At 43.1% G+C, this 72,089-nt stretch overlaps 1 protein-coding gene across 1 annotated transcript; it reads right to left on the bottom strand.

Moving 5' to 3' along the window:
• Window positions 1-12,943: 12,943 nt before the first annotated feature.
• On the bottom strand, window positions 12,944-44,663 carry LOC145404284 (carbonyl reductase [NADPH] 1-like). Its single transcript, XM_080275805.1, has 7 exons — window positions 44,615-44,663; window positions 44,263-44,391; window positions 34,461-34,592; window positions 31,968-32,221; window positions 22,027-22,213; window positions 15,458-15,606; window positions 12,944-13,082 (listed from the first exon to the last, which is right to left on the bottom strand). Exons 1-7 carry the CDS (start codon window positions 44,636-44,638, stop codon window positions 12,944-12,946), a joined length of 1,014 nt encoding a protein of 337 aa, XP_080131931.1. The 5' UTR covers window positions 44,639-44,663.
• Window positions 44,664-72,089: the final 27,426 nt, after the last annotated feature.

The raw sequence follows: 72,089 nt of genomic DNA, 5'->3' as shown, positions 1-72,089 counted from the left end.
CCACCAGACAAATATATTCTGCATAGTAAGAGCCTCTCATAATTCACAATTAGATATTCATAACCAAACTCTCCTTGTATGCACTCAACATATACTCTGAATTCTCTAATCCAACTTCAAAGACAGAGCTCCTACAACTTTTTTATTTTATTTTTTTCCAGTGCTTCAAGAAACATTTTAATACATCATCATCATCAGCAGCAGCAGCATCCCAGTCTAAGATAGGGACTAAGGAATGATCTGGCAAAAAATGATAAAGTACAAAAGCAGAACAATCAAATACTGTAGTGTATCCACTACTAAATGAAACACAATTAATATCATACCATCCATGTAAAGATACTGTGAAATAACTAAATACAATACAGTATACAGATGGCTTGTCTATGAGGCAGAGCAAAAAATCTTCATGGCTTGAGCATGAAGTACAATAAATGGATGTCTGACCCATTCCAATAACAGGATTGTTCTGGTGTTATGCTTCATACTTCCCTAGCTGGATCTAAAATCAAGTTCTTATATTTAATACTTAATTCTTACCTAACCCATAACCCTTCCAGCAAGCTTGGTTAAAACTGGAGTTGACAGTGCCTAGTGAGCTTGACCTTTGAGCTCTGACTGACTTCTCAAAATTGAATCTCTTTACCCTTGTCTTAAATTAACCCATCCACAAAGTTTATATTACATTGAATAAAATTTGTTTAAATTAACCATGATACAACCTTCACCTGTGATCTATTTTTCTTAAAAACAACAGGTGATCCTCAGCTCATGCACCATGTTTGATCTGAATCAGATCAAAACAGTTTTAGTTGCTTTGTTCACATATAAACATACAGGTCAAACTTTGACCCTGCCCTGTAATCTTGATCTGTGACTATTTCTTCATAAAACTGAATCCCTGCATTCTTGCCTGACCCTTAACCCAGCCACCTGCTTTGAATTAAATCAGATCAAAACTGTGAGTTGACCTTGCCCTCTGACCTTGGCATTTGGCCTTTCACTGCGACCTTGAATCTGACCAACTGATCTCAAAATCAACTCCTTTTATTCTTGTGTTATTGTGAACCATTCCACAAAGTCTGGTGTACATCAGATATCTGTTTAAGCTGACCATGCCAAGTGACCTAAACCTCTGACTTTTTGTTCTCAAAATCAACTGATCACCCCTTGTAAGGATTCTCAATACATACACCATATTTGATACAATTCAGGAAAAGAAAAAAAAAAAGAAAAATTTATATTTATGCTCCTCGTGGGGCAACACAGGTTTAGATGATGGATGAATATATTATTCACATACATGCATATGGGATGAACTTTGACCCTGGCCTGTGATCTTGACCTCTGACTAACTGTTCTCAAAACTATCTCACTTCACAGTTGCCTTACCCTCAACCTTTTTCCTAAGTTGGTCTGAACAGGATAAAATTTTTGATTCTAATGAGTCAAACTTTGTGGTAGGTGGGGGAACTCACCATCCACTCACTCGATGTAGTGCTGCTGTCGGGTGTCTGCCCTTTCCTCTCCTCTATCCTTCCATCGTCTTCTGTCTTCCTTTCCATACTTCCTTGTCCTTCTGCCTATGGGTGACTTTACACTCCCTCTTCTGTCTTTCTTTCCTTCATTCTTTCCTCGTCCTTCTGCCTACGGGTAACTTTACACTCCCTCCTCTGTCTTTCTTTCCTTTCTTCTTTCTTCTTCCTTCTGCCTACGGGTGACTGTACACTGAGTGACAAGCCAAATGGTTTCCTGTACACGAGGAAACCATTTACTATGCTGGATGGTAACCATATAACCAAATTTTGGCGCTTGGTGGTTTAGTGGGTAATTATGGGGCTCCAATTGGATTGAGCCAGTGAAGGTTTATATCCAAGGGGTGGTTGGGATTGATTGCCCATGTAATGCCACTCAGAGATGAGTGAGGCTGGTTACTCTCATCTTAAATGTCGGGATCAACACCCTAGCCACAGGCTCCTACGCTCCTCATGGGGCAATGTAGGATTGGATGATGGATGGATGGATTAAGTCAAACTCTGACCATGCCCTGTGACCTTGAGAAATTATCTTAAAAAAAAAAAAAAAAAAAAAAAAAAAATATTGCAATGGCTGACCCTCAACCCTTCAATGAAGCTTGGTTAAAAATAATATAATATCTGTTCAAGTTCTCTCTCTCACTCTCTCTCTCACACAAAATAGATAAAAAGATACACCTGCTCTTGCTTTGCGAGCATGCATTTAATAAAGCTATGACAATGATGAAGACAATGACACAGCTAGAAGCCAGTACTGTAAATCATGTCTAATTCATGTTCAGTGATCTAGGCTAACAAGGAGTCTACATGTGGTGGCGTTGTGCACTCACAGTGGAGCAGCTGCAGAGTTCACCTGGGAGACAAGCCTCTTTTTATTTCCCTGCACCTCACCAGGGAAAGATCCTGGTCTAACACATGTGAGGTGCTGTCTTCCAAAAGGGGATGCCAGATCCCTATACAGTGTATATACTATACTTGTAGGATGACCCTGCAGCAGCAGCTGCTTACCTGTGGTCGAAATGTCTGTTCTGCCAATCAGACTGGGGTTATGTAACAAAAATCACTTCCACAAATCTGATCTAGTACAGTTCTGATCCTGTACAAACTATAATCTGATCCAATATGCTACTTTTGGTCAGGCTCCAGCTTTAAAGAGAGGGGAATAAGAGCAGCTAAGTGGAAAAAACATATTACCAGAGATATCAAGAACTTATCTCCAGACTGTTCTGATCTCATGGCATATTCTTGTAAATTTTGTTCCAGCAACCCTCCCTGGTTCCAGCTCTTAATGACACATTTGTACTATTCATTTTCCTCATTCATTCTTTCATTTGTGCCCCTCTTGACAAAACACTTTTCTGTTGTCAGTGATTATACAATATTAATTTCGCTTACAAATGCATTTTATCCTTTCTCTTTCTCTTTACTAATGTCTTATCTCAATACTCTGCTTCAGTATATCCCCAACCAAACAGTCTTTGCATCTATTCGAAACATTTTCTCTGCTTCCAGTTCACAGATCTTAATGCCTCTACTTTTTGCAAATATTAATCTTGCACTACTTTGCTTCTCAGCTTTTTCACCTCATTCTTTCACAGGTGGTGGGTGGTGGGAACCATCATCCACTCATTTGATGTAGTTCTGACTACTTCTTCCTTGCCCATTCTCATTTTATCTCTGTCTCCTTTCCTCTCTTCCTATTTCTCCTTGTCTTTCCAATCATTTTTTATAGCTCTTCTTTCCACTTCAGGTGGCTCTACACTGAGTGACAAGTGTGATGGTTTCCTGTAATCCAGGAAACCATTTACAATGCTAGGTGGTAATCATATAACCAAATTATGGGGTGATGTGGAGCCTGCTATGGTGCCCCTGTCAACTGGGTGGAGTGAGACAAGTGCAGTGTCCATCCAGGAACCAAATCACATTATTCCCAGAGCTATGCTGTGGTGAGGTGTTGTCAGCTGCAAGGGAACATTGGTCACTGCACAGGACAAACCTGCATGGGCAGTTGCTTGCCTGCGGTTGATAGGTCTGTTTAGCCAGACAGACTGGAGTTGATCAACAACAACAACAATAACAGTGAGTACTCTTCCACCCCCTTTCTGTTTTAATTTTCATCTTCTTTCCTACAATAACGTCATCAGAAGAGCCTCCCACACCACTGTCTCTCATCTCTCGTATCATTAGCACACCTAAACCTGGATGTCAAAAATAAATTGCTGACTAACAAAACACTATATCTACTGAACTTGACTCTATAGTCCACCAGTTACTGTATTACATGGTTAGAAAAACTGAAATAAATCCATCCATCCATCCATCCATCCATCATCCAATCCTATGTTGCCCCATGAGGAGCATAGGAACCCAGGGCTAGGCAAGTTGGTCCTGACATTTAAGATGACAGCAACCAACCTCACTCATTCCTGTGTGGCATTACATGAGCAATAAACCCCAACCATCCCTTGGATATAAACCTTCACAGGCTCAATCCGATTGGAGTGATATAGTTACCCACTAAACCACCAGGTGCCATAATCTGGTTATATGGTTACCATCCAGTGTAGTAAATGGTTTCCTGGTGTACAGGAAACCACTTGGCTTGTTACTCAGTGTAAAGTCACCCATAGGCAGAAGGAAGGGAAAATAATAAAGGGAAGAAAAACAGAAGAGGGAGTGTAAAGTCACCTGTAGGCAGATGGACGAGGAAAGAATGAAGGAAAGAAAGACAGAAGAGGATGGAAGGAGAGACGGATGGAAGAGAGGAAAGGGCAGACACCCGAGAGAAGCACTACATCGAGTTAGTGGATGGTGAGCGCCCTCACCTACCACTGAAAACTATCTATCTATCTATTGCCAGACACCTCAATCCTGTTTGGGGTGGCCACAAACAAATCGCCTCCACGTCGCCCTGTCCCCTGCCATTTCACTGCCCCGCTCCCAACTCACACCCCTTTCTCTCATATACCTCTCCACTCCATCCCTCCATCTCATCCCCGGCCTCCCCCTCCCTCTTCCCCCCTCCACCTCACTGACAAACACTCTCTTTGTCAGTCTTTCACCCTCCATCCTCTCCACATGGCCTAAAAACTGAAATAAATAAAAATATAAAATCTGGTATTGCTATAAGACTATTCGTTATGTTTTAAATTGCTAGAATGATAATTGAAAAAGTTATGACCTTTATCGGATTAATGTTAAAAAACTGGACGCAATTTCGCTAGAATGATATTTTCAATGGCTGGCTCTGAGAATCTCAGGTGAGTACAATGATGCACCCGGCCGACAGTTAACGGGCACAGCCAAGATGGCCACCCAGTGTTTACATGCCCACAACTCCCATCTCCGGCCTGCGCAGGTGGCAGCCTTCACGCCAACCCTTTGAGTCTCGCTCTCCCATTTCCTCACGTGTCCTGCATCTGTTATCATCTCACTTGCGCTCTCCAAGCTACCTAACCTTTTTGCTAGCATAAGACCCTCACAACGTTATCGCTAACACCAAGTAACAGTGCAAGTACGCTACGAATAGTGCTGTGTGCGACAGTAAGTGGTGAGGAACTCTGAGTGTGTAAAATAAGTGAAACACTGAACTTGGGAATCATGTCTGGTGCTACCCCCAGTGGCAAGTATGGTGCTACTGATGCTGCTATGGGAAAGGCCAAAAGGGCAAGGTTACGTTTCGCTCTTGATATGAAATTAGACATTACTAAGTGCCATAAGGAGGGTCAGTGGCCAAGCAAGATTGCTGACACCCTAAAGCTGCCCTAATCCATGGTTTTGACAGTGAAAAAGAAACCAGATACTAAAATTATGGTGTCGCAAAACATACCTTCCCTGACTGCAAAACGTCTACCTAGAGTAAGAAAGTGTATCGTGCAGGAAATGGGGCATCTCCTGGCTCTGTTAGTTAATGATTTGGACCAATCTTCAACTGCAGTAAGGCTCCCCATCTGTGAAAGGACCTTAAGGATACGGAAGGTATGGAGGTCAAGGAGGACTTCAAGGCCAGCACAGGTTGGTTTGAACGTTTGAAGGCCCGTGCAGGCCTTAAACTTGTGACCACGCATGGCGAGGCTGCTAGCGCAGACCATGTGGCAACTAAGGCCTTCCCTGTACAGTTGAGGGTTATTATAGAAGGAGGGAGATACTCTCCTATGCAGGTATTAAACTTTAATGAAATGGGCCTGTTTTGGAAGCAGATTTCATGGAAGACCCATAACAGTGGGGAACAAAGATGTACACATGGCTTCAAGTCAGCAGAGGACTGCCTCACACTCCTAATTAGACACTTCACCAGATCCTGTTTCAGAAATCTGCCACTAGGTTCACTTCTGTTGCCCAGCTCTGATGCGGGGTAGGCATTGAAAAAGTAGCCAGTGCGTAATTTCTTTTTAATTTTGACACAAAGTAAAACACCCCAAAACAGATTTTACTCATGAAATTACTGAGCTGGCATGATATGCTACAAAGAAATTACAGTATGGGAGCCTTTTGATTATATATAATGTACAGTATTATAGGTGTTATTTTTTAAACTCAGCTTTCGTTAGTGTACTCATCTCTGTAAAGATAACATAGAGACAAAACCTAGGCAATTTTACAAGAACCATCCATAAAACAGGATAACAGTGATTAAAATATTTGTCATTCGTTAGTATCCACAAAAGAAAGTAGATATGCAGCCGCACGTTCGGCAGCACCTTTCAATATGCTGCCCTGCCTGATGTATGACTTTTCATAACAATTCGGACCTGTTAGATGTGGTGATCATCTTAGTAACTAAATTCTAACATAAATAATCCTTTTAAATGTTTCCCTGGTTCCACTGCACAGTTTAGTAAGTTTACACTTCAACTCCTTGTACTTTGCTACGGTTATAGTGTCGTACCTCACTGCCGTTTGTTTGGATTACTATGGCTGATTCACCAACTAAGCAATCGTTCAGTAAATTATTTTCAGTGGAACTGCTTACTTCTTTAAGGCACGCTAAAATAGACACATCAGAAGTCCTGAAGGTAATCTCCTTTTACTATCGGCACACGATTTATTCAAATATATGTAAATAGACAGCACACTATTTTAGTCCCCAAGCTAAGATTCTCTGAGAGCCTGGTTATTTTTCCTTTACAGGTATGTAAGTATGCGTTGGATTGAATAGGAAAAAAGATTCTTATAAATAGCAATATTATTATAAACTTAGTACAGTAATCACTCCAATATCCGACGTAATAGAGCCATAGGTAGGTCCGGTTATTGGTTTTGTCTGGATATTGGGCCCCAGCTTATGGACTTGTACTTATGGACCCTAACTCAGAGAAACACCTATACAACTCCCTCTGGACATGCATAGCACCTATTTAAGGCCCAAATCACACCAATAAGGCACATAAATGACTGAAATAAATGCAAAAGAAACATAAAATGAGGGTTTAGAAGTATGTTCATACATTAATAAACAATCTGGTACTTATGGACCTTAACCTAGCCTAACTCAGAAAAACACATTCCTTCTGCACATGCATAGCTACTAACACCCTATTCACACCAATAAAGGACATTAAAGAGTGAAATGAGGTAAGTATAGTAGGGAAAAAAGTACAGTATGCAACATTCTGGCTACTTACAGCAAGTCCCTGGCCACCTCGATGAATAACCGCCTCCTCTCGGACTCTGACAGTAAGAACGATTTCCTGAAGCACTTGCAGTACACTGTTCCTGAAGTCTTGCACTGAACTTAGTCAATAACACACAGAAGTCCATTCTCTTCACAGTGTTCACTTTTGTCAAAATAATGCTCCATTGTAACTTAGTGTTGCACTTTAACTTTTCCCAATTTTTTCTAAATTTTCCAAAGGCAAAACAAACAAGTCTATTTACGTTACATATTTTTTCTAGTCTTTTCTCTCACAACTTTAAATCCTTAACACAACATACTGTTTTTTTCACTGCACAACACTCAAAATTCCCATGTGGTCTAGTGAAGTTCTTGCTGTTTATTCACTGTCAGAGTCCGAGAGTATCACTGGCAGGCGACCGAGGGGTGCATCGCTGGGTCGTGGTGATGGCGTACCCACTGCAGAGGACTCTTAAGACAGCCGCAAACTCACGTCAAGCGGTGACTCCACATTGGCTGATGTGCTGGGCTGTGGCTCAGAGCATGAGGGCCTGTCTTGGGGAGGCAACGGAGTGGAGCCAGGGCTGGGCACAGTGGGGGTCACGGGCCTGAAAAAACTGTCAATGGTTGATTGACGCAATGACCGACTATTCTGACGATTGATGATGCGCTGCCTGAAAGCACGCACTTCCTCCACGAGTCCCAAGGGCCCCATCTCCCTGTCGCAGTCCAGGTGTTCCAGGTAGTCTAGGACGAACTCTAGATGTTCCCGGAGTGCGCTCTGCTTGGGGATGGCTGGAGTAGTGTCCTGCTGAGAGGAGTCCGCATCATCGTTGCCTTCAGCGTCGGAATCTTCAAGTTCGGTACTGAAACCTGCAACCGAAGACGCGATCTCGATATCAGACAACGTCTGATACCCGGTACTCAGGATCGCCCTCGTCGTCATCCAACCACTCACGAACATCGTCCACATCTACATTGTCGCCGTGCGTACGTAGCCGTGCATGGAAGTCATCCACGTCAAACCCTAGAAAATCGTACTCCACATCCGTTCCGAGAAGCAGATGAGACCAACCATTTTCAAGAGTTTTCACAGGGACTTCCTTCCATGCACTAGCCCAGTTGTACAGCGCAGACTTGATGTTGTAGCGGCGAAGGTTTTCCAAAGTCCGCTTGCCTCGTGTGTCCCGTCCCTCCCTGCGCTCGTCCTCGTCCTCGAGAACAACCATCACCTCGTCCAGGAACTTCCGACGGAATAGGCGCTTTGTTGCCACGATCACTCCTTGGTCCATTGGTTGAATGACAGCAGTCGTATTAGGTGGCAGAAACATGCACCTAATACAGCCATTTTCAGCAACCAAGCCCTTGTCGCACGGGTGGGCAGGTGCATTGTCGAGTAGAAGGAGAGTCTTTACCTGGTCGCGCGGGATTCCCAGTGTCTTCATCTGGTAATGGATGACCTCCTTGACGAAGTGACGGTGAAACCAGTCTTTGAAGATCACAGCTGTGAACCATGCCTTCAAAGAATGGTACCAGACAACAGGAAGGACATCCATCACCCCACGAAGGCACCAAGGGTGCTTTGCACGGCCAACAACAATGGGCTTAAGCCAGTGCATGCCGTTAGCACTGGCACAACACAAAGCAGATATCCGTTCCTTGGAAAGCTTGCGGCCAGGTACACACTTCTCCGTCTCCTCGGCTAGAGTGTTCGTTGGCAGCAAGCAATAGAATAGGCCAGTTTCGTCAGCGTTGTAGACTTGACCGAGAGTTAGGCCCTCCCTGTTGATCAAGCCTTTCACCTTGTGCCGAAACTCGTCAACTCCATCCTCGTTAGCGTCCAATGCTTCGCCATGTGCTTTACGGTTGGTAAGGCCATGTCGCAACTTGAACGCGAAGAGCCAACCCTCGGATGCCTTGAAGTCTAGGGCGTCGTGAAGCCTGGCGAACTTCTCAGCAGCAGCCTTCAGCTCCGTTCCACGTACCATCACACCAGCAGCACGTTGTTGTCGATACCAAATCAATGTGGATCGGTCGATTTCTGCAAACTTGGGGGTAAACATAACCTTCCTTTCCACGTTGCGTTTGCTTCTCGACGAGAAGTCAGCCGTATACTGCATGAGTTTGTCTCGGGACCTCTTGATATCGAACAAAGTAGACCGGGCCAAGTTGAACTCGCGAAGAATGCGGGAAGAAGACCAACCCACATCCACTTTCTCCAATATCTCCCTCTTCTTCTCCAGAGTCAACACCACTCTCTTCCTTTTCTCAGGTGGCAGGGCCATCATCACACACACCAAGAGGAGGCCCGAGAGCAGCAGGAGGCCCTGCAGCAGGTAGGGCACCACCACAAAAGCGATCACGTGGGCAGCCATTACGACGAGAGTGCACTCGCGGTGAGAGACAGGCGGGAAGTGGGGAGGATGCAGCGGCGCTCTATCGGATGTTGGAGGAATGACGCGCCAAAACAATGCTCTCCCGCGGCAAGTTCAAATTACGGACGGGAAAAAAATCGTTTATTTTTATTTTTTATTTTCTTGGGTTTTCGGACCATTTTGGGAATTTTGGATCCCAGGATGATTATGTCCGGGTACTGGGGATGTTCGGTTATTGGGCGTCTGGATATTAGAGTGATTACTGTATTAGGTACAATTTCACAGGTCTTTAAACCCAGCAAAAATTATGTACGATGGTGCGAAGGCTGCAGTGCGTGTGGATGGTGAACTAAGTGAATTTTTCTCTTTGAAAGTTGGTTTGAAACAGGGATGTGTCATGTCTCCATGGTTGTTCAATCTGTACATGGATGGGGTAATAAAAGAGGTACAAGGTAGGGTAGTGGATGTTGGAGTGGCCCTGGTGAGAGAGGATAGTGTTTGGAAACTCCCTGTACTGTTGTTTGCAGATGATACTGTGTTGTTGAGTGAAGACGAAGGGGAGCTGCAAGGCTTGGTGGATGAGTTTGAGAGAGTGTGTAAGAAACGGAACCTAAAGGTGAATGTAGGGAAGAGTAAAGTGATGGTCTTTGAGAGAGGTGAAGTTAGTGAATGTACAGCGAGGTTAGATGGTGAGGAATTGGAAAATGTGAGTACGTTTAAGTATTTGGGTAGTGTGATGAGTAAGGATGGAGGTTTGGAGGGTGAAGTGCTTGAAAGGGTACAGCAGGGAAGAAAGGTTGCTGGTTCCTTGAAAGCAGTGATAAGAAACAGGGAAGTGAGCATGGAAGTGAAAAAGTTACTATATGACAGTATTGTGATACCAACTCTAACGTACGGAAGTGAAGCTTGGACATTGTTGGAAGGACACAAGTCAAGAGTGAGAGCAGTGGAAATGAGTTATTTAAGGGGAGCCTGTGGAGTCACGTGGAGAGACAGGCTGACGAATGAGGATATAAAGGAGCGTTGTGGTGTGGATGTGGATGTGATAGGAAGCGTTATGAGGAACACACTGAGGTGGTTTGGCCATGTGGAGAGGATGGAGGGTGAAAGACTGACGAAGAGAGTGTATGTGAGTGAGGTGGAGGGGGGAAGAGGGAGGGGGAGGCCGAGGATGAGATGGAAGGATGGGGTGGAGAGGTATATGAGAGAGGGGGGTGTGAGTTGGGAGCAGGGCAGTGAAATGGCGGGGGACAGGGCGACTTGGAGGCGATTTGTTTGTGGCCACCCCAAACAGGATTGAGGCATCTGGCAATAGATAGATAGATAGAAAAATTTTTAATCGAGGCTGGGCGATGGTAGACCACCTGGTGGCAGACCTCTGAAACAGGTTTGGTGAAGCCTCTAATTGGTGCTGATGTGGAGGAGGACTGACCTCAAGCTGCTACTTGTGTACCACTGGGAGAACCCCATACACCAGCAGGGTTCATAAAGGAGAACCCTGGGGTTATTTGGAGAAGTAATCCCAGGGTCTGGATGACCTCTGCACTCTTCCAGTAATTCATGGCACACTACCTGTTCCTCCGTCTGTGCAATATGCCAGCAGGAACAACCATTACAACCATTTCATCCTGTTAGTAGACAATGCTGGGAGCCACCCTCAGTGCATGGAGGATTGGGTGGATAACATCAAATTGGTGCACCTCCCCCCAATACAACATCACTACTGCATCCTATGAACCAGGGCATCATCATGACCTTCAAGACAAACTACCTTTGCCACACCAAGGAGCAGACAGTGAGAGCAAGTGACTAAGGTGAGAGCAATGCAGTGCAGTGCTTTTGGAAGACGTTAACATCAAGCACGCCATGAAATATATCATGGCAGCAGGGAAGGAGGTGCCATCGAGCACACTGAACACCATCTGGTGTAAACTGGGGCCGAAGTGTGTGTATTCCTTCATGAACTTCCAGTTGGTTGAAACCCTCTGTCAAGATATAGGCCCTCTCCCACTTCGGCGTAAATAGGCACGATGAAGCCACGATGAAAATCGTGGCTGAAGTCGGTGATGTGTCGACGATTCTGACAAAGAATCGTGGTTTCGGCGTAATACCTGCGACACCAGTATGACAAAACGCCGAAACCTCGGCGGAGTATACGATATAACTGCCGACTAGTAGCCGACATATCGCTGATATGTTGGCGTAATGCACAAGCATTATTCTAAATTCAAATTTTAACGGTTTTCTTTATGGCGACTCAATGGCGATAAAGGTACAACGGCGGCATGCTGTCGACGATGTATCGTCGATGTGTTGGCGAATGCATCGCACGCACCTCACAGACAAAACGCCAAGGCCATCGCAGGTGCCTCGCCGTCATCGGCGTATTTAAGGCGATTAATCGACGGTTCATCCGCGAAATGTCGGCGATATATCACCGACATTCGTAAGATGAAATATTACTGTTGCACAACCCGGTACATATCGTACGGTTTACGTAGGCTATGTCGTATTAACCTCACCGATGCATCGCCGATACATTCCCAACGCTTCGCCGTATGACATCTCAACGTTTTTTTTCACCGCCGATGCCTCGCCGATGTCGGCGATCATACACGGTTTATACGCAGGGTAATCGCCGACGTCGCCGAGGCGTCGCCTTGTTGTTTACGACTAATTGGCGAAATTTTACAAAATCGTGGAGGGCCACGACGTTTTCATGCAGCATGAAAACGTCGTGGTCCCCCACACACAAATTTCCACCTCGTGCGACGTATCGGCGCCATGCCACGAATGGACAAGATTTTGATGACGAATACCCACGATTAGGGATTTTTGACACATCGTGACTTTATCTTCCACACTTTCGCCGAAGTGGGAGAGGGCCTTATCACTGAAATCTTGCATGAGGTTTGGATTTGAAGAGGACAATGATGATGATGTGCATGATATCCTGGACAGCTACACCATGTAGCTATCCACAGAGGAACTCAATGAACTCAGGTGAAGGCACAAGATGCTGGCATGGACAGCGGAGAGGACAGGCGCCTTCATGTTCTTGACATTAAAACTTTGAAGGAGTACTTTGCAATAATGGACAAGGGCACTGCGTTCATCCAGGACAAGTACCCGAACCCAGTGAGGAGTGACACATCTATGCATGACATCAAGCAACACCTGAAGGTGTAGAGGAACCTCCTGGAGGCTAAGAAAAAGGCAGCAAGTCAAACCACCATTACCTCCTTCTCCCCTGCCAGTGGCACTGAGGGAGAGCAATGTCATCATCAAGTGGTGTGGGAATGCAACATCCTGTATCACCTGCCTCTGTCATGTCAGTCTTGTCTTCATGGTGCCTGGTACACCCATACACCACGCTCTCCCTCACCCTCACCACTCCATTTTCCATTGGTCTCACCGCATTACTCTCCCTCAGCCTCAGTGCACTGATCTCCCTTGGCATCACTGCGTCGCTCTCCCTTGGCATTACCACACTGCTCTTCCCATCTCTCTTCACCTCCTCCTGAGAACGTGGTCCAGGCCCTCCTGCTGTCCCCTAGCCTGAGGGGGGACCCTTGGAGATGAGTCAGATTGGCCTAGGGTTGGTGATGAGTCAGACTGGCCTAGGGCAAACTTCTGGTGGTTGGCAGTTTTCTTTTTTTTTTTTCTTCTTTTTTTTGGGGTGGGTGGGGTGGGGGGGGCATATTAGGTTTCACAGTTTAGGTCACTCTTCCTAACCCCACTGAACCCATGTTATATTGACTTTGCTATGCGACAGCTTTTTACTTGATGCATCCCTGTCATATAGTGAGACCGGACTGTACAGTATGCCCGTATTAACCCCTAAGGTACGCAATTCTCCAGCCTTGACTGCCCCCCAGGATGCACAAACAGGCCTATTTTTCAACTTTCTCAAAGGTTAAAAGTTTTATGCCCAATTTATAGAGCTTGAATTTACACACCTGAAAACGCAAACCCCACCCTCCTAGACCCAATAGTTATCGAGCTATGGCCTGTCAAAGTTTATAATAGTTACCCATCACGGCCCCAGGGAGAAAGAAAATACACTGCTCGCACCTGTTTTCTTCACAAAAATACATAAAAAAATAACCAAAATCATTTTTTTTTTTGGTGTGTATTGATGTTATAAACCATTGTAATGTGCTTAGAAATAATAAAATGATGACAAACACCCCAATAAATATGATAAATAGTAAAAATTATCCTCCCCTCCTCTCCTCTCCCCAAACCTCCAATCCCCACCCTCCCCTTCCCTTCCCTCCCCTCCTCTTTCCTCCCCTCCCCACGCCTAACTTCCCCTCACCCCTCCCCTCCCCGCTGAGCTGTCAAATCTAGCTAGGGAAAATGGTTATGAACCCCCCAATAAAAATATGACAAATAGTAAAAATTATCCTCCCCTCCCCACACCTCCAGTCCCCTCCCTCCCCTGCCCTTCTCTTTCCTCTCTTCCCTTCCCTCCCCTCATCTAATCTCCCCTCCCCCTTTTCCCCTCCCTCCTCCCCTCCCTTCTGAGCTGTCAAATCTAGCTACTTTTCGTTTCGTTTCTTTTCGTTTTTGAAGGCTCCAACATGCTTGCATGCATCGGCATAAAAAAAAATTTCTTTTTCGAGTGGGTTTCGAATAAAGACAGCTAAAATAATTATAGTGTGCATATCTGTATGAAGACACGAATAAATTACAGGTAATGATTAAAAAACAAGCGCCATAAAGTGTAAAAAATACGCAATATTCGAGGCTGAGGAGGTAAAGATACTGCGTGCTAGGGGGTGGGGTGGGGGGTTGGGGGTGGTGGTGGGAGGTGGTAAGGCCAGGAGGGGGAGTATGGGGATGGAGGGATGGGAGGAGACCACCACAAGACACAAAGGAAGGGCCCCAGTGGAGTACAGGGACATGGAGGGAGAGTAGGGGGGAAATACCCTCCCCCAGTCATTGGGGGTTCCACATGGGAGGGGGGGGGATGCATGAGGAGGGGGGGGGAATTGGGGTGGTAGTGGTAAGAGCGTGGGAGGTAGGGTAGCAACAAGGTACAGTAGTGGGGTAGAGGGACGTGGCAAGAGGGAGGTGGGGGGTACACCCCCCAACACCTCGGTACGGGCTTGGGCCCCCCCTCCGGTGTGTCCAACACTTAGTTCTGATTGGTTAGAAGCCATCTGCATCACAGTTGGGGTGGAGCCAGCTGCCGCCAGTTTTTTGTGGTTGTTGCACGATCGGTGTTGCTCGTCCTATTAAGAAATTGCGCAAAAAGCCTGATCGATGTGATTAGTACTTTAGGGGTTAAACGAGAAGGATGCATTTGAAAAAAGTGTATCCTATAACAATTTCTCATATATCGTTAATTATAACATAAGTTCGGTGGGAATACAGTTTTGTCCAAGGGCCACCCATCGAACCAAGTCTAAAAACAAGTTTCCAACTCACTGAATGTGGTTATTTCACTTCACTCTACTGCACTTGCTGCTTGCCACCAAAAATAAGTCTAAAAACAAGCTTTCAACTCAACTGATCTGGTAGTTATTTCCTTTCACTTGCTGCCTGAATTCCAACACCACACTATTGTTCCATCAATGACAATAGGATACCTGACAGTGATGAGTGCAAAAGCCATCCCTCAAGAAACAAATGACAGAAGACTTTAGTGAGGGTGATAATAAATGCAAAAACAGTGATTCTATATCAACCAGTGAGGTTTCGTATGGGATCACACTCATCATATAAGCAAAAATTCTACATCAATATAAATACCGGTAAGCAAAAATTCTACTGTACATCTAAATACAGTATAAGCAAAGATTGTACTGTACATCAAAAAAGGACCTAACCTTTTTGCCACTGTAAAAGAGATTTATTGCACATCAGTTCGCTGGATAACAAGAGTCAGCTGTTTATATTTTGTAACATAAGAGCAACAAATTTACCAGTTTAATGGTCCTGGAAGGGGTCCCTTCACCCAGTCCACCACCTGCTTGTCATGCCAAAGAAACTGCCCTCGAGGTTCTTTGATGTTGGGTGGTAGCAGAGCCAAGTAGCTTGGGCATGCTGCTCCTTGTTCAACAGTCAATGGACCCTGCAAGGTACAATCTTATGAATATTTAAATTACAGTGACTTCTCACCATAATGCACTCCAACACCTTCCATCCTCCAGGAAACCCCACAGGGAATGGTCATGACAGAACTAACATCACATTATTTTGTCCTTACATATTTCTCTCACACTTTCACTACTGGTGAGATCTGCATCCAAGGCAATACAGTTAATTTATACACAAAATAAGAAACTATTTCTTAGATTCATGGGGGTAGGGGGGTTTCAAGAATACTCCCCCAGTATCCCTGCTTGTCGTACGAGGCGACTAAAAGGGTTGGTGGTGGGTTAGTGCCCCACCCTGTAAAAAGAACTAACTAAAAAAGCAAATAAAGCGCCTCGGACCCGGACGGACCATACGTTGACGACTAAGGAACGGACAAAGGACATTCTGAGGTTAGGAACGTGGAATGTGAGAGGAATGAATGATGAAGTGAAAGAGAGAGAGATTGTCCAGGTGCTTGAGGATGCAAAAGTGGATATATGTGGATTGACTGAAACTAAATGGAAAGGTGAAAGGATGAGAGAATGGGAATACGGTGTAGGTATATGTGCGGGAGTCAGTGAGAATGAGAGGGCAAGAGAGGGAGTATGTCTGATGATAAGCAAGAAGTGGAAGGAGAATATAAGAGAGTATGGAACAGTGGGTGCAAGGATTGTATGGGTGAGGATGAAAGTAGGTATACAAGCATGGGCGATTGTATGTGTGTATGCTCCAACAGAGGATCGAGTGGCAAGAGTGAAAGATGAGTTTTGGGCGAGAGTAGAAGCATGTATGGACAAGTTTGAGAGGAGCGAGAGAGTGCTGTTGATTGGAGACATGAATGGCAAAGTTGGGAATGTACGAGTGGATGGAGTGGTTGGTCAGTGGGGTGTGCCAGCTGAAGTAGATGGGAATGGTAGTGCTTTGGTGGACATCTGTGCTGGTAAGGGGTTGGCAATAGCCAACACCTACTTTCGTCATAAGATGATCCACCGGTATACATGGAGAGTAATGAGGAGGATGGATGGTGAACTTGTTGAACGAAAGGCAATGATAGACTACGTGTGTGTGGATGAGCGAATGAGAAGACAAGTGTTGGATGCAAGAGTGTGGAGAGGGTGGGGGAATGGAGTCTCAGACCATCACTTAGTGATGGCCAAGGTAGAGCTGCAAAGAAAGTGGTTGAGGAGGCGAAGGGGAAGACAGGAGGAAACAGCTCCTGTGAGAAGAGTGGAGAAATTGCAAGATAGTGAGAAAAGGACAGAGTATAAGAGCATAGTGGAAGAAAGATTGGGAAGGTATGAGCTAGAGCAGATGGAAGGGGTGGAAGACGTATGTAAGATATTCACGGAAGAGATAAGCGCAGCGTGTGAGGCGGTTTGTGGAGTGAGGAGGAGATGCAAGGGTGTGCAAGGGACAGCATGGTGGAATGATAAGGTGAAACGAGCTGTGGAACAAAAGAAGAAGGCATATGGTGAATGGTTGGCGAGTAGAGGTAGGGGAGAAGATGAGAGAGAGAAGAGAGAGGTATATGTGAGCAGGAGAAGGGAGGTTAAGAGACTGGTGAAGGAGAGTAAGAAGAAAGTGGATGAAGAGTTTGGGAGGAATCTGAGTGTGAAATGGAGGGAGAGTAAGAAATTGTTTTGGAAGGAGATAAAGAAAGTAAGGCAGTGTGAAAGGGGAAATAGTAGGGGAGTGAAAGATAGGAATAATAGATTGTTGGTGGAGAAGAGAGAGAAAGTGAGGAGATGGAAGGAGCACTTTGAGGATTTGTTGAATGTAGAGAGTGAGGACAGTGTGAGTATAAGTGGTTGGGGAATGGCTGGGAGAAGAAGAGATGAGAGGAGGGAGGAAGAGATCAGTAGGTCGGAAGTAGTGGAAGCGATGAAGAAGATTAAGCTGGGAAAGGCCCCAGGAATTGATGGAGTGTGTGGTGAAATGCTTAGGTATGGGGGTGAGATTGTTGTGGAGTGGATATGGAAGTTGTGTAGATTGGCTTGGGAAGAGGGAAGGGTTCCAGAGGATTGGAAATCAGGTATAATTGTTCCTCTGTACAAAGGAAAAGGGGAGAGAGAAGTATGTGGTAACCATAGGGGTATTTGCCTTCTTAGTGTGACTGGTAAAATATATGGTAGAATACTCATTGATAGGGTTAGGCATATGACAGAGGAGCTAGTTGGAGAAGAACAAGGGGGATTTAGGAAGGGAAAAGGGTGTGTAGACCAGATATTTGTTCTAAGATGTTTAGTGGAGAAGTATCTAGAGAAGGGAAGGAAAGTGTATGCTGCCTTCATGGACTTGGAGAAAGCTTATGACAGAATAGATAGGCAAGGTATGTGGAAGGTATTAAGAATATATGGAGTGGAGGGGAAATTGTTGAGTGCTGTGAAGAGTATGTATGAGGGAGCTAGGGCTATGGTGCGAGTGGATGGTGAGCTGAGTGAGTTCTTTGATCTCAATGTGGGACTGAAACAGGGGTGTGTAATGTCTCCATGGCTGTTTAATATATATATGGATGGGGTTGTAAAGGAGGTTCAAGGTAGGGCAGTGGATGTAGGGGTGGCCCTAATGAATGAGGGTGAGATTTGGAAGCTTCCGGTGTTGCTGTTTGCTGATGATACAGTATTGTTGAGTGAAGATGAATGGGAGTTGCAAGGTTTGGTGAATGAATTTGGGACAGTGTGTAGGAGGAGGGAGCTGAAAGTTAATGTAAACAAAAGTAAAGTTATGGTGTTTGAGAGGAATGAAGTCACAGAGTGTGCAGTGAGGTTGGATGGTGAGGATATGGAGAATGTGAGTGCATTCAAGTACTTGGGTAGTGTGATGAGTAAGGATGGAACTTTGGGGGATGAAGTAAATGAAAGGGTACAGCAGGGAAGGAAGGTTGTTGGTACACTGAAAGCAGTGATGAGAAATAGGGAGGTGAGTATGGAAGTTAAGAAGTCACTGCATGATGGTATTGTGATCCCTACCCTGACGTATGGAAGCGAGGCGTGGACCTTGCAAGAAGGGAACAAGTCAAGAGTGAGAGCAGTGGAAATGAGTTACTTGAGAGGAGCATGTGGAGTGACGTGGAGGGACAGGTTGACGAATGAAGAAGTGAAGGAACGTTGTGGGGTAGATGTGGATGTGGTTGAAAAGATTAGGAGAAATACACTGAGGTGGTTTGGACATGTGGAGAGGATGGAGAATGAAAGACTGACTAAGAGGGTGTATGTAGGTGAGGTGGAGGGAGGGAGAGAGAGGGGTAGACCGAGGATGAGTTGGAGGGATGGAGTTCAGAGGTATATGAGGGAGGGGGGGGTGAGTTGGGGGGAGGGGAGTCAAATGGTGGGTGACAGAGTGACTTGGAGGCGTTTTGTCTGCGGCCACCCTTTGCGGGATTAGGGCGTCGGGCTATAGATAGATAGATAGACATAGATATACTGTACCAATGCTAACCAATTTTACATTACCAGTACATGAATTAATTATATTGTATGATTAGCAAGCAATGCAATATATGGTTAAGCATATCTTGATTTTGTTCATGTAACAAAGCTGAGGTAATAATTTTAGAGCTAAGTAAGATATAAGAGAAAATTTGTCACCATATTATCATGACCTACTTCACATCATAATACTAATGCCCTGGTAATGGGATGAGATTCACTGTAAGCACAAGATATATTCTGTGCATGTGAGTGCATGTGCACACATGCATGCACACACAAGCATGTGTGCACAACAGACTATCTCTGGCTGACCACATCAGTGAGAAGGTATGGAACATGTATACAATGCTTGCTAATATGAGAATAGCATTCACATACATAAATGAAGACATGCTGAGAAAGATAAACATCATTCATCAGACCAACCCTGAAGTAGCATCAATAGTCTGGAATCCACATACCAAAAAACCCCCTAGATAAGACTGAAAAAGTACAAAAGGCCGCTACACGATGGGTACCAAGCTTAAAGGATCTATGCTATGATGAAAGACTAGAAAAACTGAATCTGCCAACACTGCAGGAGAGAAGGAAAAGACGAGACACAATAAAGCTATATAAATGCATCTCAGGGAAAGATAAAATAGACATAAATAACTATATGACGTATGGGGGAGCTTCAGCATTAGGACACTGCAAAAAGCTACATAAAAATGAAATTTGATAAAGATGTAAGGAAATTCAGATTCCCAAATAGGGCAATTGATCAGTGGAATGCAATACCGAATGAAATAGTGTGTGCCAAAGCAATTAATAAATTTTAGGATATGTATGATAAAAATGGTTTAATACATGGGACAGTTCGTATTTTTAGTTAGTTATTTTCTGGGGAGGGGCAATAACCCTCAGCCAATCCACTCATTGTCACGTAGGGAACATGTGTTGGTTGGTTATAAGGTTACCACCCAGTGTTGTAAATGCTTTCCTGGTTTACAGGAAATCATTTGGCTTGCCACTCAGTGTAGAGCTACCCTAATAACAGAGTATCACTGCACTAAGTGGGTGGATGATGGGCACCCCTATCTACAACAAGAGAGATAGGAGAGGGAGGGGGAGGCCAAGGATGAGATGGAAGGATGGAGTGGAGAGGGATATGAGAGAGGAGGGTGTAAGCTGGGAGCAGGGCAATGAAATGGCAGCGGACAGGGCGACATGGAGGCAATTTGTTTGTGGCCACCGTGTATAAGGGATTGAGGCATTTGGCAATAGATATTTATACATATATATAAAACACAAATCCCTCATTTATCTGGACATAACAGAGCCAAAGGCATGTCCACATAGTGGCAACATCTGGATAATGAATTCCCCAGACCCTACCTATACCCACCTCCAATCTATACCTAACCTATTTGTACAGTACCTATGCTTAATTTGGCAGTGTGTTCTGGTCATTCAGGCTTCCTTAGACATCAAAACACACACAGGAATATCCAAAGTAATGCTAAACACCAAGAAAACCATGCAGAAAAAACACTGAAAACCAAATAACACCCTACCTAAAGACTATGTTTGTATAAAACCCTTCCACATTTTGGCAGTGTTTTCTGGTCATTATGGCATATTTTGACATCAAAACATACATAGGATTATCCAAAATAATTTCAACACCAAGGAAACCACGCAAAAAATCCACTGAAAACCAAAAAACGCCCTACCTATACACCACTGTATGTACAGTTCCCCTCCTAATTCTAGCACTGTGTTCAGGTCAATCTGCCATATTTAGACATCAGAACACACATAGGAATATCCAAAGCAATGCTAAACACCAAGAAAACCATGATAAAAAAACAATGAAAACCAAAAAACACCTGACCTATAAATGACTATATATATACATATATATATATATATATATATATATATATATATATATTAATCCCTCTACTATCCGATGTAACAGAGCCAAAAGCATGTCTGGAAAGTGGTCCTGCCCGGAAAGTGGGCCACTGGCTCCTGGACTGGTACCGTACTTAAGGACCCTAACCCAGCCTAACTTTGAAAGCCATCTAAATAACTCCCTACCGGACATGCATAGCACCTATTTAAACCTATTTAAGACCCTATTCACACCAATAATGGACATAAAACCTGAAATAAATGAAAAGGAACCAAAGAATGAGGAATTAGAAGTGACTGTACCTCAGCCAGGGTACTTACAGCACGTCTCTGGCCACCTTCTCTAAGGCTTTGGCAGTGGTGACAATGCTCTTGAAGCATGTACAGTAATCCAGTGTTGTGCTGCACTTAATTCTTTGCACTGTGAGTTATACGGTAATTGTTTAACACTGCACACTGTTCTTAACTGCACCACGCCAGTTTCAACTGTCAATTTGCACTCCACAGTTAATCCTTTGCACTCTAAATTCTAATTTCATAACACTGCACAACACTGTAAATTCCCATGTGGTCTAGTGGCGAGGTATTGCCGTTTATTCACTGTTTATTCACAAAAAATGAGCACATGTGGCTTCCATTGCGATAAGCACCTACTCACGATCGAAGTTAGGCGGTAACTGTTGGACAGTGTTGGTGACGGGGAAACAGAGTTGCCACATCGCAAAAGCCACATTACCAAACTCCTCAATTTTCATTACCAAATTTAATTTTTCATTACCAAATTCATAAAGCTAGCATTTATTCTTCACTAATTATATATACAAGTGGAAATACATGTAATCACTCTCCTTATAATTAACAGCATGTCTACTTTATAAGTGACAAGCACTATGAAGGCCTTGATGCAAAACACAATACTGAGTAACAGACACTTCAAGATGATTTCATGAAGATGTGTTAGTGTTCCAATTAACATAGGTGAGAGGCTGGTACAACATGAATGCTAAAAGCCATGAGTATGGGCAATATTACAATATTCTGGCACTTACATAAAAGAATGAAACAAATAGAGTGGTTTACTCTACCATATGTGATGACATGTCAGTGTCCACATAGCCTGGGTGGCAGTGATTGATGACAACATCTTCGTACTTAGGATCTGCCTCAAAAGCCCGATGCTGAATGCGTGTGAGGGCTGACACCCCAATCTTGCTGGTGTCATAGGTGCTGCTAGGCCATCCGGCAGCCTTCCAAGTGCCATCCTTAGCCTTCCTAAGATGTGTAATGAGAAAGATTTAACTAACATAGATAATATGAAGTAGCTAATCAGTCTAGGATACTGGTGACAACACAACATGACACAATGCTACTCTCACGGAGTGGATCTACTTTGCGTGATGATAAGAATACCCATGTTTGTCTCACTCCAATACTGATACTGAGCCACTCTCAAACATCCATCTACTCTAACATTAGCACCACTACCATCATCATCTTTACTGTATTCAACAATTTCCATCTCTATCATACATACATAAAGCATTCCACAATCCCTCTTTGATCACTCTGTCATATGCTTTATCAGAACCATAAATGCCACAAACATCTTAGTCATTCTCATGTGCTTTCTTCATCACTTTCTTTATCATAAATATTTGAACTACACATTTTCTTTCTTCATTACTTACTTTATTATAAATATCTGAACTACATATTTTCTTTTTACATTACTTATTTTATTATAAATATTTGAACTACACATTTTCTATCACTCCAGAAACCATTGTGTTCATCATTCACTAGATACGCTGACACCTGTTTTATTTTTCTACTATCATCCATCCATATACTGTACACTATCCACAGCATTCAGTGTTTATTCCAGATTAATTTTTGTGCTCACTTAGATCACATTTACCTTTATTTGTACAAAGGTGATATCACAGCTTTCAGATTACTGTACTTTATTTCATCAAATAAATATCTTGCAATCATTACATCTTTCCTCACTACATATATTTCCTTGACACATCCTGTACCACTATGGATGTTGCCCCAAAACCTCACTTACTGGACGTTAGATACCTGTTATTTAGAGCACATTTTCAACTACAGTAAGACACCAGGTTTTGAGTCTAATAGGGATCATGAAAAGTGCTGCCAAAGTTGGGGCACTAACCTTAAGGGAAATAAGCTAATAAGAATATTCACTCCTCAAGTGTATTTCCTAATTTAAATACATCCTAAAGTTACCTGAAATGTTGCTACCAACATATTAATTCATAAAGTAACATTAACAATAAAACATAAAAACATCATCAAATACTGTACACTTAAATACAGTACAGGTAAGCCCTTAATTCACGCGAGGGTTGCGTTCCCAGACCCTTCGCGTATGTGGTAAATTCGCGTATACATTCTGCCCTTGTGTGCACATAATTACGCATGTCTACTAAGTATATTACATCTGAATAATACTGTTTATGCACTACATACGCCTTATAAACTAGCATAAAGTATGAAAAACAACAAAAATGTAAGAAATTTAACACTGAAACCTGACAAGCACAGGTGTAGGTGGAGATGCTTCAGCAGTCTGGTGCACAAACCCTCACTGCCTCCCATATGCTACATTCTGCCTTTTTTATTATCCAAACAGTTGACTCATTCACCCCAAACATACGGTTCCGCGCCAGTTCACAGGCGTAGGTGGAGACACTCTGGCACAGTCTGGTGCACTAGCCCTCACTAACTCCCGTATGCTACGTTCTGTCATCTTCATTGTAAGAACAGTTGACTCACCCCAAACACACGGTTCAGAGATAATTCACCATGAAGTCAATTCACCATCAAAACATGGACGATTCCCTGTCATTCTATAGTTATACTTATTATTGATTAATTAATACTTTTATAACTAATTTTCAGGGAGATTTTATAACTCGTATAAGTAAAAAACTAGTGAACTGTACTTGCTAAATAAACTGGTATGTAAATAAATGACGGGGAATCGTCCTGACGGAGAATTGTCGCTGACATTCCTCCCTTAAGTTTGTCCAACACTTTAACTTTCTCTGTCAGTAACATCACTTTACGAGTCCGTTTTGGTGTGTTACCACATGCATCACTAGCACTATGCTTAGGCCCCATGTTGGCAGACAAGGCAAGCAATCACAGGAAGGCAGAAAAATAAGCCACAAATAACGATTCGCGAGTCATGCATGGTTCGACCGTCGGATTCAAACTGACTCTGTGGTGCATGTGTGGTAGACTGCCCTCCCACACACACACACACACACACACACACACACACACACATGCATATGTGTATGCACACGGGCAGCAGGTAGGTATTTTTATATTTTATTTATTTCTCTTGTATATTAAAATTATTTATTTGAATACTACAATTTTGTTTTAATTATTGTACGAAAAATTCGTGGATAACCGAAATCGCGTGAAAAAAGTTCGTGTGAATTAAGGGCTTACCTGTATATATCAGCAATGTTCCTTACGCGTGTAACACACTCACTCCTTCCATTCAAACATAACACTCACCAGAAACACCAGGGTGAAGGGCTTAATGGACTCGATGCTATGGGGTATCCAAGGTTTTGTGCAGGGCTAGTGGGCCTCACCACTGCCTCCAACACCATCTCCATCCCTACCACTCCTTTCTTGTTGCGCCCTTTGATGCAGCACATTCACTCTGTTATGCCTCTCCTCAGAAGCTTGCCTTTCTTGCTTCTCCAAAAAACCATTTTGCATTTTTTAGTTACGAGCACCTTCTTCCATTTCCTCCACTGTATTATTCTTTAACTTGTCATCAGACTTTTTCTTCACCCCCCCTGTGGCAGTCACACCTGGCTTTCCCTTTATCCCCTGCTGTTCCAGGTTCACGTCTTCTTACACCATTTTCACAATCGCCCAGTCCACCTCCGGCTCCACTTGAAGCACAGGATGATATATTTCCGTCAATTACTAAACAAGGACGTGAGAGTGTAACATTCAACTTGCGGACACACTGAACACATGTGGGAAACAGGCCAAAACTGAGTGTTGGCACTGACGTCGCCTTGGCAAAAATCCGAAACTTGTGCTGCCGGAGGGCGTGAAAGTGCAACTTTTAGTCACGAATGTGCAATCATGGAAATATGTAATGGCTGCCGCCGAAGTGCGATTTCGTCAATCTGGATGCCGTGAAACCTGGTGCCTTACTGTACTATTTTTCTGTGCATACTCAAAAGCCCTATTACAAGATAATTATTGCATTTCACTCCAACTGTGCCATCCATCCAGGAGCCAAACCTCCTCATAATTACCATCACCTTCCCTTGGCAAAGGACTTTTTCAACCTGGTGAAGTGCTGTTTATAGAAGTAGTTAGCTGGTTACTTGTGGTTAACCCCTAGGCTGCGGCGGCCTTAACCATTTCCTATGTCTGTAGTACGGGAAAACCAGTTTAAAAAATCATATGTTATGACCCACTTATACCTAACCAAACATGATAACATTTTAGTCAGACAAAGTTGCCACTCCACAATGACAATTCATGACCCACTCATCAAGCATAGGTATGCAGTAAATGTGAAAAATGACCAGTAAGTTCAAAATATTTCACGCGACTCTTCCGGAATGTAAGACACAGTCTACCAATCGGTATTTTTGGAATGTTATACGCAGCAGAGGGGTTAATGGGTCTATTCAACCACACAGACCTAGGTTGGGCAACAACTCCATTCATCCTGTTTCTGTAATCATACAGAGTCATGGTTTATTTCCACTCCACTGGCACAAAACCATGTATCCAGGCTTTATGATAAATTTCTCATCCATTCACAGTGTTCTCTTCACTATACATATTGGATAATTATCATTTATAATATGAACTTTCTATCTTTCATTCTTCAGTCATATCAAAGCCCTTGTACTCTTGCCAGTGACAAATCCCCAGGCACCACATTCTTATTCTTTGTAAATCACTAAACTTAACATGCTAACGATCATTTTGTTCTAATACTTATAGCTATCTTTTAATGTGTCATTTATTTCACTTTTGTCTGTTAACATTATTCTGTTTTCATCCCATTACATTATCCCACACTCATTCACACTTCTTTCCAAAAGCTTCATCTTTTCAGTGAAATTTATTTAAATTTTCTTTCAAACTTTTCTTATACTTTTTCTTCTATATTATCAACAATGTTTTAATAAATCTCCTAAGAAAATGCACACACACACACACACAAAACCACAAAATTCCCATACCAGCATGAGATACTATCCAGACCCCATTATTTGTAAAACTGTAAATTTTTAAATAAAATATGGGCATTTTACTTCAGAGACATGTTCCACAAGTAGTGCCAGCATCATCCTACCCAGTCACATCACTGCTGACCAGTTACCTTGTGTGTATCCACACTCTGACTTTCTTTGCACCCTTGTTTACCAGCTCTGAGCTTGTGTGTTTCTTGCTCTGTGTGGTTATAGTTATCGCAACAACTTCCCCTCCCTGATAACACCCAAGGAAAGAACTGTTGTTATTCAACCCCAGTCTACTTGGTGGAGCAGACCCATCAACCACATGCAAGTAACCATCTTTGCAGGGTCCTCCTGTGCAGTGAATCGATGTTCCTTTGCAGATATAGCACCAAGCAACGGTGATGCATGGGGAAAAGTGTGGAGGATTGGTTCCCAGATGGACACTGCATTTGCATCTCTCCACCCACCCAATTAGCTAGGGGCACCATAGTAGGCTGCACATCACTGCATTATTTGGTTATATGGTTATCAACCAGCACTGTAAATGATTTCCTGGGTTACAGGAAATCATTAGGCTTGTCACTCGATGTAAAGCCACCTGAAGAGGAAAAAACGAGTACAGTACAAGTAATGAAAAGAGACTGGATGGAAAGGGAGAAGCAGAAGCATGGAGGACAGAAAAAAGAATGATTGTGGTGAGGAAGAAGTAGGCAGCACTACATCAAAGTAAGTGGATGATGGTCACCACCACTTATTACCAAGAAAGCACTGCACTGAACTCAAACAAATACATAAGATCTCGCGATGATGGCTGAACCACCACTTCTTGCTGGCGAGTTTTTAATGTTTTCTTTATAGGTAATGCTGCCTGATATACTGTCTTTTGTCATTTAAAGTTGTGGTGGGTGGGGGCATCCATCATCCACTCATATGATGTCACGATCTCTCTCTATATATTGTACATTTCCAGGGACTGCACTGAGTGACAAGTCTAATGGTTTCCTGTAATCCTATGTACTATGATGAGTGGCAACCAGGGACTGGCAACCAAATGATGCTTGGTGGTGTAGTGGGTTAAGGTGCTCCACCCAGATGGAGTCTGTAGGGTTTCCATTGAAGGGATGATAGGGGTTTTGGATCATTTATAATGGCTCTAACATGCTTGCATGTATCAGTCTCGGTCACCTAATGGTGGCTCTCCACACTGCTCAATCTCTGGCGGCCTCCCTACTCAGTCCCTTATCCCTGAGGTCACGCGCTGTGATCATCCCTGTCCCAGGTCTCTTTTGGTCTGCCTCTCGCAACCCCCCAGTTCACACTTTCCAATTTCCGCAACCGTCATCCTCCATCCTCTCCCTAAGTCCAAACCATCTCAATCTGCCCCTCCTCAGCACAGCACCAGTACACTCTAGTCCCATCCTTCCACTCAGCTCTCCAGTCATAGACCTAGTTCCCCCAGGCCTCGCATTCAAGGACACACTACACATCCACCTAAGCATTGTCATTTCTGTACATTTGAGCTTACTCAAGCAGGTGAGGCTGTCACCATCGCCTTAGATGTCAGAACTGATTAGCCTAGTCCTGAGCCCCTATGCTCCTGCTCATATGGGATGGTCAAGGATGATGATGATGATAATGATGATGATATCAGAGTACTGCAATTTTCAATAGTGTACACTACAATCATTGTCCACAATATTTACCTGCATGTAATACAGGTACACTATTTGTGTGTAGGAGATCATCTGTTTACAAAGCTATTATGAGGAGTAAAAGCAGCTGCAGAAATGGAAATGTGTATGGCGTACAGTACCACAAAACTCCAGTCACTTGGCGAATGGGGGGCACCACCTCTCCAGAATTTGTCTTCAGTTCCTATTTTGACCCCTGAAAAATTTTCCTCACTAATCACAAGCATATAACACAGTGATCATCATTACTTATAAGATATGGTGCATGAACAAGACTGTAATGGCTGGATTACACAGGACTTTTACACAAGTTGAGATCATGGACACAGAACCATGACTGGGCAGCAAGGGGTGAAGGACATGGAGTGCACATGTGCTACAGCCATGAAGTTGGTGGTGTGTGAATGTAAGTGAGGAAAAATGAAAGGTTGGCCTGGATTTGCCATCGTTAAATGAGATTTTGAACCTCTGGAAAAGAATTGGGGCAGAGATTTATGTTGCCAGGCAAAATGTCCGTTGGGCAAATGGACAGCACATACATGGAGGGGGTACTGTGTACTGGACAATAGCTGTACTGAACTGTATTGTATGGGAAAGGCTACCTTAGCCTATACAACACTGTATACTTTAATAATTATTGCACTGTACTGCATTTTTATACCTGAAGTACAGTAGAACCTCTCTCATTCGGACTATATGGGGGGAAGGGTTGTCCGAATTAGCAGATTGTCCGGACCATCAGGGTAATCTTCAGTTCATACCAAACTCTATCTGCATGTGGTATGTTTGTTAATTATTAACATATGTGGCATATGTCAACCCTACGTAACCGGAAAAGATGAAAGGATACTGGTACTAAAATAACAAAACTAATCATGTAAGATAGTTTTGTATTGCATAATTTACAGGTAAGGCCATGACAAGAAACTAGCCTACATTTTAAATTGTAGTAAGTGACTGAGGCCCATGTAGGCAAGAATATAAATTAATTAATTAACTGTAATATTTGAAATAAAAATAAAACTTATGTAGGCAAAAAATACATTGTCATCTTTGGTATATCGATAACACCCATATGGGCAAGAAGCTAATGTTTGATGTACAAGTAAAGCACATTTAAGTACAAAAAATAACCTACAGTAATCACTAAACACTGCAGAATATTCTGACCCATTTTTGTGTAAGCAAACTCCTCCTTTTAACACCTTTATTCATTACAGAAGCTACACTTGCATTAAAGGGCATGGTAAGGAGGATTAACTTTTGAAGTGCAGCGTAAAAATATAAATGGTTGGTGAACTAGTTGATGGAACGAATGCTAGCGTGTGTTTAAACAGGCGCCCATGTAGCGACCTAGCAAGATCCGAGAATAAACGAATGACGATCGCTTTCCGCGCCGATACTGAAAATGCCTTTCGAATTACTTTCAACATATTTTTGGAGCTTATTATTTTTAAATTTTGTCCGGATTAACAGAAGTCCGGATTAAAGGGGTCCGGACTAAAGAGGTTCTACTGTATATACTGTTATCACAGGAATATGTGTTTAGACGGATTTGCAAAAGGTAACAGACGGTCCCAGGCTTTTACAGGAGGAAACTTTGGATTAATTTTTGTGCATCCTAATTATGTGTATCTGAACTGTCCTTACTTGGAATAGTTTGGATGCAGGGATGATTACTGGGTATTCTCTCTCTCTCTCTCTCTTTTTTTTCTAACAGATGAAGAAAAAAAAAAAAAAATCTCATACACAAGACTTCAGGTGTACTCTGTTCATAAAAAATCTGTAACAGTTGGACATGAACTGCTGTACTTGAAGTTTAGGGGTAAACTACTCTGGGGAAGTGAGTGTCAAAGAGAAGTGGTTCTGGGAATAAATGAATTCTGACAGGCAAAATTTTTGCAATATGGCAATGTGACAGTCAAGTCATGGGCGCTGCCAGAGGCCCATATAGCACAGGCACAGACGTGACAAGATGACACAGTGGATGCAACTTCACATGTAGGGGTGGTAGTTCATCAATACATGCAGGGTCATTAATTTTTCTTATAGCTTTGCTCTGACTTTTGTCCAGCTGTTGTAGTGCAACCTATCCACATCCACTCCACAAAGTTGGGCAATATTCGAGCAGAGAGTGCTCACAACTCTTGTAAATTATAGTTAACTGCTTGTCAGTCAAAAAGTTATGAATGCTATACAATAACCCAAGTTTCTTTGAGGTGGTTTTAGCAAGTGGTCTAACATAAGAGGTCCAACTGAGGGTGCTGTTAAGCAAAATACTGAGAATTTCAATAATTTTAGTGACAAGAATATTGGCTGCACTGAAGTATAGGAATTAGACAATACTTGTCAATTAGTAAATTGTATATATATATATATATTTTTTCTAGCATTAAATGAAATAATAATATTTTGTCCGCATTAGGTGATCTTAGATAAGTCTTGACTTAAGGAGACTGCTGTGCTGAGTTGAAAAAGATACAGTAACAAACTCAGTGAATGGATGTTTTTGTGTGAAGGCAGAGTAAAGTGCTGAGTCATCTGCATATGACTGAATGGGATTATGGGTGACAGACAAGAGATCATTAATTAAAATGAGGAACAGGATTGGAGCCAGGACTGATCCTTGTAGCATGCCAGCATTAACTGAGTGGAAACTGGAATATACATCACCTACTTTCTCACTTAACTTTCTGTTGCTGAATTATGAGGAAACAAAGGGGACAAAAGATGACAGGCCATAGCAAGGGAGTTTGGATAACAGGAAATGGTGCCACATTGTCAAAAGCTTTAGAAAGATCAAGGACTACTGCATGGGTTTCTCCATACTGATCAGCTGAATAACAGATGATAGGAGCAAAGAGATTGAGTATATCTACAGTGGATCTTTCATGGCAAAAGCCATAATGTCACTAATATGTTACTGGATTCAGGATGTTTAACAATGTGCTTATTAATGATACATCTTTTTTTTCCCTTTCATCTGAATGGTCATCAGTGCTGACTGTAAAGCTGCTGACCCATTAGCACCAGGTTTCAAATCATGGTATAGGCAGCTGGTGTCACTCAACTCCAGCATGCAATCATCCTTTGTAGGCTGGTAGGTACAATCTTTTTTAACATCAAGGGAAGGTAACCATGCCTGAATAATTCAGTGGCCATGTATACCAGGATACTGGATGAAAACAGTGTTACCTGATATGGCCTCAAATGCCAAAGTTAGAGATGAACACTGCTGCTGAGTTTCTCATGACAAATGCCCCCCATCTTTACCATCTGAATTGCTTTCTTGTATCCACCTTAACTACTACCATAACTTGCACCTTTTGGTCTTGAGCGGTTAAACGCCAAAATAATTACTGTGTGGAGGAGTTCTGCTATATGAGGGACAAGTTATGTGCTGGAGGTGGGGCTGGAGCTTGCGGCTAGGGTAAGGAATGGTTGGAGGAAGTTCAGGGAGCTGTTGCCTCTCCTATCACTGACAGGGTTCTCCCTCCATGCTAAGGGATCTTTGCATACAGCATGTGTCAGGAGTGTAATGCTATATGGTAGTCAGACCTTGGCAATAAGGAAGAGGATATTTGTGGGCTTATATATACAGAAATGACAATGAATACCTCATACATGGATGTGTAGTGCGTCCTAAAACGTGAAGCCTGGGGGGGCTAGGATTGCAATTGAAGAGTTGAGAGGAAGGACAGGACTTGAACATATTGGTGTTGTAATGAGGAGGGGTAGACTGAGATGATCTGGGTACAGTGAGAGGAAGGAGGATGACTGTGGAGGTTGAGATGCCTGAACATCAGGGAGCACCAGGCAGGTGCTCCCCTTACTCCCCCCTACAGATGCTCCAGGTGCTTATATACAGTAATATGTACTTGGTTAAAAAGTAAGCTGGATGCAGCTTAATACCATATTAATGCAAATAATTTATAATTTAAAAAGGTAATCTTCTATAAAGTAGGTCTGATGATCTTAATATGCTATTAATGAAAATCATTTATAATTCAAATATATCACAGGGAATTCTCTTAAAACATTGCATAACACCTATAATTTCTACAAACTTACTCAATATACTGGTTCATAAGAGCACACAGCTCCTCCTCTGTAAGAGTGGGTGATGCCAGCTTCTCCCTTAATGCAGTGGCAGCAGGCTTATCACCAGACACCTTGGAGAGATGACCAACACTGCTGGACACAGTGACTACTCGTGCATGGGGCCGCAACAAGGGGAAAAGAGCATGACACACTGCTAATGTCCCAAAGAAGTTCACACGGATGGTGTTTTCTGCTTGTTCTTCAAACGGTTCAGATGCTGCATTCTATTTATTTATTAAAGAAAAAAAAAAAAGTCTATGCAGGATGAAATTGTATCAGTGGTGATGGTGATGCAACACAATGTTCAGTATTAATCTTTAAAGTTCACACATCATGAAATGCAATACAATGCACAATGTTCAGTATTAATCTTTAAAGTTCACACATCATGAAATGCAATACAATGCACATCACACTGTGCTATGGTATTTCCTATTCACAGACAGTTGATGACTATTACTCAAATACAGCATATACTGTAATATAAGACTTATGAATGTGGGCATAGCATCAATTTCAATGAGCCATAGCCAACCGCATACAGTACAGTGTATACTGTATTACTGTAAGTCTACTAATGTATATTCTTGCTAATACATTCACATTCCATGTCTAACATGACTGCCAGACAGACAGACTCACATTATCTAAAAGCGAGCTTTGACTAATACATAGCTCCTCAATCCATCTTCCATAATATGCTCTTCTCCAGTTTAACAACTCTTCAGGCTACATTTCCTGCTCCTCTCCAAAATTAAAATATTTCACTACTGTCCATCTACTTAGGCATGCTGCCTTCTACTAAAGCTATTCATTCCAAAATGACAGAGGCTCTATATAAACAGCTCCCCTATTTCATGACCCCAAACAACCATTTCCTCATCCCACAATTAACAACTGTCATCTCAATAACCCTTTGCTTCTATGGATGATGTAAATTATGTTCAGGCTCAATGATCACCCCCTCCCCCCTCCTTCTTCTTTTTACAGCTGATGTTACTTCAAGTAGTAAAAGAGTTGAACACAGTCTACATTAACCTTTGGACTCCTGAAAATTTCCTCAAAACAAGTAACAGGTGTTGGACATAGATTACATAAAATACCCAATGCATCCATGGAAGTGGCACAATTAACTTCCACTATGAGAGGTTTCTCCAAAGCACAAATCATCTGGCAATAGCAAGAATAACTCAAAATAATAATAATGATAATGATGATAATAATAATGATAATAATAATAATAATAATTCATCCATCCATCCATCATCTCTTCCTGTGTTGCCCCTTTCGGAACGTAGGAGCCCGGGGTTAGGCAGTTGGTCCTGACATTTAAGATGAGAGTGACCAGCCTCACTCATCCCTGAGTGGCATTATGTGAGCAATAAACCCCAACCATCCCTTGGATATAAACCTTCACCGGCTCAATCCAATTGGAGCACCTTAATTACCCACTAAACCACCAGGTGCCATAATTTGGTTATATGGTTACCACCCAGCGTAGTAAATGGTTTCCTGGTGTACAGGAAACCATTTGGCTTGTCACTCAGTGTAGACCCACCCACAGGCAGAAGGAAGAGGAAAGAATGAAGGAAAGAAAGACAGATGAGGAAGGAAGGAAGGGAGAGAGGAGAGGACAGTCACCTGAGAGCAGCCCTACATTAAGTGAGTGGATGGTGAGTGCCCCTACCTACCACATAATAATAATAATAATAATAATAATAATCATTTCATTTCATTCATTGCCAGACGCCATGTATCCCACACGGGGTGGCCAAGGGCTTAGAGTTAATTGTTTTACAGGGAGGGGCACTAATCCTCCACCAACCCCACTTGACATGTAGGGATGCCAACAGCATCTGGTGTTCCCAGGCGGTCACCCATCCAAGTACTAACCAGACCCAACGTTGCTTATATTATAATAATAATAATAATCCATCCATCACCCAATCCTACTTTGCCCCATGAGGAGTGTAGGAGCCCAGGGCTAGGCAAGTTGGTCTTGGTATTTAAGATGAGACTGAATAATAATAATAATAAAAAAGTTATTATACTGAGGGGATTCTTGGGGACCATTTCTAACACCAGCATTACAAGGTCTCTAGACTGCAAGAATATCATCTGACAGTAGCAGGATTCAATAAACACTACAGTATATCAATAAAATGATGGGGTTAACAATCTACTTTTCTTAACAATACCATATTATGGATATTCCCAAAAGACCTTTAATTCTTGATTGCATTTACATGCAACCTATGTGTTTCCAGCAGCTTTCCATATTTATTAAAGTATAAGTGTTAATTACAACTAATCATACTTTGTCTAAATAAATTTCTGTATACTGGATGATGGGTAGGATACACTGATAGTCTAAAAAGAAAAGTTAAATAAAGTAATGTAGTTAAAGTTACGTACGATGGGTTTTCATGCTCCAGATTAACTCAGGAAAGGGAAAGCACTAACCTTGTAGGCAATGGCAGCATTATTCACGAGCACATCAAGTCCTCCGTAGGTATTTGCAATGTAGTCTCTGAATCCCTTGATGCTCTGCTCATCATCAATGTCAAGTTGGTGGAATTTTGCAGTCAGGCCCAGCTGGAATACATTAACAGCATGAATCTTAGCTTTCAGTTTTCAGTTAATGGTTCCTCATAATCATCATCAACAATGATTTCTCTGGTGTCTTACTCCAACCCTGTAGAGGTGGTTAGTGAATTCTGTATCAAGCAAAATGCTCTCACAGGCATAGTTTGGTCACCTACTTTTAAATTTTTTGGACTGCTGGTATTGGTTGCCCAGCCTCAAGCCTGTGGGTAAAATGAGACAGGCTGTAATTACCACTGTCGTACAAATACAGTATTTTTTTTTTTTAAATAACAGAACAGAGGAAGGAAAAACAAATGATTAAAAATTCCATACACCAGATTACTGGCATCCTCCAATCATAAAATATCTGTAACAGTTAGACTTGAAAAGCTGTAGGTTGAAGTCTGGGGGGACACAACTCCGGGAAAGTGAGTTCCAGACTGATGCAGTTTGGTGCATAAAAGAATACTGTATTCTTCTTTCTAATAAGAGCCAAGTTTATTCTGAACATGGACAGGCTTAAATCAAGTAATAATAACTACCAAATCATGAAGGGCTCTGCTTGCACTAATGTGGCCCCAGTTAATATAGTACAGTAGTTAATATCTGAATGTTCTCCTGCCACTGAGAACCAATTTAAGTCCTGAATGGCATTAAGCTTCAGATAATTTTTGTATTTCTATACTAGCTACAATGGAGTACAGCAGTATCCTGAATACAATAAAGCTCTGCTGAAGCTATGACAAGGATGCATTCAATGACCACTTAAGAAAGGTAATCAGAAACATCATACCTATGAATTTAATGTTACATGAAATTCCCTGAATGTCCAGGAGTAACTTCTGCAAAATGGGAGTTTCTATCCTGTCTTCTCCTCACCCCTCCAAAAAAAAATCTACTTATTTATTTATTTATATATATATATATATATATATATATATATATATATATATATATATATATATATATCTCATCTTAAATGTCGGGACCAACTGCCTAGCCCCAGGCTTCTACGCTCCTCATGGGGCAATGTAGGATTGGATGATGGATGGATGGATGGATATATCTATCTATCTACCTATATACAGAATCTGTATCATTTATTGCATTCTGTTTAGTTTTTAAAAGCTCCAACACGCTTGCGTGCGTCAGCCCCAGGAACCTAATGGTGACTCTCCATGCTACTTGATCTCTGGCAGCCTCCCTATTCATCCCTTATCCCTGAGGTCGCACTCAATGACCTAGTGCCAGATCTTTTTCGGTCTACCTCTCACAAACCTAGCCCTAATGTTAACCCGAGGCGTCCCGATGACGTATGGATACGTTGCCACATTTTGTCATAGTGACACCCGACAGTGTATCCATACGTTTTGCAATTGCGAGGTCCGTCATTTGCACATTTTTCAAGTTTCACGGGTGATTTTTGGTAGGCATATGTGGGAGACCTCCCTCTACCCAATGCCAGGTGGGGATAATGCCTGGCCCCACCTGACCCCCCTTCCCCCCCCTGCACGCCATTTTCTTGGCAACTCACCTGTTAGCAGTGACCCGGCCAGTAAAGACATGTCACACCACGGTCTCTCCAATGATGAAATGCAAGGCGAAAGTGATTCCTGAGGTGGACAAAGGAAGAAACAATCCAGAGGAAGGAAGAAGCAGAAGTGATGAGGCAGTAATGTTGTAATAGAAGGTGCCTTATGTTGATGTTTTTGGTGAGTGAACAATGTTTACACTGCCTAAATTATTATCTGAAAACCAATATACTCTTGTACGATATATAAATTCATACCAAATAATTAAATATCTAACCAACTATGAATGGTTTGGAATAGTTACCCCTCCCATAGACAATGTTTTCTCTGGAGCCTGGCCTGAGAGAACATGGTACTTAGGTGTAGGTAGTGTTACTTCTACCATATTTCTAAACTCAGTTGAGCACTTTCTCTCTGAATTTTTGATGCTTCTGATAAAAAGCAGAGGTTTTAGCCAAAAAAAAAAAATCTATCTGCCAGGATTGGGGGGAGGAGGTCATTGGTGAAAAATTTGCTGGGATGCAGCGGGTTAAAACTTTTCACTTTACGCACCCAATTGTCATCCCTATCCTCTCCACATGCCCAAACGAATTCAATCTACCTCTCCTCATCACAACACCAATACAGTCCAGTCCCATCCTACCTCTTAACTCTTCCATCGTAAACCTAATTCCCTCAGGCCTCACACTCAAGGACACACTGCAAATCCACCTAATGATTGTCACTGCTGTACATTTGAGTCTGCGAATATCCTCCTCCTTTACTGCCCAGGTCTCATTACCATACAGCATTACACTCCAAACACATGCCACATATAAAGATCCTTTAGCAGAGAGGGAGGGCCCTTCCAATGTCAGAAGAGAAAACAGCTCCCTGAACTTCTTCAAACCAATCCTCACTCTAGCCATAGAGATAGCTCCAGCCCCACCTCCGGCACAAAATGTGTCTCCCAAATAACAAAGCTCTTTCACACACTCAATACTCACCAGCAAGAGCAATCCTTTTATGTCTGACAATCTCCACATGCTCTCCCTGACAAACCACACACATGATATCAGCATTAGCTCGCACTCTGCTTCTAATACCACTACATCTCTTATGCACCCATTTATCACAAACACTGCAAAAGATGGAATCATTACTCTCACCTTTGTGGCAAACCACACATGGACACTCTCCCTCTTCTCTGACAGTTGCCTACTGCCACCAACCCTAGATATCATCACCTTAGTTTTATCTGCATTTACTCTGAAGCCCTTGTGGCCCATATCATCTCTTCACTTCCTAAATCTTTCTTCTGCCTCCCTTCCATTCTCTGAAGTCAACACGAAATCAGCATACACATCTCCCACGAGAGTCCATTTTTGAAGTTTTGTGAAACGACTTCAAGCACCATGCTAAACAATAAAGGGCTCAAGACTGACCCCTGATGCACACCAATATTCGTGGAAAACTCACCACTTAAATCTCCATTTACCGTTCCCTGAGATGTAAGTGTGCTGAGGGGGGTTATATACAGTGCCGAGATCAAGGAAATATTTCACAACATACAGACAGACAGACACAAAGACAAACAAATGAAGAAGTAATGAAGAATTGTAGTGTTGACGTGCAGTGCTGGGCAGGTGCGCAAACACTTGCACAAAGCACAATTGCGCACCGTTGTGCTCTGGTGAATATCGTTTGCGCATTGCGCACCGCACGAGATCATGCACAACATTGCGCTTTCGCACATGAAAAGGCAGGTGCGCAAGTGCGAATTTACTTGCGCTTGCACAACTAGATTTGTACTTGCACACCTGCCTTGTGCACCTGTCCTGTGGATTGCACACTGCGCAATCCAAGGGACACATGGTTTTGGGAGCTTCCCGCATGTCTGGACAAGGGATGGGGGAGACTCCGGCGGGTCGCGAGGGTTTTGGATTGCTGGGGAGAGGTGGGAGGGACAGAGGGTTGTAGCATTTCTTAAAATGCTTCAACAGAGATAATGTATTTTAATATTTTTTGAATTATTAAAATACATTAATTATTAAGAGCAGCATATGCAATTCCTTACAAAAATCATTAAAACATATTATTTAAAGCAAATATCCACAGGCTGTGGATATTTGCTTTAAATAATGTTTAAATGATTTTTGTAAGGAATTACATATGTTACTGTATATCTATATTGAATTATTAAATAAAACATCTTGCAAAAATGCAGATAAAGTAAAACTGGCAACATCACAGCCTTTGTTTCCCTGTCCTTCCGCTTCGCAGCCCTCTCACTCCTCTGAACTTCCACGAGTGAAAAAGTTACTACATGACAGTATTGTGATACCAAGTCTAATATACTGCAGTGCAGCTTTGACCTTGTTGGAGGGACAGAAGTCAAGAGTGAGAGCTGTGGAAATAAATGAGTTATTTGAGACAAGCTTGTGGAGTTACATGGAAAGACAGACTGACAAATGAGGAAGTGAAGGATTGTTGTGGTGTGGATGTGGATGTGATAGGAAGTGTTAGGAGAAACACAGTGAGGTGGTTTGGTCGTACAGAGAGGATGGAGTGACAGACTAATGAGGACAGTGTATGTGAGTGAGGCTGAGGAGGGGAGAGGGAGGAGGAGGCCAAGGATAAGATGAAGGGATGGAGTGGAGAAGTATATGAGAGAGGGAGGTGTGAGCTGGGAGCAGGGCAGTGAAATGGCAGGGGACAGGGCGACATGGAGACGATTTGTTGCTTGTTTGTGGCCAGTGGCCACCCCTTATGGGATTAAGGCATCTGGCAATAGATAGATAGATAGAATAATAATAAAAGTATGCTAATTTATTTAAATATCTCAATACTTTACAGTAATTTCCACAATATATGCAAATGGTTTGCACTAGCGCTTTGTGACATTGTGTGAGCTAAATATTAGATTGCACACGCGCAAATTACAAATAACAGAAAATTATATTAATAAATAAAAGTAAGTAAGTAAATATCCTATTTTATTTAAATATCTCAATATTTTACAGTAATTCCCACAAATATATGCAAATGGTTTGCATTTGCACTTTGGGACATTGCACAAGCTAAATATTTGTCAGATTGCTCACCTGCACTTGCACAAGGTAGTGAACTGTGGATTACACATTGCGCTTCCACAAGGTCCTTCTTCATTTGTGCTGCCCACCACTGTTGACGTGGATGTGACTAAAAGTGTTAAGAGATTTACTTTGAGATGGTATCACCATGTGGAGAGGATGAAGAATGACTGACTGAACAGAAGAATGTAGGTGAGTGAGGTAGATGGGGAGAGAAAGAGGGAGAGATTAAGGATGAGATGGAGGGATGGAGTGGAGAGATATATGAGGAATGGCGGTATCAGTAGAAGGGAGTGAGATCAAACGGCAGAGGACATTGCTATGTGGAGATGATCTGTTTGTGGCCACCCTTTACGAGATTAAGGCATCAGGCAACAGACAGATAGAGCTATATCTGTCCAGCGCCCTTGTTTGGCGAGCCACAGCTCCCTTTGGCGAACAAATTTTACATGCAAGTCGCCTTTTGGCGAGGAGAAAATACATCCACTTATAAACCCAGTAAACTACAAAATAAGTAAATCTAACTTAAATGAACAAAAAAGCACACTGTGATCGAATAAGTCTTTCCTTGTCGCCACTGTGAATGTTTAAAAATAGACAGTATATAATTATATAAATAAATATATTCATCGCTTGTAAATTATTTCGGCTCGAAGTCAGTTTGGCTACTAAAAATTTATTTGGCTCGTGAATCTGAAACCTTAGGAGCCAAATGGCTCGCAACCATAGGCAGTTAGCAAGAGCCCTGCTGTCAGTCTTCAAAACTGAAAAGTGGAAGCAGTGACATATACAGCATACAGATAATACAGCAGGTATCCAATGATTGATTATGTGTGTGTGGATGAAAGGATGCGAAGATGTGTAATGGATGCAAGAGCTCATAGAGGTTGGGGGAGTGGACTTTCTGACCACTACTTGGTGGTGGCCAGAATTAGAATTCAAGTAAGATGGAGGAATAGAAGAAGGGAAAGACGAGAGGAAGGAGTAGTTGCAAGGAGAGTGGAAAGGTTACAAGAGGATGAGAAAAAGGCAGAGTATAAGAGAGAAGTGGAGGAACGATTGGGCAAATATGAATTGGAGCAGATGGGAGACGTGGAAGGTGTGCGTAGGATTTTTACAGAAGAAATATATGCAGCATGTGATGTGGTGTGAGGAAGGAAGAGAAGACGGAGGGGGGTGCAAGGAACAGCGTGGTGGACTGAACAGGTGAGACAGGCTGTGGCACAAAAGAAGAAAGCATACAATGAATGGATGAGAAATAGGGGTGTGGAAGAAGTTGAGAGGCAGAAAAGAGAGTTCTAGGTAGAAAGAAAGAGAGCGGTGAAAAGATTAGTAAGAGAGAGTAAGAAGAGAGTGGATGAGGAATTTGGAAGGAATTTGAGTGTAAAGTGGAGGGACTATAAGAAAATGTTCTGGAAAGAGGTGAAAAGAGTAAGACAGGGTGGAAGTGAAGTTAGCAGGGGAGTGAAAGATAAAAATGGTAGATTACTAGTGGAGAAGGGAGAAAAAGTGAGCAGATGGAGAGAACACTAAGGAATTGATGAACATAGAGGATGGAAGTAATGCGAGTATAAGTGGCTGGGAGAAGGAGGGAGGTGAGAAGACAGGAAGAAATCAGTAGGATAGAAGTTGTGGAAGCAATGAAGAAAGTTAAATCGGGGAAAGCCCCAGGAATTGATGGAGTGTGTGGTGAAATGCTGAAGCATGGGGGAGAGATAGTAGTAAAATGCATGTGGAAGATGTGCAGATTGGCCTGGGAGGAAGGTAGAGTCCCGGAGGATTGGAAGTCAGGTATAATTATTCCCTTGTACAAAGGAAAAGGGGAAAAAGAAGTGTGTGGTAATCATAGGGGCATTTGTCTTCTTAGTATAATAGGAAAAGTGTATGGTAGGATACTTACTAACAGAGTTAGAGAAAGAACAGAGAAATTAGTTGGAGAAGAACAGGGAGGCTTTAGGAAGGGAAGAGGTTGTGTAGATCAGATATTCATTCTTAGATCTTTAGTGGAAAAGTTTCTAGAGAAGGGAAAGAAGTTGTATGCGGCTTTCATGGATTTGGAGAAAGCATATGACAGGGTGGATAGACAAGGATTGTGGAAAGTGTTAAGAATATATGGAGTAGATGGGAAGTTGCTGAATGCTGTGAAGAGTATGTACGATGGTGCGAAGGCTGCAATGCGTGTGGATGGTGAACTAAGTGAATTTTTCTCTTTGAAAGTTGGGTTGAAGCAGGGATGTGTCATGTCTCCATGGTTGTTCAATCTGTACATGGATGGGGTAATAAAAGAGGTGCAAGGTAGGGTAGTGGATGTTGGAGTGGCCCTGGTGAGAGAGGATAGTGTTTGGAAACTCCCTGTACTGTTGTTTGCAGATGATACTGTGTTATTGAGTGAAGACGAAAGGGAGCTGCAAGGCTTGGTGGATGAGTTTGGGAGAGTGTGTAAGAAACGGAATCTAAAGGAGAATGTAGGGAAGAGTAAAGTGATGGTCTTTGAGAGAGGTGAAGTCAGTGAATGTACAGCGAGGTTGGATGGTGAGGAATTGGAAAATGTGAGTACAGGTACGTTTAAGTACTTGGGTAGTGTGATGAGTAAGGATGGAGGTTTGGAGGGTGAAGTGCTTGAAAGGGTACAGCAGGGAAGAAAGGTTGCTGGTTCTTTGAAAGCAGTGTTAAGAAACAGGGAAGTGAGCATGGAAGTGAAAAAGTTACTACATGACAGTATTGTGATACCAAACTCTAACGTACGGAAGTGAAGCTTGGACGTTGTTGGAAGGACACAAGTCAAAAGTGAGAGCAGTGGAAATGAGTTATTTAAGAGGAGCCTGTGGAGTCACATGGAGAGACAGGGTGACGAATGAGGATATAAAGGAGCGTTGTGGTGTGGATGTGATAGGAAGCGTTATGAGGAACACACTGAGGTGGTTTGGCCATGTGGAGAGGATGGAGGGTGAAAGACTGATGAAGACAGTGTATGTGAGTGAGGTGGAGGAGGGAAGAGGGAGGGGGAGGCCGAGGATGAGATGGAGGGATGGGGTGGAGAGGTATATGAGAGAGGGTGAGTTGGGAGCAGGGCAGTGAGATGAAGGGGGAAAGGGCGACTTGGAGGCGATTTGTTTGTGACCACCCCAAACGGGATTGAGGCGTCTGGCAATAGATAGATAGATAGATCCAATCTATGTGATAAGTGTTGACTTTAACAGTTCAATCTTGTTACTTCATGATGATACATTTCAGCATTAGGGAGGTCTAGTGAAAGCTTTAATCGTTTTCGTTTTCGTTTTTAAAGGCTCCAACAAGCTTGCATGTGTCGGCCTTGGTCACCTAATGGCGGCTCTCCACGCTGCACGATCCAATGCAGCCTCCCTGTTCAGTCCCTTAACCCTAAGGTCACACTTAATGACCTCGTCCCATGTCTTTCTCGGTCTACCCATCATAACCCCACCCCCAATATTAACACTTCTCACCTTCCTCACCCAATTATCATCCCCCATCCTCTCATGTCCAAACCACCTCAATCTACCTCTCCTCATCACAACACCAATACACTCCAGTCCCATCCTACCTCTCAACTCTTCCATTGTAAACCCAGCCCCTCCAGGCCTTGGACGCAGGGACGCACTGCACATCCACCTAATCATTGTCATTTCTGTACGTCTGAGCCGGTGAATGTCTTCCTCCTTCACTGCCCAGGTCTCACTGCCATACAGCATTACACTCCTAACATATGCTGCATACAAAGACCCCTTAGCACGTAGGGAGAGCCCTCTCAATGTCAGGAGAGGCAAGAGCTCCCTGAACTTCTTCCAACCACTTCTCACCCTAGCCACAGAGCTAGCTCCAGCCCCACCTCCAGCACACAACATGTCTCCCAAATAACATAACTCTTCCACACACTCAAGAGATTCACCAGCAAGTTCAATCCTTTCACGTCTGATGATCTCCACCTGCTCACCCCGGCACGCCCTACACATAAAATCAACATTATCTTGCAGTCTACCTCTGATACCACTACATCTCTTATGCACCCATTTATCACACACACCGCACAAGATGGAATTACTTCCCACACCCTTGTGGCAAACTGCACATGGCCACTCTCCCTCGTCTTTGACAGTACCGCCACCAACCCTAGATATCATCACTTTTGTTTTATCTGCATTTACCCTTAAACCCTTTTGCCCCATACCATCTCTCCACTTCCTAAACCTTTCCTCCACCTCCCTTTCATTCTCTGCAATCAACACCAAATCATCAGCATACAACAACTCCCACGGGAGTCCGTTTCTAAAGTCACGTGAAAGGGCTTCAAGTACCATGATAAACAACAAGGGACTCAAGACTGACCCCTGATGCACACCAACATTCACAGAAAACTCATCACTCAAATCTCTACTCACTCTCACCTGGGTGTGAGCACCCACATACATGGCCATAACCACCCTAACCAGCTACTCCTCCAAGCCAAGCTTTCTCATTGCCTACTTCACCACCTCTCTAGGGACTCTGTCAAAGGCCTTTAAGGGATATCATTTTTATCTCGCTGCATGCAAGAGGTCCTTCCTGATCCACATACAGAGAACTCTCAATTACCTGATGCAATTCAGCCAACCCCTAAGCTGAATAACGAGAAACACTGGATGTTTCATAGAACGCCCCATCATCACGCCATTCGGCATTGATCCGGATATTGTGTTACTTTCTGTCTTGGCCTTCTATCCTACAAACTTTCCCATGAGTAAAAGATAAAAACTAAGCATAAAATACAATACAGTACGGTAATACAGCACCAGTTGGCTACCACGAATGAAACGGTTGATATGCCTAAGAGCTGGATATTGCATATAACCACTGGTTACTTCCTGTTTTGGAACCAAATGTTGCATAATTTTGCTGGATATTGCTTTAATAGAGTCGAGCCAACAGCACCTGATATTATGTTGGGTCAGATATTGTGATAATGGATAACTGAGTTACTGTAATGTAGTTTTGTGATGACCAGAAGGTAGCACAAACATGGCATTTTAGTGAAAGTCTAAAAATACATTGTAGCAGGTATCAGCAAGGAAAACTACAAACCTTTGCTAGCTTCTCCACAGCAGCACGACCTCGTTCTTCATCTCGGGCTGTCAGGTACACAATGCCATCAAACTTGGCACACAACTCCTTCATGATGCCAAATCCAATACCTTTGTTGGCACCAGTCACCTAAAGGGGATAGATAACTGCATCAACACTCAAAATGTATTAACAACAGCATCACTACGATCAATTTAAAGAATTGCTATTTCCATTAATAGCAAAAATTTATTTACATACAGTTAAAATGAAGGCACTGCTATATGCAGCATAAGAGTTTCAGTGAAAACATACAATAAAACTGTCTTAATTCTTTACCTTAATAAGAATTTGCAGGTATATGTATACTCACCACAGCAATCCTTGATGAAGCCATGATTACAGTTAAAGTGTCCCCTTGTAAATGATCTGTGGATTCAAGAAAATGCACCATATCAGTACTGTACTGCACCAGAAGTGCTAAATACTATACCACTAGAGGAGGTAATTTCAAACATGGGATGGCAATGGAAGAAATATGCATAAACAATACAAAGATTTGACAGCTTACAGCCAATTTTCACAACTGTCCCTAACCTTTCAGGACCAAGCATTGGCTGGGCCCATACCCAAACCAACCTCCAACTTCACAGCTGTTCCGAATGGCTTTTAGGAGCTTGCTAGCACTGGGACATCTGGCTGTGTTGATGTGGTAGGGTTAGTAGTTCTGAACCACAAAAACATGGTTGTTGTCCACTATAATCTGTGGTCAGAAAGAACACTTACTCAGCATCTACTACAGCTACTCCATATGGCCAAACCACCTCAATGTATTTCTCCTAATGCTTTCTATCACATCCACATCCATACTGTAATGCTCCTTCACTTCCTCACTTGTCAGTCTGTCTCTCCATGTGACTCCATATGCTCCACTCAAATAACTCACTCCCAATGCTCTCACTCTTGACTTGTGTCCCTCCAACAAGGTACAAGCTTCACTTCCATATGTTAGAGTTGGTTCTGCAATACAGGCATACCCCGGTTTAACGCTGTAATTGGTTAGGTAAAACCCCATCGTTAGGCAGGGTATCGTATATCAGGGTACTTTTAACATGTAATGCAATGTGGAGTGTTTACCAGCCTTGGGTTTCCCCCCAAACCAAGCCCAAAACCCACCCAAGTGAGCCCAAAAACTAGTTTAAAGCCAATCTAAATGGCCTAACAGCTGTCATGGAAGCTAACCTTAGCCTAACACCTGTAAATAACTCACTAAAACCAACAATAAAATCTGAAAATCATCAAATATGTTTGGAAAATATCAAGCTTAGTAAACCATACTGGTACCCCACAATGACAATGTTAACCCCACCTATGGCTAAAGCACATTAATCTAAGTCTAAAAACTGTTTATAAATCAACCTAAACACACAATTTTAGACTAAAATATAATCAAAATTGGTAAAAAAAATCAAAACCCATCATTAAACTGAGATTTGGCCATCATTAGGTGGGATATGGTGGTATTTCTACCCCCATCGTTAAGCCGGGGTATCGCATCTAGGGGTATCGTATATCGAGGTATTACACTACTGTACTGTCATGCAGAGGCTTTTTTACTTCCATGCTCACTTCCCTGTTCCTTATCACTGCTTTCAAAGAACCATCAACCATTCTTCCTTGTTGTACCCTTTCAGGTTCACCCTCAAAACTTCCATCCTTAATAATCACACTACCCACGTCCAGTACCATACTTAAATGCACTCATTTTCCATTTCCTCCTCATCCAACCTCAATGTACATTCAGTGACTTCATTTCTCTCAAAGACCATAACTTTACTCTTCCCTACATTCACCTTTAAATTCTGTTTCTTACACTCTCCCAAACTAATTCACCAAGCTCTGTTGTATGATTTCTCCAAATCCATCAATGAAAGCTGCATACAAATTCTTTCTCTTCTTTAGAAACTTTTCCACTAAAGACCTAATAATGAATGGCTATCTGATCTACACAACCTCTTCTCCTTCTAAAACCTCTCTGTTCTTCTCCAACTAGCTAATTCCTCTGTTACTTCCCTAACTCTGTCAATAAGTAACCTACCATATACCGGTACCAATATCGTACTTTTCCAATTACACTAAGAAGACAAATACCCCTTTGATTATCACACACTTCTCCTTTTCCTTAGTACAGGGGAATAATTATACCTGACAATAATCATTATCAAATATGGAGAAGGTCTTTGACATAGTTCCTAGGGAGGTGATGAAATCAGCAATGAGAAAGTTTGGGATAAAGGAGTGGCTGGTTAAACTGGTTAGGCAATGTACAGTACGAAGATGCTTGCACCCAGGAAAGAGTGAATGGGGATTTGAATGATGAGTTTTCTGTGAATGCTGATATGCATCAGGGGTCTGTCCTTTATTGTTTATCATGGTACTTGAAGCTCTCTCATGTGGCTTCAGAAATGGAATCCTGTGGGAGATGTTGTATGCTGAAGACTTGGATTTGACTGCAGAAAATGAAAGGAAGCCTGGGGAAAGAATTAGGAAATGCAGAGATGGAATGGGGTAAAGGGTCTGTGAGAAAATGCAAAAAAAATAAAAGCAGTGATACCAAGGAATAGTGGGGTAGTCAAAGCAGAGGGATTGTGGCCATGTACGGTTTATCGCAAGGGTGCTGGATGTAACTGCATTTTATGCAGTGTTTTTAATAAGCTGATGAATAAGAGATGTACTGTAGTGGTATGAGAGGCAGGCTGCAAAATTATGCTGATTTTGTGTCTGCAGTATGTTGAGAAGAGTGTGTAGAGACTGAGATGCATGAAAGGATTGATCATGCTGGAGTGTCTCTTGAGTGTGGAAGAGTTTTGTTATTTGGGGGACATGTAATGTGCTGGAGGTGGGGCTGGAGCTAGCTCTGTGGCTAGGGTATAGAGTGGTTGGAGTAAGTTTAGGAAGCTGTTGTCTCCTGACAATGAGAGGGCTCTCCATCCATGCTAATAGATCTTGTATGAGCATGTTAGGAGTGTAATGCTGTATGGTAGTAAGACCAGGTCAGTAAAAGAAGCAGATACTGGTAGGCTCAAATGTACAAAAAATGACAATGATCAGATGGATGTGAAGTGCATCCTTAAATGTGAGGGCTGGAGAGGCCAGGACTGCAAATGAAGAGTTGAGAGGATGGTTGGGACTTAAATGTATTGGTGTTGTGACGAGGAGGGGTAGATTGAGATGGTTTCGGCAAGTTGTGAAGATGGACGATGACAACTGGGTGCAGAAGGTGTGAGGTATGAATGTCGATGGTAGGGCTGTAAGAGCGAGACGAAAAATGACCTGAGATGAGGTTATAATCTGACATCAGGGATATGGAACTGAACAGGGAGGCTCTCAGGGATCGAGCAATGTTGAGAGTTGCCATTACGTGACCAAGGCTGATGTATGGAAGCATATTGGAGCCTTTATAAGTGATATGATCCAGTAATTTAGGTTAGGTTAGGTGAAAGCATGTTACGTTAAGTTCGGCTAGGATGGGCTAGACTATTAGGTTAGATTTGGTTAAGTCAAGATAAGTTACACTCTTTTGCTAGGTTGGGTTAGGTTAATATTAAGTGGGATTAGTGTTGTTAGGTTTGGTAAGGCTAGGCTATGGGCGTGTAAGCTTAGCCTCATAACAACAAATTTAGGTAGATCTGAATAGGTTTTACCGTCCCCACCATTACATTTAACAAACACACTTGAGGAGAGTGGACACGGATAAAACCTAAGGGAAAGCAAAACTGAGAGGAAACAATAATTTACCATTCTAAAAATGATGAAAATATATAAAACTTCAAAGAAGAGAATAACTGGTAAGGCATTTGTGCTACCTAAAATGCAACTTTACCAAACCAAGCCTCTCCCCAAGCAATTATTGGCAACCTTATTAAAAAAAAAAAAAAAGGGGGGGGGGGAACACACACACAGGGGACATACACCATGTGCCTGGAACCTTAACTCCCCTGCCCATACGCGCCACTTACGGCGGCATTTGGATCAGCCTACCTAATTATGCATAACCTGGGCTGTTTTGGCATGTTGCTTCAATTTTACACTAACTTCTTCCGACGAGAGATAAGAATTATTCCAATTCTATTCTGACGACGATTCAGAAGTGACGATCGCACTACCACAGAAGAAAGTAACAAAATTGTGAATCAATACAGTAATGGGCGCGTTATCATAGGGATTTAAATGCCATTCTTGATACACACAAAAATACATTTCCCTGTCAATGACTAAACCAAATTATAATATATTACTGTTACAAGTATAAATTAAGAGAGTATTTTTCTTGCATATAAAGTATTACGTACTCTCTCTAGTTTACAAGAACAGGATGGCTAGGCAGATATGTAGTGCGTACCAACAAACCAAAACAAACATCAATTTTGACTTTTATAGAAGGTTAGATACTGTTTTGCATCTTCCTGTATCGTGACAAGTAAATATAAGATTTTTTCCTCCTTCATTCACGATAAATCAAAATAAACATGCTAAGCAAATTGCATTCGAAAACCTTCCATTGCCTGTGACGTCACAGGCGCTAATTACAAACATTGGAATGTCCTATCCAAGTAATAGATTAACTCATACCGTAACATAATGCATCAGTTTGCACCACGTGATACTTCTGTTTCACCTTTGAGTTGAATTTTATGCTTTGAGATAAATCTTTTTATCCGGGGAAAACTGACGTGATTTTTGTTTCTTTTTAACAAACTGCTTTTATGACAAGTTTCGCATATCAGTATGGGGCTTTTTAGCAATAATGAAACATACTGTTTCAGTGCTGATTCATAAAGATTTACATATAGTGCTGAATTATACAAGAGTTTCATGCACAAATTTGACTCCTTAGGTGACCTTGAAAGCTCTTAAGGGGCATATATCTAAATGTTACAAAACTGCAAAATAACTAAAATGCCTATATAGTAGTTTCTTATAGTCACACAATGACAATTTATTGTTACATGGAAGCGAGTGGCGGTGCAAGGCTCATTATGCTTCAAAAAACAATATAAAAGTTCATTTATTAATTTATTTTAATTTTTGGCAGTGTGAGAATATTATACTGTTTCTAGCAACAGTGTGAGTTGGGAGCAGGGGAGTGAAATGGCGGGGGACAGGGCGACTTGGAGGCGATTTGTTTGTGGCCACCCCAAACGGGACTGAGGCGTCTGGCAATAGATAGAGATAGATAGATTCTAGCAACGGTCAAAATTTTGGTTATTTGTTCAAGAGATTTTCTTCAGTGAAAAATAAATTTACATCTAACCTTCTTGCTTAGTCGGCAGTCAGTTTATTGACAAAGTATTTTAAAAAGAGTGTTTAAAAATCTGACCTGAAAAATTCAGTCAGTTCTGAACCTACCCTAGTCTTAGAGGGGCTGTGTTAATGTTACCCCCAGTCGCTCTGCCCCATACTTGCTATCTTTTTCTAGTACTGTAGCTTCGTTACTCTTGTAGCAGCTGCCTAGCATAGGCAAAGTGGCATACTGTAGTAATCCTCTCTTCGTTATGTGCCTGAGTCCATCCTCCTCTCCGCAGTGGAAAATATACCTACTTCTCTACCTGCCTGACATGATGCTATCTACAGTATTTATATAACAGTCCCTGCTTAATTCTTCAATGGAAGGCTTGTACTAACGTTATCAACTTTCAAACGTCCCGGATGCGTTGTCCTTTGGAGGCATGATGAGGTAAACGTTCAGGGCCTTTTTCACAGTCGTTCCTAGTAGTTCCCAATGCAGTGGGTAGGTTCGCTGTAGCTTTTATGATTTCCAAACTAACTAAATTTTGACGTGCGCCACTATCCTAGCTACTATATGAATGACAATGTTCTCCATTCTCTCACTCGTTCCAAGCTAAAAGTAGAATTCACTGTTTAATCCATTAAACATTTTTCAAACTTGCAAAAGTGCCTGAAAACACGTGTTTGAGGGACAAGTGGAAAAAACGCCGAACAGTTGAGCCAAAGCTTACATTAACAAGAGGACGATAAATTATCTGTTTGTGATATGTAAATAATAACCATCTACTAAATCATCAGTAAAATACATCCCATGAATCATTCGTTATTAAATATACGGTGAAAATTAAATATTACGCATGAAACAAACTGACAGACCTCACAAGACATTTTTACAGATGAAATAAAATAGTGAAAGTTCTTACCCAAAATTTTATCAAAGTTGCTGATGGCGCCTCGTCCTGCGTAAGACGCTTTTCTTAGCTGAGTTGTGGTCGGTATGTTGCCTCAGCCGCTGCCCTCCGATCCTATATAGAGCTCAGTGATGTGGACTGAGAGAATTCTGAATCAACCGCGTCAGAGTGACGAGTCAAGGACAAGGCCACGGCTGGAACAATGGACCTTTTGGCTGTATACTGAGTTGCCAACACCACCCGTCACACACACACACACACACACACACAGTTGAAGTTGTTTTCAGCAACCTACGAAGCAAAGCAAAAGTTAATGATAAAATACAATCCATCATGGATGAGGGGAAAATCTGTATCAGCGAAGAAGATATTTGTGAAGTACTAAACTAAAATTTCCAGTCAGTTTTTACTAAAGTATGTAGATTTGCGAGAGGTGAAAACGAACAAGCATGCCTGCACATATTAAGTACAACAAAACAAGAGGTCCAGGAAGAGACAAGGAAATTAGACAGGGGAAAAGCCAATGGCGCTGACGAGATTTCGTGTTGGGTACTACAGGAATGTACAAAAGAGCTAAGTTGTCCGTTACATTTAATATTTAGAGAATCTTTAAGACAAGGAAAATTACCTGATATTTAGAAGAAAGCAAACATCGTGCCCTTTTTCAAGAATGGAAATAGACAAAATCCACTTAACTACCAGCCAGTATCACTAACCAGCGTCGTAAGCAAAATGTTAGAAAAACTGATACGAAAAATTTGGGTAAATCACCTAGAAAAACACAGTATGATAAAGATAATCTGGTTTTAGAAAGGGAAAATCATGAGTAACTAACCTATTAAGTTATTATGATAGAACTGCAGAGTGAATACAGAAAAGAGATGGCTGGATAGACAGCATATATTTGGATTTCAAGAAGGCATTTGACAGAGTTCCACACAATAGTCTTTTATGGAAACTGTTCCAACAAGGAGGAATCCAAGCTAATATGTGCGATAGGGTGCAAGATTTTCTCAGTAAAAGGGAAATGAGAACAGTGCTAAGGGGAAATAACTCGCCATTTAGAGAAGTGACAAATGGAGTTCGACACGGCTCGGTGCTGGCACCAATTATGTTTTTAGTGTGCATAAATGACAATTATAGACAACAACATTGAAAATGGAAGCCACCTAAATATGTTTGTTGATGATGCAAAAATACAAAGGGAAATTACAAACACAGACTCTTGCATTGAGCTACAAGAGGAATTAAATAAACTTCATGAATAAAGCAATAGATGGCAAATGGAATTCAATGTGGACAAATGTCATGTAATAAAGATTGGTAAAAGTTAAAAAAGACCAGACTGGGATTATAAGTTAAGAAGTTCAACCCTACGTATATCAGAAAGAGAAAAGGATTTAGGAGTGATTATCAATAATAGACTATCACCAGCTGACCACAGAAATGAAAAAGAAAGGAACATGTATAGTTGCACACACTGCTTGTTAATATGAGGGTAGCATTCACATATATAAATGAAGACATGCTGAGAAAGATAATAACATCATTCATCAGACCAACTCTGAAGTATGCATTAATAGTCTGGAATCCGAACTTCAAACAGCACTTAGATAAGACTGAAAAGGTACAAAGGGATGGACACCAAGTTTAAGGGACCTAAGCTATGAAGAAAGACTCTAAAAATTAAACCTACTAACATAAGCCTACAGAAGAGAAGGAAAAGAGGAGACATGATTATGTTAATTAAATGCATCACAGGAAATGAGAAAATAGACGTGAATGAGTATATAACCTATGGGGAAGCAACAATAAGAGGACACTGCAGAAAACTACAAAAAGAGAGGTGATGAAGACGCAAGGAAACTCAGTTTCTTGAGATACAGCTGCATGAAAACTGATGTAATACAGTGTAGATTAATAACTGTTAAATAGTTAAAGATGCAAGCAACGAAACAGTCATTGCTATTGAATGCATAAATAATATAATTAAATCAGTTTATTATTAGAAACTGGGGAGAGGGGGGGAGCTTACCTCCTCCTCTCTCTTCATTGCTCCCATGGGTAACCCTATAATCAAGTAATTTAATTCACAGCTTAAGTTTGTCAGTGTTTATAAATACGGCCCAGAATGACGAAGGTTGTCCCATGCATTTTAGAACAGTCCGCAGCGTCAGACAAATTGACATCTTCATCTAACGTCAACTTGGCCTAAAGTTACAGTCTTTGTGTTGCGAATGTTGAGCTGTAACAAGCGATTAACATTTGATTGCTGCTAATCGCTAAAAAGTGCGATGGAAAGGATGTAGGGCTTTAGTATTGCCTTTTTTATTTCAATGAGTTACGTGCAGTAATCTGAAAATGGGCGAAAATCTGAGCTAAGTTAAAGTAAGTAGATTATTACAAGTCATCATGATACAGATATTAAGAGCACACCCTTCACACCACCACCACCCCACCCCACACCCCACAAAGTGTGCTCGTCATGGCTGTATCCTGCTCAATTTGTCTGCTATTTTTTATTCATTTTTAAGCGAGAAATTGTTTGAGCTCTGTTTACTTAACATATTTTTAAAGTTATTGTTTTGTTAAAATGCGTTGCTTATACTACGTGGCTGATTTAGAGGAAGACTGATTTTGGCGATATTTCACGGGGATTTAGCCTTTTCTTTCTTTTTTTTTTTTTTTTTTTTTTTTTTTTTTTGGGTGGGTGGGGGGGTGAGTGAGGGTTAGTTTGTTATATTCTAGCAGGTAGAAAGAATCTGATCTGGAAATACTGCTCAGTAATCTATGTTCTTTTTGTTCAAGATCTCTCGAACTGACTGGGGAGAGATATAGGGTCTTTTTCTGGGTGGCATATAGGAGGCTTGTGGCATCTCTTGCTCAGCGGTTTACTTCGCATAGGCTATTACACTTTTTTCCCCCTTTTGTACGACTCTGAGGCAAAATATGTCGATACAATATAATACAGGGATATACATCTAAAGAGTGTATAAGTTGCAATACGCATAATAAATAGCATGGGAAATTGTGCTTCAAAGCCTCCTACGGGCATAAGAACACGGCTCAGTATTTAAGATAAGGTATAGTAAAATCATCGGACGGCTGCAGAAAAGTGAAAAGCACATCCTTGGGTTAACGCCTGACTAGTGTTATTATTATTATTATTATTATTTAAGCACAGAAGCTTCATGCAGCCTTCACCACTTCATTCCAGAGACGTATTTTTATCGTCCGCTTTTAGAAGGCGAAGCAATAATGTTTTTGCCTGCCTCTGTGTGTGTGTGTGTGTGTGTGTGTGTGTGTATCTGTTCCCATTATATCTCATGAACGGTTTGAGCTATCAACATGAAACCCTCAGAGTATCAAGATATGGCCAAAATCTTGGCCAAGTTCGAAAATGGCACTCGGGGCCAAGGTCACCAAAACGGCTGCCAAAGGTCAACTAGTTTTTATCATCCGCCTTTAGCACCATTATATCTCATGAACCGCTTGAGCTGTCAACATGAAACCTTCAGGGTATCAAGATATAGCCAAAATCTTAGACGAGTTCGAAAATGGGCACTTGTGGTCAAGGTCAAGGTCACCAAAACTGCTGCAAAGGTCAACTAGTTCTTATCACCCTCCTTTAGCACCATTATATCTCATGAACTGCCTGAGCAATTGACATGAAACCTTCAGGGTATCAAGATATGGCCAATTTTTGTGGCCCGCCTTTAGCACCATTATATCTCATTTACGGCTTTAAGCTATCAACATGAAACTTTCAGTGTCAAGACATGGCCTAAATCTTGGACTTGGCCAAGAGCATAGTCTGGCGGGCGATTAGCACTCGGCTCCCGAATGCTTTTCTTTCATTTAAAATTTTATATGTGCAATATTCAGATTTTTTTTTTTTTTAAGCTAAGAATACCCTAATTTTATTCTTGTACTCATCATGCGACTTCGTTTTTTCTTTTCACTTTTATTTTATTTTCTTCTTTCCTTTCTTTCATTTGTCTTTCTTCTTTTCTTTCATTATTTCTTTTCAATAGACTTTTTCGAACTGGAGTTGTTAGATACAACCTTCATTAACCCGTTCAGTAAGAAATCCTTCCAAAGATTATTATAATCGCCAGGAGTTACGAAGAATGCAACAGAGAATCAGAGCTGTAATGTAACGCAAGAAATTTACGTGAGTAGTAACTGTAGGCTACTCATGCAAGTAACTTTTGTGAATACCGAATTTTTAAAAAGTACACATTTATTTTGCTTCATTTACTTACGTATGGTTTTCAAATAACTTACTCCAATACATTTGAAAAAAAAAAAAAAAAACGCCACATTAAGTAATGAAGGACTCTGTGGCCACTGTATGGCCAGTGACAGAGTACACAACAGTGCAGACATGGATGACTACCCACAGCTCTTCATGCTTGCACCAATCACGCTTGTTCTTTATTGTTATTTATTTATTTATTTTTTTTTTTTACCGGTCGCCACACTTCATTCACGCAACGTCATCGTTATCACGTACGTGGCTGTCGCTCCATGATCATCATTTCGACCTATATTTCTCCTCATAGGGTGGGGTGAGGTTGAGTCCACAAAGCAAGAGAATAAGATAGGAGGAGAATAAATTAAAAGCATCTTCAGTGAAATGGGCCACACACCCATTCAGTTGCCACGCAGCTTCCTGGAATCCCGGTTCTACCTGACAGGCATCATGATCGGCATTTTTAAAAATAGAAGTGACTCACTTTACTTATCACGCAAGGCCAGTCCGACAACTCAGTCACTCCGTCAATTCATTTACGGTACAGTACTGTACCTCGACTCAGTACCTCGCTTCCTCACTTGCGGTACCTCGACTCAGTACCTAGCTTCCTCACTTACGGTACTTCGACTCAGTACCTCGCTTCCTCACTTACGGTACCTCGACTCAGTACCTCGCTTCCTCACTTACGGTACCTCGACTCAGTACCTCGCTTCCTCACTTACGGTACTTCGACTCAGTACCTCGCTTCCTCACTTACGGTACCTCGACTCAGTACTTTGCTTCCTCACATACTGATTTACCATAGCAGTTCACCATCATCTTGGCCTACCACGCTTCCTCCCGCCTTTAGACTCTCATACAGATATTCATCACTCTACTTACACCTTTTCTCAGTCTACTTTACCATCTCAGCAAGCTCTCTGCAGCTCTGTCAGGATACTTCCTAAATCCACATCTGTCATTAGTCACATCTTGTACGCTAACTTATCCACTTCATATATTTTTCTCAATTGCTTTATTTCTACTTCTCTTACTCATGACTCTTCGTTCTCCTGTCACACTTAAAATCACACACCCATACTTTAAGCAATTCAGTTCTCGTGTTACGGGGACATACAAGCTACAAATACTGTACGTTCTATATCATTTCCAACAGTACTTAAAACTATTCATGCTTTATAATGTCTGCTTTCTTACGTCCACTGACTACATGGTTGACTGGTAATTTCATGAATCTGCCCAAATCTAGCAAATTAAGCCGCCCCCGCAAGAAGATTGGAGCTCAATATTCACCTCACCCTGTAGCCTACAGTACATTCAACGATTTTCTCAACGTTCACTTTGGATTACAGACATTCACCCTTCGTCCCTGGATGTATTATTCTATATTTGTTACCGCTACGTTATTTTCTCGTCTTGGTGCAGACCTCTAGTAGTGAAGGTATTATTGAAGGCTCTATATGCCGTCTATTTCAAAATATCTACCCTAAAGGTGAACTAGTTATGCAGAGAGCAATAAACGTAAAAATGTCACCGGATTGAATTGATTACGTTGGCGCAGGAAATAATTAGCTACTTCTCAATTATTCATAGCTCTCGTCACCCATTAAACACTTCACTTTTCCTTCGTTCGAATAGGTAATCGCGATAGTAATTAACCTTCAAAGGCGATATTCTTGGTGGAAAATGGGTGGAGTACAGCCAGGTTGCAGCGCTGGCAGCCATGTCACCAATTAATCCGTGTCCTAAATCGGACACCTGAGTGAACTCGATCCCGATTGGTTGTTCTAATTGGGGTGTGGCGCGCCGTAAGCTTGGGAGGACTTAGAGATCTTCCTCTTATATACTGAGTATGGGGTTTTGTTCCTTGATACACAGTGCTTCTAATAAGAGGAGGCGTCGTACATCCCCACATGTAGTCAAAATTTCAGTATTTTTCCCTAATATTTTCCATGTAAGGGCAACTCCGTGTTCGTGTTTGAGGTGGTTTTTAGGTGCTCCAGCTGTAAAATGGTAACTCAGGCGTCGAGACAACTTCATGGTCATCATGCCCGCATAAGCAAAGTGGAGAACTTCGCAGTTCCCTTGCCAAGTAAACCTGATTAAAACATGCCACCTCTGAATTATGTCCCTCTCCTGGCGAGGGCTTTTCCTTAGTAGCAGGTGACTTGTCATTTTACTCTTGTAGTATATTACCAGGTTGTCTCTTTTCTGGGTTTAACGGCCTCATATTTCGCTTCACTGTTTGTTTTATAATTTTCTCACCATCCTTGTAGGCTGTTGAGAAGGTGGCTCTGTAGTAAAGATATGGATGTCATCCTCCTTAAGATTTCTGTCGTTATTCTTGTTGTACCAACTATCGATGATTTTCCTTGTTAGTCGGTTGATGTCCTTATTAGAGACGCCATGGTTGATTAATGTTTGTGTAGATAATTGGTACAACACTCCAGTCACGGCAGAACCATAACAAGGAGGATGACATCAACCTCTCTCCCTCCATGACCTACCCACGTATTTAATTTTCTTAACTGCCTTGTGACCTGCATACTTGCCTGCCTACCTACCTGCCGACCTACTTCCTTCTTTCCTTCCTTCTTTCGTGACAATCCGGTCGTTCCATCCTTCCTTCCTTCCCTCTTTTATTTCTTCCGTGACCTTTCAGACATCACTCCTTCCTTCCTTCCATCCATCCTTCATTCCTTTCTTCTTTCCTTCCTGACCCCCTTCCTTCCTATCTTCCATCCTGACATCATTTCCTATCTTTCTTTCTTTCTCCCTTTCATCATTCCTCACTTCCTCCGTCCCTTTCACCTTCCTTCTTCCTCGCTCGCTTCCAACTTGACCTCTTCGTTCCTTTTCTTCCTCTTCGTTCCTTCTCTTCCTTCCTTCCTTCCTTTTTTTCTTCCTACCTTCTCTCTTTTACTTCTTACTGTCTCATGTACCCTCCTTCCTTCTTTTTTTCCTCTCCTTCCTTCTTTCCTTCCTTCCCTTTCGTCCTTCCATCCTTCCTTCTGTCTTATTCCTTCTTTCCTCCTTCCCTCCCTCCCTTAATTTCTTCCTTCCTTTTCCTGCCATCTTTCATTCCTTCCATCCTGACGTTCCTTTCTTTCCTCCTTCCCTCCCTCTTTCCTTCCTTCCCTACCTACCTATTTTCCTTCCTTCCTTCATTTTTTCCTTCGTTTCCTACTTACCTACCGACCAAACTTTCATCTTTCCTTCCTTCATGACATTCCTTTTTTTCTGCCTCCTACCTTTCCTTCGTTACCTACTTACCTGTCTTCCCTCCCTCCTTCCTTCCTTCCTTATCTTATTACCTGCCTATCTACCTACCTACCTACCTACCAGTCAACCAACGAACCTACCTACCAACTTACCTACTTTCCTTCCTTCGTCCCTCCCTCCTTTAACTCCCTTCCTTTTTGCTACACTCCTTCATCCTTTCCTTCCTGACTTTCCTTTCTTTCCTCCTTCCCTTCTTCCCTTTTCCCTTCCTCCATTACCTGTCTTCCTACCTACCTACTTTCCTTCCTTCCTTCCTTACTTCTTCCGTTCCTTCCTTTGTTCCATCCTACCCCTCCTCCTTCCTCCCTTTCTCTGGCTGGGTTGTGTGGGGCGTAGTGGGGCAATGTTGGGGTTGGGTGGGGTGTAGTGAGGTAATGGTGGGGTTGGGTGGGGTGTAGTGGGGTAATGGTAGGGTTGGGTGAGGTGTAGTGGGGTAATGTTGGGGTTGGGTGGGGTGTAGTGGGGTAATGGTGGGGTTGGGTGGGGTGTAGTGGGGTAATGGTGGGGTTGGGTGGGGTGTAATGGGGTAATGGTGGGGTTGGGTTGGGTGTAATGGGGTAATGGTGGGCTTGGGTGGGGTGTAGTGGGGTAATGATAGAGTTGAGTGGGGTGTGGTGGGATAATGGTGGGGTTGGGTGGGGTGTTGTGGGGTAATGGTGGGTTGGGTGGGGTGTAGTTGGGTAATGGTGGGGTTGGGTGGGGTGTAGTGGGGTAATGGTGGGGTTGGGTGAGGTGTAGTGGAGTAATAGTGGGGTTGGGTGGGGTGTAGTGGGGTAATGGTGGGGTTGGGTGGAGTGTAGTGGGGTAATGGTGGAGTTGAGTGGGGTAATGGTGGGGTATAGTGGGGTAATGGTGGGGTTGGGTGGGGTGTAGTGGGGTAATGGTGGAGTTGGGTGGGGTGTAGTGGGGTAATGGTGGGGTTGGGTGGGGTGTGGTGGGGGAATGTGGGGGTTGGGTGAGGGGGGTATGGGGGGGTGTACTGGAGTAATGGTGGGGTTGGGTGGGGTGTAGTGAGGTAATGGTGGGGTTGAGTGGGGTATAGTGGGGTAATTTCCGCTTTATTCGAGCAAACTTCGTACGATTTTATTTAATTTTCCAGAGTGGGAGGATAGATACAGCCTTAATAAATCTCGTAAATAAATCCCGTAAATAAATCTCCTTAATAAATCCGCTCAATAAATTCTCCAAATATAATCGTTTGGTAGAGGGGAGAATGAACCTAAATGTACGTCACCTGCAGTTGGGATGTTAAAGAAGAAAAAAAAAGAAAGGTGCTTTCGAATAGCCTAGAAACCCGTAGATGGCACTTTTTTTTTTTTTTTTAATGCCTCTCGACCATCGAGGCCGAACTCCCTGGTCATTAAGATATATATATATATACTGTATATATATATATATATATATATATATATAATTTTTTTATTATTTTTTATTTCTTACTTGTTTTTAAATATTGCATTATTTATAGAAAATAAACTAATCTAAAATCCCTAAAACTAATACGCCTAACAGACAAATTGCTAACCTGTGCTAAAGGCTAAAGATACAGATAGCTGAACTTACACTTATGGGAAAAATACCTCGACCATGAGAACACCGTTGACTGCAGATATGTAATGCCTTTCTACAATATATACCTGCACTCATCACCTGCTGACTGTCAGTCTAGGCACAAACTAATATAGGGGACATCAATATATGAAAGAGAACCAGAGGAGTCAGAAACTATTCCATGTACGTCAGCTGTCGACCATGATTAGGATAACCTGTACCAGATGGTATAAAGCATTTACATATCTACAAAAACTGAAGTACGCTACCTCACCTAACAGTACAGGCGTTTATTGTGTCGTCTGCAACCGGTAACGCGTTAGTAGTTCCCCACCCTGACCTCACAAAACAAGGCGTTTCTGTTTCTGATGGCGTAGTACAGGAGGCTGAACATTCTTACCTAGACCCGAACAGCTGGATAGTAGGGGAAGGCTGGCAGGGGAGTTTGCTTACGTTTTATCTCTTACATTCTCTGTCCTTCTCTGTAGCCTACGTTCTATCTTGGCTCCACGTTCTCTCCTAGTACCCGTTTTCTTTCATCGATTGGTTGAGTTACCGGTTAGGCGTTAAATTTGTTTTTCGAACAGAAAGGCATCCGGGAAATAAGGTGAATCTTTGATGATGTCACATTTGAATGGTCAGTGTAGGCTGTGCTATTGAGGGGAAAGGTTGCTGACGGCTTCTTCGGGACATTTTTTCCTTCATTAAGGATAAATTATCCGTACAAAAGCTCGTAGTATCTTATCTTTAGACTTGGTTAATATGCGTGAGCCAATACGGTTTAATTTAAGCCAACAGGATAGGTGTAACGTGAGTTAGTTTGAACTGAAGCCGTCCTGTGATCGAAGGAATGCTAGGTAAAGTACAGGTATTTGCTAAGAAAATAATGATATATTAACTTACAACAGTCTGATATACAAGTGAGTGAACATGGCTGCACTTAAGCGAGCATGAGAGGTGTCTTACTGGGTCAGTGTGTTTTCGAAATATAATCTGCCAGAGAAGCTTGTGGCTGAGTATGGTTGTTTGCCAGAGAAGCTTGGGGCTGAGTATGGTTGTTTGACAGTTTCACAGCGGTTGTTCTAGGTGGCATTGGAGGCTTCGTAGCAACTGCTACTTAGCGACTTATTCTAAAAACTCTCACGCTAATTCGTAATTTGTCGATATCCAAGGACACAGGACAGAGTCAATTACTCAGCCCTTAGAGCAGGTGGCTAGCGCGGGTTTTGTTCCGAGTGCTTCTTGTAGAATGTGGTATTTTTACTATTATTACTATGATTACTATTGCGGTGGCCATTTTTACTATTGCTGTTATTGCTATAATTATTACTGCTACTATTAGACTATTGCCAGACGCCTCTATCCCGTAAGGGGGCGCGGTAGCACAGTGGTAGCGCGCTGAACTTGTGATCGGGGGATTGAAAGTTCGAGCCTCGCCCGGGCTGCCGTGCCGGGAGGGGTAGCTCCCTCCTGTAACTCTAGCGGGGCTATATAGTCCAATACAGGGCTTAGCTCGGGGGAACTCCATTTCTCCCATTTTGGCAGCCCGGGAGGGGTAGCTCCCTCCTGTAACTCTAGCGGGGCTATATAGTCCAATACAGGGCTTAGCTCGGGGGAACTCCATTTCTCCCATTTTTTTCTCTATCCCGTAAGGGGTGGCCACTACTATTATTATTCCCTTTTTAATTTCATGTTATTTTTCAGGTAAGTTTGATCAGGATAGCAAGAGGAAGCGAGGACAAGGCAAGACAACGAAACAGAAGACAAAGACAGGAGGAGATGGAACAGAAGAAAACAGCAGCTGCTATATCACCGCAGTCACCACTATATCACCACCACCACCACCACCATCACCATCCCACCACCACTATTATCACCACCTCCACCACCATCACCATCCCATCACCACCAACCCGCATATTTTCGTTCCGTATGGGTATTCGTCTCAGTACCACAGCCAACCACCTCAGCCCAGCAGCCCTAGTGGGATAGGTTAGGTTTGGATAGATTGGGTTAGTTTAATATTATATCCGTACTCTTGCGTGGGAAATACATTGAGCATATTTGAGAGAGAGAGAGAGAGAGAGAGAGAGAGAGAGAGAGAGAAACTATGGTTATTTTTGAAAAGATGGTGCGAGCGTCGTTCCTGGCAGAGTTTTCCCGGTTGTGAGACGAATACGCATACAGAACGGAAGTATGCCCCCCCCCCAACCATCACTCTATCACCACAACCACCACCACCACCACTGTCACCACAACCACCACCAACACCACCATCACCATTCTGTCGTCACCACCACCACCACCACGACTACCACCATCACCACCACCACCACCACCACCACCACCACCACCACCAATCTATCACCACCACCACCATCACTGTCAGCACTACCACCACCATTAACCGCCATCGCCACCATCTCCATCACCATCTTCGCCGTCATCATCATCCCCATCACCACACCATCACCATAACCAGTAACATTTTTATCGGTATTATTATTATTATTATTATTATTATTATTATTATTATTTGTCTTTCCCACTTTAATTAAATAGTGTTAAAATTAAAAACTGTTAAAGTAGCAGAACGTTTACATCTGCCAAAATTCTGATGGGATGATTATAATGATTATTCTGTTCCTGTTAGCTGTCTGAAGAGCTTGTATTAATTTGATTCGATTTTTCAGATTGACTTGAACCTGAACAGTTGATGACGAGAGAAAACAAGTAGATAAAAGACATGACAGGAGCACAGAAGGCAGAAAGGAAGTTGGTAAGAAGCACTGTAACCATAACTACCCCCACCTCAACCATCACAACCCCCCACCCCCACCCCCACCCCCAATTAGAAGTAAGGTTTTTCTACTGGATTCCACAATCAGGTATTTTGTAGGGAGGGTGGACCTTGCTTTTGGTTAATTTTGAAAGGCTTTGACTGTTTTATATATTTCAATGGCTCGTTTTGCCTTTTAGACTTACCGTTTCGCAAAGTACTTGTTCATATATTTTCTTTAAAGTACTGTGTAAAGAATTTTTTTTTTCTCTCTCTCTCTCTCTCCTACTTTTTACCAAATTGAATTACTATTTATGTAAACAGTAGAGCGTGTGTAAGAGTTGGAAATGCTGTGAGTGATTGGTTTCCCGTGAGAGTAGGGCTGCGGCAGGGATGTGTGATGTCGCATTGGTTGTTTAATATTTATGTGGATGGTGTTGTAAGGGAGGTGAATCCGAGTGTGTTAGGTGGAGGTCTGAGGCTGGTGAATGCTGATGGTAGAGTGTGGAATCTGAATCAGCTGCTATTTGTGGATGATACTGCACTGGTGGCTGATTCGGAGGAGAGACTGAGAGAGTTGGTAGAGGAGTGTGGAAGGGTGTGTGAAAGGAGGAAATTGCGAGTAAATGAGAATAAGAGTAAAGTGATGAAGTGTACGAGGTTTGTACTGTAGACGGTGGGAGGATGAATGTTGTTTTGAATGGTAAGTTGCTTGAGGAGGTAGAGTATTTTAAGTATTTAGGGTCACATGTTACTGTATATGGAAGAAAAGACGTAGAGATGAAGTTTAGAATGAATGACGTACTGTAGAAAGGTGCTGGAAGGAATGAAAAAAGTGGTAACATGTCGTTCGCTTAGAATGGATGTAAAGAGAAGGCTGTATGAGGGTGCAGTGGTACCGACTGCGTTATATGGGGCTGAAACATGGAATATGAGTGTTGCAGAGAGGAAGAAATTGACTGTAATGGAGATGGTGTCTGAGGAGTATGTGTGGAGTGACGCGTATGGATCGAGTAAGAAATGATGAAGTGCAAAGGAGAACTGGAGTTATGTGGGAGATGGCTGATCAAGTTGAGCGGAGTGTCGCGATAGTTTGGGCATATTGAGAGAATGGATGAAGAGCGATTGAAGGAAAAGATATTTGGATCTGCTGTGAGAAGTGTAAGGCTGAGAGGACGACCACGAAGAGGATGGATGGACCGTATGAAGAGAGCTCTAGATGCGAGAGGGATGTTAGTACAGCAACTGTGGGTGCACATGATAGGGATGACTGGAGAGAAATTGTGAATGAATAAATGGTGACGCGGCCCCGAGGGGATGTTCTCCCACATTTGGTCTGATCAGCTGATTAGGTCAGGTGCGGATAAAGGGATGGGTCCATTATAATGCTGCAGGGGTAAACCAGATCTGCTGTCGGGCCTTGCTGCGGGTGTCACAGATTACACTGCGCAGTTGACCCTTGTGCTTTGTGGTGCGGGGAGGATCTATCCCTTCTCCCCTCGGGGCTAAGGTACGAGTAAATGTGTGCGTGTGTGGATGAGTGAATTGGGAGTGTTACATCCTGTCTCGGCTACCCCCCTTTCTTAGGGGGAAGCAGCCTAGGTATACCTGTATAGATACACCCCCATTACACTGCCCCACCTCCCTCTCCGACTTGACTGCTGCCCCAGCCTCTCCCTCAAACTTCACTGCTGCCACCACCACCACCCCCTCAAACTTCACTGCTGCCCCACCACCACCCCTCCAACTTCACTGCTGCCCCACCACCCCCTCCAACTTCACTGCTGCCACCACCACCACCCCCTCAAACTTCACTGCTGCCCCACCACCACCCCCTCCAACATCACTGCTGTCCCACCACTACCCCCTCCAACTTCACTGCTGTCACCATCCCCACCCCCACCAACTTCACTGCTGCCACCATCCCCACCCCCACCAACTTCACTGCTGCCACCACCACCACCCCCACCAACTTCACCGCTGCCACCACCACCACCCCCCCAACTTCACTGCTGCCACCACCACCATCCCCTCCAACTTCACTGCTGCCCCACCACCAACCCCACCAACTTCACTGCTGCCACCACCCCCACCCCCACCAACTTCACTGCTGCCACCACCACCACCCCCACCAACTTCACTGCTGCCCCACCACCATCCCCTCCAACTTCACTGCTGCCCCACTACCACCATCCTCCAACTTCACTGCCCCACCACCACCATCCCCTCCAACTTCACTGCTGCCCCACCCCCACCCCCACCAACTTCACAGCTGCCACACCACCACCATCCCACCAACTTCACTGCTGCCCCACCACCACCCCACCACCGTCACGGCGGCCCCACCACCACCCACCAACTTCACTGCTGCCTCACCACCACCCTCTCCAGCTTCACTGCTGCCACCACCTCCCACCCTTCATAACTGCTGCCACCACCTCCCACCAAAATCATTGCTGCCACCACCTCCCCCCAACATCATTGCTGCCACCACCTCCTCCAACATCACTGCTGCCACCACCTCCCCCAGCATCACTGCTGCCACCACCACCACCCCACCAACTTCACTGCTGCCACCACCTCCCCCAACATCACTACTGCCACCACCACCACCCCCACCAACTTCACTGCTGCCACCACCTCCCCCAACATTCACTGCTGCCACCACCTCCCCCAACATCATTGCTGCCACCACCTCCCCCAACATCATTGCTGCCACCACCTCCCCCAACATCACTGCTGCCACCACCTCCCCCAACATCACTGCTGCCACGACCTCCCCCAACAACAGTGCTGCCACCACCTCCCCCATCATCACTGCTGCCACCACCTCCCCCTTCAGCACTGCTTCCACCACCTCCCCCCAACATCACTGCTTCCACCACCTCCCCCTTCAGCGCTGCTTCCACCACCTCCCCCTTCAGCGCTGCTTCCACCACCTCCCCCTTCAGCGCTGCTGCCACCCCCACCCCCAACATCACTGCTGCCACTACCTCCCCCAACATCATTGCTGCCACCACCTCCCCAACATCATTGCTGCCACCACGTCCCCCCCCCAACATCACTGCTGCCACCACGTCCCCCCCCCAACATCACTGCTGCCACCACCTCCCCCAACATCATTGCTGCCACCACCTCCCAACATCATTGCTGCCACCACCTCCCCCTCCAACGTCACGGCTGCCACCACCTCCCCCTCAAACTTCACTGCTGCCACCAACTCCCCTCCAACTTCACTGCTGCCACCACCTCCCCTCCAACTTCACTGCTGCCACCACCTCCCCTCCAACTTCACTGCTGCCACCACCTCCCCTCCAACTTCACTGCTGCCACCACCTCCTCCAACTTCACTGCTGCCACCACCACCCCTCAAACTTCACTGCTGCCACCACCACCCCCTCACACTCCACTGCTGCCACCACCACCACCCTTCAACTTCACTGCTGCCACCACCTCCCCTCCAACTTCACTGCTGCCACCACCACCCCTCCAACTTCACTGCTGCCACCACCTCCCTCCAACTTCACTGCTGCCACCACCACCCTCCAACTTCACTGCTGCCACCACCACCCCTCCAACTTCACTGCTGCCACCACCACCCCTCCAACTTCACTGCTGCCACCACCACCCCCTCCAACTTCACTGCAGCCACCACCACCCCTCCAACTTCACTGCTGCCACCACCACCCCCTCCAACTTCACTGCTGCCACCACCACCCCCTCAAACTTCACTGCTGCCACCACCACCCCCTCAAACATCACAGCCACCACCACCACCCTTCAACTTCACTGCTGCCACCACAACCCCCTCCAACTTCACTGCCCTCAGCTCCTCACCCTTCAAACTCTGACTTCAGCACCTTTTCTGCAACCATATCCCCTCCAGCAATCATTTGTCTCCAAGAACAAATTACTCTCCCTAACTGAGTAAAATAACCTGGAGTGAACAGGAGTATACTATAGAGTTGTTCCTATTTATTTATTTATTTAATGTTACCTCTAGGCCGTTTCTCGTCGGGTAAAGAAACTCCTTGACTCCTCTTCCAGGGCGATTTATTTTGCTTGTTACCCCTCACGTGCCTATATCTAAACCCTCCATTTCGAAAAATCTGACTTGAATAAAATCGTCACGAGTTAGCAGGAATAATATAAGCCCTTTCTTAGTTTAATCTTATGCCTTCTTAGTTTGTTCTTTATTTCCAGACGATTTTATTCAGCTTTATTCTATCAGGAGGGGTTATGTATGCTATTCTTGTGATCGATTAAGGAAGCTCCCCAACACCTCTTCTTTACCGATTTATTTTTGGATTCGGGTGGCTAATATAGTTTTGTACGTTATTTATGCGGAAGATAGATATATTTGAAGGATTATATACCCCAGAACAGGACAGTAAAGAGTAATAAGCAAAATAAATCGCTTAGGAAAAGGTGTTAAGGGGCTACCTTAACCGACGACACTACCGCCCACAGACTTCATTAACCCCTTCACTACTGGTCTCTTAGCCTGAATAATATCGCCTCAAGATAGCAGGGATAAAGATATAATACGTCACTGGCTTCAAGGTCGGCATTCTCGTCGGTTTAGGAAGTTCCCTAGCACCTTTTCCTTAGCGATTTATTTTCTGGATGTCACTGGTATGTCCCTTTGTACGTTATTTATGCAGAGTAGGGCGATGTTGGAAGAATTTGTATAATACGGAAAAGGATGATATTGTGGAAGAAGCAAAATAAATGTGTTAGGAAGAGGTGTTAGGGAGCCATCTTATCCAACGAGATTTCCGGTCAAGGTGGACGTAAAATAGTCTCGAACCAGCAAGAATATAAGAATTTTGCTACTGTAATTTGATGAAGAGGTCAAGGTGCGTATGTTGGCGTGCTGGAGGAAGCTTTTGTTGTAACAGTTGTGGTCTGGCTGTGATGTGTATCTAGGTGGCACAGGAGTCGTTGCACCTCTGACTAAACGATTTATTTTGCTTCTTTCACCTACTGTGGATTCAAATAGTCATATAAGCTATGTCTACGAGAGATAAAGCATACAAGTGGATATCAAGATATAACAAGCACAATAAATCGATATTGAAAAGACATTACGAAGTCCCCTATGCCTGTGAATTATGTGGTTGTGTGTGCGCGTATGCATCCTATGTATAGGTCTGCTCATGTATGGTGCGTATCGTTTAGTTTCTTTTAGAAAGACTCCAACATGCTTGCATACGTCGGTCTTGGTCACCTAATGGCGGCCCTTCAATCTCTGGCAGCTTCCATATTCAGTCTCTTATTCCTGAGATCACACTCAGTGACCTTGTCCAGGTCTTTTCGGTCTGCCTCTCGCAACCTTACCCCTAACATTAACGCTTCTCACTTACCACACCCAGTATCATCCCCCATCCTTCCCGCATGCCCAAACCCTCTCAATCTACCTCTCCTCATCACAACACCAATACACTCCAGTCCCATCCTACCGCTCATCTTCCATCGTAAAACTATCACCCCCAGGCCGCACACTTAGGGAAGCACGGCATATCCACCTAATCATTGTCATTTCTGTACGTTTTAGCCTGCAAATATCTTCCTCCTTTACTTCTCAGGTCTCACCTCCATGCACTCTTGCCAAAGTGCTAGCTCCAGCCCCACCTCCATCACATAACATGTCTCCCAGCTAACAAAACTCTTCCTCACACTCGAGACACTCACCAGCAAGTTCAATCCTTTCACACCTGACAATCTCCACCTGCTCCCCCGGACACACCGTACACATGAAATCAGCATTATCTTGCAGTCTACCTCTAATACCACTACATCTCTTATGTACCCAGTTATCACAGCCACTGCACAAGATGAAAGTAATTCCCACATTCTTGTGTCAAATCGCAAATGGCCACTCTCCCTCATCTTTGAATTACGGCCACCAGACACCAGTCCTAGATACAATCAGTTTTGTTTTATCGGCAATTACTCTTAAGCCCTTGTACCCCACACCATCTCTCCCTTCCTAAATCTTTCCTCCGCCTCCCTTTCATTCTCTACAGTCAAATCAAATTATCGGCATACAACATCTCTCGCGGGAGTCCATTTCTGAAGTCAGTGAGAAGGTTTCAAGTACCGTGATAAACAACAAGGGGCTTATAAAGTCCCGTCCAGACGATCGAGCAATGCCCGCGGGCACAAGCGAGCAGTTTGCCTGTTGACGGGCTCACCGCTTGTGCCCGCGGGCAAATGCGTAAATTGCCCGTGGCAATTTACACATTTGCCCGCGGGCACAAGCGGTGAGCCCGTCAACAGGCAAACTGCTCGCTTGTGCCCGCGGGCATTGCTCGATCGTCTGGACGGGCCTTTACTGACCCCTGGTGCCACCAGCATTCACGATAAACTCATCACTCAAATCTCCATTCACCCTTACCTTGGTGCGAGCACCAGCATACATGGCCATAACCATCCCAACCAACCACTCCTTGATCCCAAACTTTCTCATTGCCCACTCCACGACGTCTCCAGAGACTCTGTCAAAGGCCTTTTCCAAATCAACAAAAGCAAAGTACAGTTCCATTTTCTTTCCTATATATATTTTTCCTAATGCTGTCGAACAATGAATATGTTATCAGTGGTCCCTTTGCCTGGCATAAACCCAAACTGCATCTCATCAATCACTCTTTCTCAAATCATACCTTCTAAACTCTCTCCATTACCTTCAATATCTGGTCTAAAAGTTTTATGCCTCTATAATTTCCTCTTTCCAGGGCACATAATTTCCTCCTTCCTTGTACACATTTACAGTTACACTCTTCAGCCAGTCATCTGGTCATCTGGGACAACACACTCATATATGATCGTATTTATCAGGTGACAAACCTCACTACTATATCTGCTGAGGCTTTCAGCAATTCAGCAGTCAACCCAGACACACCTGCTGCCTTCCCAACCTACATCGTGCCTATTGCACTGCTCACAGAAGCAGCGTCAATCAAAGGCCAAGGGCCAAACACTGGACCTGCAGGCTCCAAACCTTCCCAGTCCCAGTAAAACTCATTCAACAACTGGCTGTAATGTTCTCTCCATGCGTCTTTAATATCCCCACTGTTCACCGCTACTCGTCCATCATCATTCTTCACACACCCCATACCTATGATATCCTTATTCTCCCTCTTCATCTGATTTGCCACATTAAATATTATATTCTTCCTTTCCACACGATAATATAGGTTATCAAGTAAGAGTCTGTGACTAGACTTTGCCCTGTAAACCTTTTCTTCTAGCCCTATGCTTGGCAGCCAAGTATTCCTCTCTGTTCCCACCTTTCTTCCATTCCCGGAAAAACCTTCTTTTCTCCTTAACTGCAGCTTCTACACCTTCATCTCACCACTAAGTTACTTTGTCTTGGAGGATCTCTTGTCCATTCACCCACTGAATCAGTAACTGTCAAGAGCTTGCTCTTGTGTGCTCTGTACTGTTCATTTACACTTCTGTCAACGTCTTCCTGTTCAGCCACCACTCTCCTCATCTCCCTGTAGAAGGCATCCCTTACTGCTTGTTTTTCCAGCTTCCATGTTTTCCTCCAAGGTGCATAGGTCCTTTTTTTCATCACCCGCTCATTAAGCACCATGTCACACATCGATATCAGTAACTTGTGTTGCTGCACACACCCCTCGCGTCCTATAACTTTAACATCCCTCAATAACTTCCTGTCAGTCCTCCTGACCAGGAAAGAGTGTGTCTGGCTGCTATTTCGCCTTGACTCGTATGTGATCAACCTACTCTCTTCCTAAAATGTATGTTGCACACAATCATGTTCACTGCCTCCCCAAACTCGAGTATCCTTTCCCCTTCCTCATTTCTTACACCGTATGCACATTCTCCACGCACTCCTTCATATCCTTGAGCTACTTCACCTACATGACCTTGTAAGTCCCCTCCCAAAACCACTATCTCATCATTCCCCATACCACTTATTACACGTTTTAAGTCATTCCAAAATATATCCTTATCTATCTCCTCCAAGCCTGCCTGTGGAGCATTCACCGATATAAATGCAACCATTTTCCCACCGAACAAAATTTTCACTACTATTATCCTATCACTTTCTCTTATAACATTCAAGACATATTCCACCCATTTCTCCCCACCCAACACACCTACACCACCATATAATATATATGACAGTAAATATAATCGAATTGTCAAATCGGTAACTAAACTCACTCCTGCATCTCCTGAGACCTTCAGCATTTCAGTAGTGAACCCAGACGCACACTCCATGCTCCTCAACTGCATCCTGTGTATTGTCCTGCTCACTGTAGCAGCATCAGTCAAAGGCCATTGGCCAAACACTGGATCCACTGTCTCCAAACCATTCCTATTCCAAACTCCTCATTCAACAACTGCTTACAATGCGTTCTCCAAGCATCTTTCATATCCTTATATTGGCCACCACTACCTTTCGTTTATCGTTCTTCACACACTGCTCACTTATGATATTCCCGTTTTCTCTCCATTTGATTTGCCATCTTAAATACCACATTTTTCTCTTTGTTATTATTGAGGCTATCCAGCAGAAGTCTCTGAGACTCAGATTTTGCTCTGTATACTTCCTTTCTGGTCCTGCACTTGGCAGCAAAGTATTCCTGTCTGTTACCGCCCATTTTTCATTCCCGAAAAAGTCTTCTATACTCCTTGACTGCTACTTCTACACCTTCATCCCACCACCATGCGGCCTTGTTTTGGTGGGCCCGTTGTCCATCCACACTGAATCTGTAATTTTAAAGAAACTGTTTTTGAGAACCATGTATTGCTCATGATCACTGTCTACAGATCACTGTTCAGACAGCACTCTAACCATCTTGCAATAGAAGGCATCCCTTATTTCTTAGTTTTTCAATTACTATATTTTCCTCTTAGATGCATAAGTCTGTTTCTCCACCATTCGTTCCATCAGCACCATGTCACATATCAGTAACTTGTGTTGCTGCACACGGTTTTCACTCTGACTTACATCCTTCACTAACCTCGTCTGACCCCTCCTGACCAGGAAATAATCAATCTGGCTACTGTTATTTCCAGATTCATTATGTAATCAGCCTACTCTCTCTCTCTCCCTAAAAAGTGTGTTGCACACAATCGCGTTCATTGCCTCCTTAGACTCCTTTCCCCTTCTCCATTTCTTGTACCATATGTGCATTCCCTGTGCATCTCTCCATATCCATGAGCTATGGCACCCACATGACCATTTAAATTCTCATCCAAAGCAAGTCTCATCCATACCACCAGCCTCACATATCAAATCCCCAACTCTGTCCTTTTCATCATCATCCAAGCCAACTTGTGGGGCATACGCCAAAATAACTGTAACAAAGATTTTTTTTTTTTTAGTAGTTTCTCTGCAATAGTCCTTTCATTTTACTGACATTACATCTATAAACATTTCACCCATTTCTCTTCGATCAGGACGCCCACGCCACTATATCCGTCCACACTTCCCTTCCAGAATAACTTGTACACCTACAGTCCCTCACAACAATCACCCTAGCTGACCCTCCTCTGAACCTAACGTCCCCTAAGCCGCAGACATCTACCTACTTCCTGGTCAAAGTTTCCACAACTTCCCCGCCTTTACTCTTCAAACTACCTACATTCCAAGATGCCACTATGAACCTCTTGGGTCAGTTTGATTCCTCAGGCTTGCTTGGTTTTGATTTAGTCATGATAGGTAAGTGAAGGAAAGCATGGACCACAGGCCCTACCCACCCACACAGCTCCAAGCCTAGGCAGGGGGTCATGGACCCAT

This window comes from Coenobita brevimanus, chromosome 63, assembly GCF_032717465.1.
Source record: "Coenobita brevimanus isolate Jiangsu-jjx chromosome 63, ASM3271746v2, whole genome shotgun sequence".
NCBI classification, from domain to species: Eukaryota; Metazoa; Arthropoda; class Malacostraca; order Decapoda; family Coenobitidae; genus Coenobita; species Coenobita brevimanus.
The sequence above is the reverse complement of the archived record's forward strand: the minus strand, read 5'-3'. Positions and strand labels throughout refer to the sequence as shown.

Coding starts and splice junctions, on each gene's coding strand:
- LOC145404284 (XM_080275805.1), bottom strand. CDS start 44,638: ATGGCTTCATCAAGGATTGCTGTG. Junction 22,214..31,967: donor CTTATGAACCAGTATATTGA/GTAAGTTTGTAG, acceptor TACACATCTTAG/GAAGGCTAAGGATGGCACTT. Junction 13,083..15,457: donor CTTCCAGGACCATTAAACTG/GTAAATTTGTTG, acceptor GTCCCCCCTCAG/GCTAGGGGACAGCAGGAGGG.